This window comes from Bubalus kerabau, chromosome 7 (assembly GCF_029407905.1).
Source record: "Bubalus kerabau isolate K-KA32 ecotype Philippines breed swamp buffalo chromosome 7, PCC_UOA_SB_1v2, whole genome shotgun sequence".
Lineage (NCBI taxonomy): Eukaryota > Metazoa > Chordata > Mammalia > Artiodactyla > Bovidae > Bubalus > Bubalus kerabau.
The window spans coordinates 25,507,557-25,579,645 of NC_073630.1; the positions used below are offsets into that span (position 1 = coordinate 25,507,557).

The window sequence follows — 72,089 nt, forward strand, 5'->3', positions numbered from 1 at the left end:
GAAAGGCCGCAATTGAAATCATTGTGGAGGAGATTCAATCTTGTAGCAGAGATTGTCAACGCTGCTCAAAGGAGATATGACGTTTCAGGGTAAAATCTTGCCAAAGGTCAAAATGTGGTGGAAAAAAAAGGGACAGATGCAAAATCAGTCCATATGAGGTTGCTTCTCAAGGAAGAGGTTTGGAAGATCAAGGTATAAAAGATATTGAAAATTCACAATTTAAGATGGTCAAATATGAGAGGATTTTAGACTAGTTGGCAACAGAGGATAAAGTATTAGTTGTGATCAATAAAGTGTTAATTAATTAAGGCTGTTTAGAATAGACATACCATGATTATTTTAAAAATAGAATTAACACTGTTATGAAAAAATGTCAGAAAGACTAAAACATGCAATTAAGACACACAGTTAAATATGAAATAACTCAGGAGAAGGACACACTTTATTTATAGTGACTTTTAACATGTAATTTTGAAATGCATTGTTTGAAAGGTCAAATAACAGATAACTGATCAGGATATAGACGTAAGACTGGAAAACAGAATTAAACATGGTTATTTTAAAGAATAGGTAAAAGAAAATATTTATGCTTTATATGCCACATCAAAAATATACTAATAAAATACATATGCAGATACAAAGAGATAAAGCATGTGATGCTATTTGGAAAGCAAAGAGCTACATAAAAGTAAAGCACTGTATTATAAATATTATACTTGAAGTCCTTTCATTTCAAGATTCATGTTCATATAAAAAGAATCAATGTCTTGCTTTGGATAGTTTCCCCCCTTTTTCTCTTTTTTGGGAGTACAGTGATGGTTTTGAAAGAAATAAAATGAGTGTTATAAATACAGTCCATATTTGAGTATACATTTTTTAGCAGCACTATTCAAAAGTGGCTAAAAACAAGTAATCAAGAAAGACTGAGAAGGGAGTAAAAACCTAAAAAAAAGAAAGTCAGTGAATGAAAGATTTAGAAATATTTGCATTATTTCATAGCCATTGAGTTAAAACCAAAAGCATACAGATTATTATCGATCATAGAATGACTCAGAACACATGGGATTGAATTTCCCAATAATCCATGATCATACATGCTGTTATCTTTATATATCACCTGCATTATACAATGTATCCCAGATAATACCTTTTGGTCTACAGAAGAAGGTATATTATATATACAGCCCTGGGAACATGTATTTTTCAGTTGAGATTTAAATTCTGATATGTCTACCTGAGCTGCAATACTGATTCTGGAAGGTGAGATGAGTCATTCTATAAAGAATTGTAAACCAGTGGTAAATTATCCAAAAGAGTGGAGGGTGGGAGCAATAGTGAGAGGATATAGTGAAACTGTAAGGTGGTATATTTGAAGAAGCAGATTCAGTGTTACTCATTGTAATTTTTCTATATGGTAGATAGCATGGTTTCATTTTTGTAAGACAAATTAAAGAAAGGATGTGAGATTTTTACTCTCACGAAAGGGCATGTTGAAAGGAAGTAAGTGTTTAAATATCTCTTGTAAGACTACTTTTAGACAGGAAGAGTGCTACAAACAGGAGATGCAAGATTTAAAAATATAGTATTTCTCTTCCTGGAGCTTCTGGGCTGTCTGAGTCTGTTCGGATTGCCATAACAAAATACTATAGACAGGATGACTTAAAAAATAACAAATTTTTTTTTTTTCCTCATTGGTCTTGGGACTGGGAGGTCCAAGATCAGGGTGCCAACCCATTGTGTTCCTGGTGAGAACTTTCTTCCTGACTTTCAGGTGGCCACCTTCTCTCTATGTCCTTTCATAAAATTTCCTCACTTGTGTCTTTCGGGATTAATCCCATAGAACAGGAGCTCCGTCTAACCTAATCATGCTCCTAAGTTGACCACCAAGTTGGGAGTTGGGGCATCAACATATGAATTAAGGGGAACAGAGATCAGTTCATAACACTGGCTAAAGAAGACAAAGAGAATTCACAGACTGACGAGTCTTCATAAAGTAAACTATTACAACCTTCTATGTTAATAAATAAAAAACACAAAAATCTCAGTCACTCCAATGTGCCTGTTCCACTCAAATCCACACTGCCCATACTAGTGTCTAATGGCATTAATTGGTTTTTAATGTCATTAGTTGTGCTTGTTTTGAAAATTTATGTAGTGGAGTTATATAATACATACTATTTTGTGTCTGGCTTTTCTTCACAGGGCTTCCCACGTAGCTCAGTTGGTAAAGCATCTGCCTGCAATGCGGGAGACCTGGGTTCAACTCCTGGGTCGAGAAGTTCCCCTGGAGAAGGAAATGGCAATCCACTCCAGTAGTCTTGCCTGGAGAATCCCATGGAATAGGACCCTGCCAGGCTACAGTTCATGAGATCACCAAGAGTAGGACACAACTTAGCATTATCTTTCTTCACAGTAATAGTCTGAGATTCATCAATATTTTTGGTGTAGCAATATTTTATTTATTTTCATAGCCTTATAGTAGTCCATTACCCGTTTTATTTTTGGTGGTCATTTTCCCCTCACTTTTGACTATTACAAATAACACAATTTATAAATACTTTTGTATATGTGCTTTGGGATGCAGACAGCACTTGTCTGATAGGTGTATACCCAGGAATGGAAATGCTGAGCTAGAGTATTCATATTTTTAGGTACTACTGCACTGATCTCCATAGTGGTACTACAAATGTAACCCCCACAACAGTGTCTGACAGTCCCAGTTATGCTACATCTTTGCCATTGTATGGTGTTGTTAGTCTAATTCATTGGCCATTCTGGTATGTGTATAATCGTATCTAATTCTGATTTTAATTTGCATTTCCCGTAGACAGGGAGGCCTGGCGTGCTGCGATTCATGGGATTGCAAAGAGTCAGACACGACTGAGCAACTGAACCGAACCGAAACACTTTTTGATGCATTTTTGCCAAGTTTTTTATTTGGTTGTCTGGGGATTATTTTCTTATTGATTTTTAGGAGTTCTTTATGAAAGTGAAAAAGTGAAAGTCGCTCAGTCGTCTGTCTCTTTGCCATCTCATGGACTATACAGTTCATGGAATTCTTCAGGCCAGAATACTGGAGTGGGTAGCCTTTCCATTCTCCAGGGGAATCTTCCCAACCCAGGGATCAAACCCAGGTCTCCTGCATTGCCAGTGGATTCTTTATCAGCTGAGCCACCAGGGAAACCCAATAATACTGGAATGGGTAGCTTATCCCTTCTCCAGTGAATCTTCCTGACTCAGGAATCAAAGCAGGGTCTCCTGCATTGCAGGTGGATTTTTTACCAACTGAGCTATCAAGGAAGCCCTAAAAAAGGGAAATGCCAGGTGTAACCTAATGACTTGACTCTGATCTTTATATATTCTACAAATATACAATTTGTCAGTTACATACGTTGCAAATATGTTCTGCCTCACTGTGGTTTATCACTCTCTTAATAGTAACTTTCACTAAATAGGAATCTTAATTTTAAAATATTTAAATTATCAATCTTTTCCTTAATGCTTAGGAATAACTGTTTTCTGTTTAAGAAATAGTCACCGATACCAAAGCCTTAAATACATTCCATTTGTAATTTTCTAAAGTTTTATGCTGTATCTTTTATATTAAAAATAATTTAATAATAATAAGTATATTCATAATATAACCCACCTAGAATTTGGAGGGTTTTTTATGAGAGTTATGTTTTATTCACTGGGATTTTTAGGACTTCAAGCCCAGGAGACAGCAACTCAAGCAACAGTGAGAGAACTGCTCTGAGGAGGCAAAGGGGACAGCCAGGTTATATAGAAGTTTTGCAACAAAGGGAAGGTACTCTGAATATCTCCTCCTGAGAAATCTGTATGCAGGTCAAGAAGCAACAGTCAGAACTGGACATGGAACAATAGACTGGTTCCAAATTGGGAAAGGAGTATGTCAAGGTTGTGTATTTTCACCCTGCTTATTTAACTTATATGCAGAGTACATCATGTGAAATGCCAGGCTGGATGAAACACAAGCTGGAATCAAGATTGCCAGGAGAAATATCAATAACTTCCGATAAGCAGATGACACCACCCTTATGGCAGAAAGCAAAGAAGAACTAAAGAGCCTCATGATGAAAGTGAAAGAAGAGAGTGAAAAAGTTGGCTTAAAACTCAACATTCAAAAAATGAAGCTCATGGTATCTGGTCCCATCACTTCATGGCAAATAGATGGGGAAACAATGGAAACAGTGACAGACTATTTTGAGAGGCTCCAAAATCACTGTAAATGGTGACTGCAGCCATGAAATTAAAAGATCCTTGCTCCTTGGAAGAAAAGCTATAACCAATCTAGACAGCATATTAAAAGTAGAGACATTACTTTATCAACAAAGGTCTGTGTAGTCAAAGCTATGGTTTTTCCAGTGGTCATGTATGGATGTGAGAGTTGGACTATAAAGAAAGCTGAGCGCAGAAGAATTGATGCTTTTGAACTGTGGTGCTGGAGAAGACTCTTGAGAGTCCCTTGGACTACAAGGAGATCCAACCAGTCCATTCTAAAGGAGATCAGTCCTGGGTGTTCATTGGAAGGACTGATGCTGAAGCTGAAACTCCAATACTTTGGCCACCTGATGCTCAGAACTGACTCATTTGAAAAGACCCTGATGCTGGGAAAGATGGAAGGCGGGAAGAGAAGGGGATGACAGAGGATGAGATGGTTGGATGGCATCACCGACTCAACGGACATGAGTTTGAGTAAGCCTCCAGAGTTGGTGATAGACAGGGAAGCCTGTCATGCTGCAGTCCATGGGGTTGCAAAGTCAGAAACAACTGAGAGACTGAACTGAACTGAGTCTGAATATCAAAAGATTATTGTTAATTATAGAAAACCAGATATCCCAAGTTAAGGAATTTAGCGTTTTTCTATGTATGGGAACATGCAAGTGTCTGGAGTCACTGAAATCATTCCTTTCATACGCATCTCAGCTATCCTGGGCCTGTATCCTGTGTTTTTCACATCCTGAGCTCTCTTGTGGCTCACATTAGGGAGTTTATTATGTGAGAGAGGTTACTATTTTCTGAAAGGGATATCCAAATGAACCAGCATCATTTATTGGATAGGCAATATTTTCCCTATTGCTCTAAAGCACTGTCTTGTCATGAGTCAAGTGGCTTTATATACTTTGGTTTATTTCTGGACTCTCTAGTCTATGTCAGTGGCCTATTTATATTTTTACCCACGTCTACATTGTCGTTATAACTGTGGCTTAATAATAATTCTTACAATCTCATAGTGTGAGTGTTAAAACTTTGTTCTGCTTCAAGTTTGGCTATTCTTGACTATTTGTATTAAATTTTAGAATCTTGTCAATTTCTACAAAATAAAACTTCTGGAATTTCTATTGGTATTACATTTATGGATCAATCTGGAAAAAACTGACTGTTCTATTCATAATATGCCAGGCTCCTCTGTCCATGGGGATTCTCCAGGCAAGAATACTGGAGTGGGTTGCCATTTTGTTCTCCGGGGGATATTCCTGACCCAGGGATCGAACTCAGGTCTCCCACATTGCAGCCAGATTCTTTACCAATCGAGCCACCAGGGAAACCTAAGAATATTGGAATCGGTAGCTAATCCCTTCTTCAGGGGATCCTCCTGACCCAGGAATCAAACCAGGGTCTCCTGCATTGCAAGCGGATTCTTTACCAGCTGAGCTACCAGTAAAGCCCTCCTCATATTAAGGCTTTCCTTAATCTTTAAAAAATATTTTTATTTTTCCATATACTGTTTTTGTACAAATTTTGTGAGATTTACTATTAGGTATTCAATGGTTTTTAAAATAAAAATTTTGATGGGGACCATTTTTAAAGTCTTTACTGAATTTGTTACACTATTACATCTGTTTTATGTTGTTTGGTTTTTTGGCTGGGAGGCACATGGGAACTTAGCTCCCTGACCAGAGATCAAACCCACACTCCCTGCATTGGAAGGTGATATCTTAACCACTGGACTCCAAGGAAGTCCCCTGTTCAATGGCTTTTGAGTTATTACAAATAATAACAATTTTCTTAATTTTAATTTATAAGTATTTGTAGACTACTTACAGAAATGTAAAGAAATAGTGAATTTTGTTTACTAACTTTATATCCAAAGGCCATTTAAGTGTAGGCATTAATTCCAATATTTTCTCCATAGATTTTTAAGGATTTTCTACATGGATATAATGTAATCTGGAGAAGACACTTTTGTTCTTCCTTTTGCATTCTTATTGTTTTTCATAATATGTTGCACTGGCTACAGTCTTAAGTATATATTTAAACAGAAGTGGTGATAACAGTTATATTTATCCTACTTTTTATTTCAGATGGAAATCTAACTCTCAGTATTTTTTAGGTACCATTTAATCTAAAGGGGAATTTTCTTTATTCCTCATTTAGGAATAGTTTTTGTGATAGCTGTTTTTTTCTGGAACTTTTGATTTTTCATATGATTTTTCTCCTTTATTTTATTAATGTGATACATTACATTGATTGGTTAACGATTACCCAGTTTTGCATTCAAGAATAAATCCAACTTGGTTATGATGTTGTTTTTCAGTTTTGTTTTTTTTTTTCTGGATTTGCTTTGCTCTTTTTTTAAGGGACTTAAGAATATTGGTGTATTTTTTTTTCCATTCTTGTAAAAATTTACTGACCTTGAAAATTTCCTCTTCTTTGCTTTTCTCTGATATAGTTCATATATGATGGTTAAGTTTTCTAAAATTATTTGCATAATTCATTATTGAAATAAACACAGTCAAATTTTCTTGGAAGAAGGTTTTTATTTAGAGATCCAACTAATTTAATAGATATTGGACCATTGCTTTCATTTTTTCAGTTCTTCTTGTGTCAGTTTTGGTATATTGTCATAGCTCTTTTTTAGGGGAGAGATTTTGTCAATTTTATCTGTTTTCCACTTCTATGGAATAAAGTTCTTTCCAACTTGCTGTTATCATCATTTTGATAATGATAGTTAATGTCTTAGTAGTGTCCTTTTTCATTTCTGACAGTAATTTTTTCTCCCTCTACTTTCTTGGTCAGGCTAAACAAATTTATCAGTTTTATGAACATTTTCACAGAAATAGTTTAGACTTTCTTCATTTTCTTTGTATTGTTTTCCTTCTACATTATTAATTTTCACTATTATTGTCATTTCCTCCTTTCTACTACCTTTGTGTTTAATCTGCTGTTGTCTTCTAACTGCTTGAGTTGAATCATTTTAGAATATTGATTTTAGTCTTTTTCTTTTATAATAATTTTATTATTATAGCAAAATAGACACAATATAAGTACACATACACTAGTTTTGATGTCATATTTTAATTATCAATCAGTTCAAACTAGTTTCTAATTTACATTTTTATTTTTTCTTTGATCCATGGGTGATGTGCAAGTTTGTTGCTTAATTTTAAGAGTTAGCAATATTCTTACGATCCCTTTGCTATTGATTTTTTGATTAATTCTACTACAGAAAACACATTCTAATTTTATTGTTTTATATTGGTACAACTTGCTTCATTTCACAGTGTATGGCAAATTTTGATAAATGCCCCACATGCACTTGGAAGCAACGTCTGTTCTGTGGTTGGAAGTGATTACATAAATAGGTAGGTATGTTGGTAGATAGATAGCAAAAGCATCAGTTAGGTGATTTGTAATTGTGGGGTTCAATTCTTCCTTTCTCACTTACTAATAGAAATATTGTTCTGTCAGTTAATAATGGACATGTTAAAAAGGAGTGTTTATAAAATGTCCCTGTTTCATTCTATCAGTTACTATTACTATTCGGTGTTACCACTAATATTACTATTAGGTTCATAAAAATGTATAAATATTATTTCCTCTTCTACTTTTTCCTTTATTATTATGAAATATCCATTTTTATCCCAAGTAATGCTTCTCACCTTAAAGACTACTTTGTCTGATATTTATATAGCTCCACTAGCTTTCTTCCAGATACTGTTTGTATGATATATATTTTCCCATCTTTTTACTTTCAGTTTTCCTGTATATTTATATAATATACAATACACATAATTATATTAGGCTGATTGATAGCATTTTTAAGTGCTGTATTTTCTTAAATCTAGTTTAATAATCTCTGTCTTTAACAGCAGAAGTCAGTAAATTTTTTCTGTAAAAAACCAGAGTGTAAATATAGTAGACCTTGTGGGTTACATCCAGTATGTGTCAAAGTTACTCAACTCTGCTATTGTAGCGGAAAGCTGCTATAGAAAACACACAGATGAATGACCATGACTATGTTCCAATAAAACTTTATCAGTTAAAAAAAAAGCAAGCAGGCAACAAGCTAGTTTCAGCCTGGGAAGTGTAGTTTTCCCACTCTTTTAAAAATTATTAATTAACTTCATACTGATTGGTCTACCTGATATGTTGAAAGTTGACTCATTTGTTTTCTCTTTGTCTTACTTGTTATACATTCTTTTTTCTTTTTTTCTGTAATGATGACTTTAAAAAGATATTGTTTTTAAAGTGTTGTTCTACTTTTACTTTTATTTTTTATTATTTTTTACTAGGAATGTCGATCTGCAGCAAGCTAATGTGGCATAACCAAATGAATTTTTAATTTTTCTCTTTGTGTGTCCATAATCTCGTTTTTCTCACTAAATACAGATGGAGGAAAGGAGGTTCATAGCAACATATCCTCTCCTATGTCCTGAAAGAACTCAAATTAATGAAAGACATCATATATTTCAAGTTAGTTTTGGTTTAATTTTTGATACCAGCAGGATCTGCAATCCTATTTATGTTTACATCTTGTAGTTTTGGGGTCAGCTCTCCTGATCTTTTCCTATTACAGTCTATGAGGTTGATATGCATTAATGTTCCCTTCCACAGTCACACCCACTCAAATGAGCAGGCACCTTATCATATACCTTCTTAATGGGTTATTGAATTGCTTATTTGGCCACTTAGTCATAATTTCAAATGCCTGTAACTTCACTTTGCAGAGCAAATTACTTCAACCACAATTGATCAGAATAAAACCACATATTCTGCTAGGAAGTCTTTCAACTACAAGGCATTAAGAAATAACTATTTTCTCCATCTCCTGTTTTCCATTAAATATCTTGATTTTTTTTAATTTGGTAATGACATTTATAACCCACTTATTGCCTATTTATGCTATTTCATTTATTCTTTCACTACATAATCTCTCATGAAAATTTGTTCTGTATAAAATAAATATTAAACTTCTTTGTAATTTTCCTCTCATCATTTAATACAATTTAAAAGTCATCTATGATTAATCTGGGGCTTCCCAGAAGATCCCCTGGAAGATAGCTTGGCAACCCACTCCTGGATTCTTTCCTGGAAGATCCCATGGACAGAGAAGCCAGGCAGGTAACAGTCCACAGGGCTGCAAAGAGTCAGACATGCCTGAAGCAACTTAGCAAGCACACACACATGAAGGTGGTCAGTGGTGAAGAGTCTACCTGCCAGTACAGGAGATGCAAGAGACACAGGTTTGATCCCTGGGTCTGGAAGATCCTCTGGAGGAGGAAATGGCAACGTACTGCAGTATTTCTCATCTGAAAAATTCCATGGACAGAGAAGACTGGCGAGCCATAGTCCATGGGGTCTCAAAGAGTCAGACATGACTGAGAGACTGAGAATGGGCATGATCAGCTTATCCAAACATTTAAATAAAAATAACACAATGACTAAGACATTAAAGAATGTTATCATCTTTCAAACAAATATTCCTGTCTTTTATCATGTTTCTATAGTAAATGTGTAAAGAAAGACACATGCAAAGTGAATAAACTTGGTTAACTCCAGGTAGAACAGGCGATGTACCATTGTTCGTGCCCAGATCAGTTTGTCTGTTAATCAACATGTACTGTGTCCAGTGTTGGTTGGGGCAGTGACTCTTAATCAGCAGAATGACAGTTTTAAATAAACATCAGGGGTCCTAATCCCTAAGGTACAATAACTCAGAGCATGTGGATTATTCAAGAGTTCTACAAATGATTGGAATGCATGGTCTTTTCTGAGAAATACTGCTTTAAGCCATTGGAGGATACAGAAGAAACAGGTCTTGACTTAGTAAATTTGAAAAAAAAAAATCAGGAAGACTTTAAAATGTATAAAATAACATGTAATTAAAAATTGAATTTTCTGGCACAGTGTGAGTTAGAAAGGCTTCATTAGGAAGATTAGAACTGATCTGTAGCTTCAAGAACAGGTTGGATTTGCAGAGCTGGTATAAGTACATGGGAAGGGGACAATATAATATTACAAGCAAGAGCATAGAGGCAGAAGTAATAATCGCTTGGGAATCAATACAAAGAATAAGCTAGTCAACTCAAAGTAGAAACTGCTTTTGTTTTGTTCACAGCTTTATGCACAATATATCACCTGTTGAACAAACATGAATAAATGAATGAACCAATCAATCTATTAATAATGAGAGTGGCATGTACTTTATCCTGGAGTAGTGGAAAATAGTTATGCATATTTAGAGCACGATCAAATTATGGATGACCTTGAAAGCCAGTAAAAGAGCTAAAGCAGGTATCAGTAAATAAAAATAATGTCTGAGCTAGATTCATCAGGGAATCACAAACAACATGTACTGAGAGATTCCACCTTTGACAAAAAGGCCAGCTGGAAATGTGCTTCAGGAATACAGGCGTGTGATAATTAAGGTCTTGCACTGTTTTCAGAAAATAAAACATACCTAGCAAATGAAGACAGCGTTGCTGTTTAGTCGCTCAGTCGTGTCCAACTCTTTTGTGATCCCATGGATTGTAGCCCATCACGGTTCCTCTGTCCTTAGGATTTTCCAGACAAGAATACCGGAGTGGGCTGCAATTTCCTTTTCCAGAAGAGGACATTTATAGTCTAAAAAAATTCTTGAAAGCAGACTTCAAATGTTATGTAATATTATTTGATTATTCAATTAAATACTGCACTTATAATAGCTAATTTGATGATTTTTTGCCCTTCACTTGCATTTGTCCTCTGAGTCATTCCTCATCTGCTGTCTTCATCCTTTCACACCAACCCCCTTATTCTTGAACTTTTAATCCTTAAATATATTTAGCTAAAAACATTAAATACTAGAAAATTCTAGTTGCTGAAATTCTGATCATAATAGACTATATTCTATTTGCTTGATATTTTAAAAACTTGATTTAGACCACTATTTTTGATTTATTCTAGAGTGAGGATGGAAGAATAAAAATGAAACATCAAAAAGTAATCTTAAAAAGACAAGAGATGTTAATATTCTCAGATAATCATTTTAGTATATAACGTGTATAAATCAGGTAGTTTAGGTTTGGTCAGAAATTTGTGGTCTGTCATTTTTTTTTAAACTTTTTTAAAAAAGTCTGGACAATATTTCACAACTTTTGTATTTAAATATATTTTATAGACCATTACTTTCTTCTCCCATGACTTATTAGTTTTTCATAAAAAATCCTAATTTAGCCATATGAATTAATGTGTTTACTTGAAGAAATAAAGCCATTTCACAAGCTGAGAATATGTGACATAATGACCATAGAATTACATTACACAATGTTTTAACAGCATATAGAATGGAAGTTATGAGTCTGAAGCTTAAAAAAAAAAACAAAAACTGTAATTAGCAGAACTTTGATTGCTGGAATTATGAGAGAAAGAAGAAAAATCTAATGTACTGAATATCCTCACTCATAATTACCTGTAGTATGACTGAGGAAATTCTGAAAGAAGAAAATAACATGTAAGTCTATATAGAAAATGAGATATTCAAAGGCATACATTCACTCTTTCAGACCTTTGGGGGAATGATGCAACCAATTCAAGGAATTACTGTCCATCCTAATGGACTAAACCGGTAAGGGGAAGATATATTTCCTCTGGTTCATATTACCAGGAAGTTTTAGCTACAATGAAAATCTATTCAGCATGAGAACAGAAAACTTGTATTATTATGGTTTAGATAGGCTGGAAACAGGAGGAATTTTTTCTGAAAAAGACCAAAAAAAAAAAAAAAAGATGTCAAATGCATAAATTATTGCTGGTTTTAATGGGTTGAGATGCCCTTAGGTAGGAGAAATTAACAGCTTCCAATGCACCAAAACATCTACCTCTAAAAAGCTGAACTCTGTCAATGCTCACTGGATATGCCTCCGCCAACAGCCCTCTCTAAGTTGCTTGTTTTGACACCATCCACGGATTAACAGCTGACCTTTGAAAACCCCTGGTTATCTGAAAGCTGACGTTTCTGTCTTACTAATGCCAATGTACCTAGTCTTAGACGAGAATTTTTAAATGGGGGGAAATGGTTTTGCACACAAAAGGCGCATTAGCTTGAACATCGGCATATTTGTGTTTGAGTATAGGTATCTACCAAGAACCCAAACCAAAGTGGAACTACAAGAGTATTTAAATCATGCACGGATTTTCGAGACAGAGGGAGACATCTACTGGTCCATTTATTACTGATCCCAAGCACCTCCCCCTCCACTGTAATTAACGTAACATTTTCTCTTTACAGCTGACAGCCAAGAGCATAATTAGAGTCTAATAAAACACGGGAAAGTCACAAATGCAAAGTGGAATAAACAGTAAACAGTGAGGGAAGAGAGGCTCCGGGAGTGTGATGGCTGGGTAATGCCTTAGATAAACTGTGTGCACATTGACACTGTCACGCTCTCCGCAGCCCCAAGTGTGCTGGTAGCCTGGTGCAGACAGACAGCTCGAATTAATCCCAAGAGGAGCGCATGACAGGCGAGTGGAGCAGACAATTAGAATGAAGGAGGAAATTGGAAATGGCAAAGGTGTGAACATATGTCAAATTACAACTAAATGATAAATTACAATTCTGTCATTGGAATAAGCGGTAATTAAGAAAGATTTCAGCTATCCCTCTTGAAAAAAATAAGAGAATCACATTTTTCTCCTCCCAGTTTAGATTTGTTTGCTGAATTGTTTCCATCCATCTCACACAAGGGGCTGGATCTTCCTGACTTTGGGGGCTGCATTATTTGTGTACATTACGGATAATTCTTCCCACCCCCACTTCCCCATTTTCCACACTGGCAGAATGATAGTGTCAAAATGAACAGGAAGCTGATAGTATCTGATATAAAAACCTGCACTGAGGTTTGGAGAGAAAAAAAAAAAAGAAAAGGAAAACGAGGTTTGCTGCTGAAGCTGCTGCTGCACTCTAATTATTTTAAACAAGCCCTGCACAGTCCAGCTGACAATTAGGAAAGTCTGCTTTATGGCTTGGGGGATTCACACGAAACCTCATAATCACTGTATACACGTCCTTTTCGTTTAGACAGTAATGAATGTGGGTGGGGGTTCTTGGCAGTTTTCGGCCACTTAACCACAATTTAAAACAGCTGTGTAATTATCTTGAGTTTTTTTGTGTGTGTTTTTTTTTTTTTTAATCCACCATCCAATTCCAATTTAGAGTTTCAAACACCTGTGGTTTGTTACAACTGTTGGGACCAAGGGCGGGTGGGGGAGGGTGTGACAGAAGAAAAATGCAGTGCTGGCAAAGAGTGCGAGAGAGGGCTCCTTGTCCCTTGGGGCCACTACATGCCAGGACCCGGAGAAAGAAAGGCAAGTCTCACATTTAAACATGAGGTAGTGTGTGCAAGGAGGTGGTCTCCAGCAGAGTCAAGACTGTGCAGGCTAGTCTTCAACTCCTTAAAAAAGCAGACATGTCTCTGACATATAATTCTTGCAAACTCTTTTTAAAATGGGGAAAAATAATATGCCAGTGGAACAGGCCATACAGGTCCTGTACCCATGGTGACGATCTGTGGTTATTTAGCACATCTCAAAACAGAATTGCATTTGATGATCAGTTCCACCTATTATTAGGTGAATACTTAAACATTAATTTTAGAAATGTTACAACAACCCAAATCATAGTAATAGTAAATTACATGAGGATTTGGGCTGAAACAAAATTTCTTATCATGTAAGCAAGTATCCACTGCATTATTTTAATTTTATAAGATAAACTAACTAAATTTTCTGTGCATTATTTATGATTTTGTAAATGCTTATACCATTAAATAGGTATAGTTCTACATTCACAGAATAATGACTGAGTACAATTACATAAGTCTAAAAAAGAAGACTGAAATAGTGAAAGCTCCTCTTAGAACATATGCAAATATTTATATCATTTCTTTTCCACCCTCCTTCTGGGGCAAAAAAAAGAGACAAATAACCAAAAAGCTAAATAAAATTCCCTAACAGAGAGGTCAGAAGCTCCAATGATCTTCCAGTATAAATCAATTTCTAGCTGCTGTGGCCAGATATTATGGTTCAAGGCCTTGAAAGCTTAATTGGGGAAGCATGTTAAAAGTTAAAGGGCCAGAGTCACGTTAATTACATGAGAATTTCCTTGTAGAAAATCTGCTCAGCACAATGCCACCCTCCCTCTTTGTGAGACAGGAATATGCTTCTCCACTACACATTTGTAATTTGATTAGGTTTATTTTAAAATCAATTTATTTACAGACACCTGTATGCTTCACAAGCAATAGGGACTAATATGTTCATTTATTATATTTTTAGTACAGTTTGGGTTAAGAAGAAGCTTCTAACTTTATGCCAGAAGGGTCTAAATATGGAACACATTAAGAGTTAGATTTCAATTCTTCCTTCTCTTGAGAAGTAAGAGGTGAGAAAAAAAGAATTATAATTATTGCTCCAATACTGTTTCTGCCCAGAAATAGGAGTTCTTTTAAAGAAACATGAACATAGGAGAGTAATCAGAAAAGATCTTTGACTTTAATGCCAATTGAGGGAAAACCTTCATAAAATAAAATCTGACAAAAACATCAATAATAAAAATGAATGGAGAATTATGTCAGTCATTATGTCATTGTTCTAGTATGTGGTCTTTGACCCTGGTTCCTGACACAGAGTTCCTAAATCCTTTGGAATTCCCTGGGTAATAACAATATATTTTGTTCTAATGAGCTGAGTTTTGGTGGGCTCCTGGATAGGAACTAGTCATCAGAAAGACCAAGAGATGATTAGAAGATTGGAATTTTTATCCTCATGCCCCATTCTCTAGTCTATCAAGCCTAGGTGTGGAGAAGGCAATGGCACCCCACTCCAGTACTCTTGCCTGGAAAATCCTATGGATGAAGGAGCCTGGTAGGCTCCAGTCCATGGGGTCGCTAAGAGTCGGGCACGACTGAGCGACTTCACTTTCACTTTTCACTTTCATGTGTTGAAGAAGGAAATGGCAACCCACTCCAGTATTCTTGCCTGGAGAATCCCAGAACAGAGGAGCCTAGTGGGCTGCCGTCTATGGGGTCGCACAGAGTTGGACACGACTGAAGCAACTTAGCAGCAGCAACAGCAGCATGCCTAGGTGATGAAGCCTCCATAAGAATCCCAAAAATATGGGATCAGAGTGCTATGGCAAAACATTTATGAATTTCCACTTTCGGTCTTGACAATAACTGGTACTTGATTTGCCTTCTTACAAAAGGAAAAATCCCTAAAACTAGATAAAAATATATGCAGCAGCTATTTTTGGCATTAAACAATAGGCAATGCAACACTGTAAACTTTGAAGTAATTATTGCAACCACCCTGGCTTCTGCCTGGAAATAATCTATTGCTCTCGTGCACAGGGTTGTTCAATCCAAATTGAGTACCAGTCTTGTTGAGCTTCAGATTCAGATACGAGAGTTCAAGTCAGCTTAAGTGGCCAGAATTTTCAGAATACTGGGGATCTAAAAGATGGATCTTGGCTAAAGACTGACCTGGGGATGCAGGGAAGAAGACTCCAAAATACCTAGAGGTAATCTTTTCATGTGAAATTTATTTCTGAATGGTAACACTGTAAGTTATCACCAACCTAGGAGACCTTGCTCAGCAACTTGACTACTCAGTTAAGGTCTAGAAAGCCCATATGTTAGGTGTAAGAAAAACACCTAGAACTAAATTCATGGATTTGTTATTTCATGAGATGCTTTCTAGGGAATTTCCTGGTGGCCTACTGGTTAGGATTCTGGGCTTTCACTGCCATGGCCCAGATTCAATCCCTGACTGGGGAACTGGGATCCCACAAGCTATTTGGTGTGGCAAAAATAAATAAATAAACTTTAGAAAATAAAAGAGAGATGTTTTATAATCATCTCTGATAATATGAGACCTAAATTAATGAAAGATATATCATTCTTATTAATTGGAAGACAATATTGTTGAGATATCAATTTTTTTCAAATTGATTTGTAGATTGAATGCAAACTCCACCAAAAATCCCCAAAAGTTTTATGTGAGTCAATAACTTGACAAATAATTTCTAAATTCACATGAAAATGCAAACATCCTAAAGTAGCCAGGAAGATCTTGAAGGATAGACTTGGAGTACACACACTGTCTAATTTTAAGACCTTATTATAAAACTACCATTATCAAGCAACATAATGCTGATGTGAAGACATCTAACTATTAATAGGTCAACAGAACAGAATATATAGAACAGAATTAGATTCACAGTGTAAGATCCCAAGTCAAATCAATGAAAGGAAAAGCCTTTTTAACAAATGGTAATGATCACAAAGAGTCGGACATGACTGAGCGACTAACATGCACAAGAAAAAAATAGTTTAACATACTGAAAACAGTATCAACACCTACCCCACCCTCCACACAAAAATTTACCCAACATAGAACTATATATAAAACCAGTAGAATACTTTTGTGATTTTAGTATAGGCAGAGATTTCTTGAATAGGAAAATGTATCCCACCATTAAATGAAAAATTGATAAAAACAGGCTTTATTAAAAATTAAAATCTCTGCTCATCAGTATAATCACTATTACAAAGAACAAAATTATTTGCAAAATATAAAGCTAGCAAAAGACTTGTGTCTAGAATATATAAGGAACTTCTGTAACTCAATTATAAAAGGACAAACCACCATTAAAAAATGGAAAGTTGATCTTGAACTGGTACTTCTAAAAGGAAAAGATATGAACGGCATCAGTATATGAGAAAGATGCTCAACATCATTACTTGTCATTAGTTAAAACATTTACTAGGTTGGCTAATATGAAAATAGACTGATAAACTTAATGTTGCTAAGAATATAGTGCAGTTGGAACTCTTATTCACTGATGCTGGGAATGTAGGAAATTATGAAAATATAAACTCACAAAAAGATTTAGTAGAATATTTATAATAGCTTCATTCACTATAGGCTTCCCAGGTGGCAGGTTCAATCCCTCCATTGAGAAGGTCCCCTGGAGGAGGAAATGGCAACTCACTCTGGATTCTTTCCTGGGAAATCCCATGGACAGAGGAGCCTGGCGGTCTCCATTCCGTGGGGTTGCAGAGTCAGACATGACTGAGTACATGCATGTTTATTAATTATATCAGGAAACTAAAACAAATCCAAATATCTATCATAGAAGAATAAGAAAACAAAATGGGGTATATTTATATATTTATGTTTGACTACTTCTCAGCAATTACAAAGTATGATTGATATATACAAAATCATTTATGCATTTCAGAAAGATTATGTTGCACAAAAAAAGTCCTCCTCAAAAAAATGTGTGCTGTTTGGTTCCATTCTTTAGAAGTTAAGGAACAGGCAAAACTTATCTTCAGTAATAAAAAAAAGCAACAGTATTAGCTCTGAGATAGGGTTGTGAATTCAATAGGATGGGATACTAGTGACTTGGGTGATATATTTACCTTGATATCTTGATTAGAGTGATAGTCACAGAGGTTTATATGTTTCTAAAACCTCCTCAAATTACACACCTAAGACCTATGTATTATAAAAAATTCTAACTCAAATTATAATGCTGTGCAAACATGGCCACTCTTAATTAGGAAGTCTCTAATACTCCTAATCTCTACATAGATGTAGTAGATAATGAGTCTACTTTTTCCTGGTGTATTTTCAACATTTTCCTGAAAGCAACCAGGCACTTTGGACAAAGCAATTAACTCTTCTGGCAGCTGGAATACTGGTCAACAAATTGCTGTTGATTTGCTCTTTTCTGTCATATGGTTACAGTATTATGCTTGCCCAGCTGTTAGCAAGATTGTGGCTGTTAGAAATATAGTAATAAGACAACATTTTACATAGTAATAATCATCACACCTTAGATTTGATGTCGAATTCTGTTTTACTGGGCTTCCTAGGTGGCACAGTGGTAAAGAATCCGCCTGCCAATGCAGGAAACATGGGTTCAATCCCTGGAAAAGGGATGGGGAAGATCCCCTGGAGAAGGTAATGGCAACCCACTGCAGTATTCCTGCCTGGGAAATCTCATGGATAGAGGAGCCTGGCGGGCTTCAGTCCCTGGGGTCATAAAGGGTCGGTCACGACTGAGCACATGAACACAACTGTTCTAATGAATACAATTACAAAACCAACTTTTTAAAAAATAACAAACCACTTCAACACCTCAGCCAGTAGCATTTAAACTTTTTATTTTTTCTGATGTACATATAAAGAAAGCCATTACATGTTTTGTTTTAAAAAAGATAATCTTGTCAAGAAAATGCTGTACATCATCACTATCAAAATGAACCTATAAATGATGGGTATTTTGATTAACAATTCAAAGTATTAGGGGAATATTAATTCAGGAAAAGAATTAGTAGAACTTAGTTTTTCCTTCCATATAGCTCTTCTATTTGGTTTTCTTTGTCAAAGTTAGTTAATCCAACATTCCTAGAGACATAAATTACTAACTGAAAAAAATCCTACATCAAAAATGACCTTGATAATCCTAATAAACGAACATTTTCATTGGTTGTGTTATAATGCTTAAGAGCTTTGGCTCTGGATTCAGACTGATCTGAATTTGAAACTCAATGCATAGTAGTTGAATTGCTGAGAGAGAGGGAAAATAAGGGGAGAAACCTAAATTAAAAAGTATAAAAAAGGGACTTCCCTGGTGGTCCAGTGGCTAAAATTTTGTGCTCCCTTTGCAGGGGGGCTGCATTCATTCCCTAGTAACAGAACTCGATCCCACATGCCCCAACTAAGACCTGGCATAGCTCAATAAATAAATGTATATTTTTAAGTATAAAAGACCATTCAGATGGCTTATTTCTCTCATTTAAAAAAAAACTATTTCTTTTAATTGGAGGCTAATTACTTTACAATATTGTGGTGGTTTTTGCCATACATTGACATGAATCAGCCATGGGTCTACATGTGTCCCCCATCCTGAACCCCACCCCCGACCCTCCCCATCCCATCCCTCTGGGTTGTCCCAGTGCACTGGCTTTGAGTGCCCTGTTTCGTGCATTGAACTTGGACTGGTCATCTATTTCACATATGGTAATGTACATGTTTCAATGCTATTCTCTCAAATCATCCCACCCTCGCCTTCTCCCACAGAGTCCAAAAGTCTGTTTTTAATCTGTGTCTCTTGCTGTCTGCATATAGGGTCACCATTACCATCTTTCTAATTCCATATATATGTGTTAATATACTGTACTGGTGTTTTTCTTTCTGACTTACTTCACTCCGTATAATAGGCTCCAGTTTTATCCACCTCATTAGAACTAACTCAAATGTGTTCTTCTTTATAGCTGAGTAATATTCCATGGTGTATGTACCACAGCTTTCTTATCCATTTGTCTGCCGATGAACATCTAGGTTGCTTCCATGTCCTAGCTATTATAAACAGTGCTGCGATGAACATTGGGGTACACGTGTCTCTTTCCCTTCTGGTTTCCTCAGTGTGTATGCCCAGCAGCGGGATTGCTGGGTCATATGGCAGTTCTATTTCCAGTTTTTTAAGGAATCTCCACACTATTCTCCATAGTGGCTGTACTAGTTTGCATTCCCACCAACAGTGTAAGAGGGTTCCCTTTTCTCCACACCCTCTCCAGCATTTATTGTTTGTAGACTTTTTGATGATGGCCGTTATGACTAGCGTGAGATGGTACCTCATTATGGTTTTAATTTGCATTTCTCTGATAATGAGTGATGTTGAGCATTTTTTATGTGTTTGTTAGTCATCTGTATGTCTTCTTTGGAGAAATGTCTATTTAGTTCTTTGGCCCATTTTTTGATTGGGTCATTTATTTTTATTGAGCTGCATGAGCTGCTTATATATTTTTGAGATTAATTCTTTGTCAGTTGTTTCATTTGCTATTATATTCTCCCATTCTGAAGGCTGCCTTTTACCTTGCTTATAATTTCCTTCGTTGTGCAAAAGTTTTTAAGTTTAATTAGGTCCCATTTGTTTATTTTATTTCCATTCCACTGGGAGGTGGGCCATGGAGGATCTTGCTGTGATTTATGTCAGAGAGTGTTCTGCCTATGTTTTCCTCTAGGAGTTTTATAGTTCCTAGTCTTACATTTAGATCTTTAATCTATTTTGAGTTTATTTTTGTGTATGGTATTAGAAAGTGTTCCAGTTTCATTCTTTTACAGGTGGTTGACCAGTTTTCCCAGCACCACTTGTTAAAGAGATTGTCTTTTCTCCATTGTATATTTTTGCCTCCTTTGCATCTATGATATTGGCCTGCAGTTTTCTTTTTTTGTGGCATCTTTGCCTGGTTTTGGTATTAGGGTGATGGTGGCCACATAGAATGAGTTCGGGCGTTTACCTTCCTCTGCAATTTTATGGAAGAGTTTAAGTAGGAAAGCTGTTAGCTCTTCTCTAAAATTTTGGTAGAATTCACCCTTGAAGCCATCTGGTCCTGGGCTTTTGTTTGTTGGAAGATTTTTGATTACAGTTTCGATTTCTATGCTTGTGATGCGTCTGTTAAGATTTTCTATTTCTTCCTGGTTCAGTTTTGGAAGGTTATACTTTTCTAAAAATTTGTCCATTTCTTCCAAGTTGTCAATCTTATTGGCATATAGTTGCTGATAGTGTTCTCTTATGATCCTGTGTATTGCTGTGTTTTATGTTGTGATTTCTCCATTTTAACTTCTAATTTTATTGATTTGATTTTTCTCCCTTTCTTTTTGTGATGAGTCTGGCTAATGGTTTGTCTATTTTATTTATCTTCTCCAAAGACCAGCTTTTAATTCTGTTGATTTTTGCTATAGTCTCCTTCGTTTCTTTTTCATTTATTTCTGCTCTGATTTTTATGATTTCTTTCCTTCTACTAACTTTGGGGTTCTTCATTTCTCCTTTTTCTAGTTGCTTTAGGTGTTAAGTTAGGTTATTATTTGATGTTTCTCTTGTTTCTTGAGGTAAGCTTGTATTGCTATGAACCTTCCTCTTATCACTGCTTTTACTGAATCCCATAGGTTTTGGGTTGCTGTGTTTTCATTTTCATTCATTTCTATGCATATTTTGATTTCCTTTTTGATTTCTTCCATGATCTGTTGGTTATTCAGGAGCATGTTGTTTAGCCTCCATATGTTTGTATTTTTAATAGTTTTTCCCTGTAGTTGATATCTAATCTTACTGCATTGTGATCAGAAAAGATGCTTGAAATAATTTCCTTTTTTTTTTTTTAATTTACCAAGGCTAGATTTATGGCCCAGGATGTGACCTATCCAGTAGAATGTTTCATGTGCACTTGAGAAAAAGGCAAAATTCATTGTTTGGGGGTTAAATGCCCTATAGATATCAATTAAGTCTAACTGCTCTATTGTATTATTTCAAACTTGTGTTTCCTTGCTAATTTTCTGTTTGGTTGATATATCTATAGGTGTGAATGAGGTATTAAATTTTCCCACTATTATTGTTTTGCTGTTAATTTCCCCTTTCATACTTGTTAGCATTTGCCTTACATATTGAGATGCTCCTGTGTTGGGTGCATATATATTTGTAATTGTTATATCTTCTTTTGGATTTATTCTTTGATCATTATGTAGTGTCCTTCTGTGTCTCTTTTCATGATCTTTATTTCAAGGTCTATTTTATCTGATATGAGTATTGCTACTCCTGCTTTCTTTTGGTCTCAATTTGCATGAAATATCTTTTCCAAGCCCTTCATTTTAAGTAAGTATGTGTCCCTTGGTTTGAGGTATATCTCTTATAGACAGCATATATAGGGGTCTTGTTTTTTTATCCACTAGGCCAGTCTTTGTCTTTTGGTTGGGGCATTCAAGCCATTTACATTCAAGGTAATTATTGATAAGTATGATCCCACTGCCATTTATTTTCCTGTTTGGGGTTCGATTTTATAAACCTCTTCTGTGTTTCCTGTCTAGAGAAGATCCTTTAGCATTTGTTGAAGAGCTGGTTTGGTGGTGCTTAATTCTCTCAGCTTTTGCTTGTCTGTAAAGCATTTGATTTCTCCTTCATATCTGAATGAGATCCTTGCTGGGTATAGGTACGTGGGTTGTAGGTTTTTCTCTTTCATCACTTTAAGTATGTCCTGCATTCCCTTCTATCCTGAAGAGTTTCTTTTGAAAGATCAACTTTATGGGGATCCCCTTGTGTGTTATATGTTGCTTTACCCTTGCTGCTTTTAATATTTTCTCTTTGTGTTTGATCTTTGGTAGTTTGATTAATATGTGTCTTGGGGTGTTTCTCCTTGGGTTTATCCTATTTTGGACTCTCTGGGTTTCTTGGACTTGGGTGACTATTTCCTTCTCCATTTTAGGGAAGTTTTCAATTGTTATCTCTTCAAGTATTTTCTCATGCCCTTTCTTTTTGTTTTCTTCTGGAGCACCTACGATTTGAATGTTGGGGCATTTAACATTGTCCCAGAGGTCTCTGAGGTTGTCCTCATTTCTTTTAATTCTTTTTTTCTTTTTTCCTCTCTGCTTCACTTATTTCCACCATTCTATCTTCCACCTCGCTTATCCTCTCTTCTGCCTCAGTTATTCTACAGTTGGTTCCTTCCAGAGTGCTTTTGATCTCAGTTATTGCATTATTCATTATTGACTAACTCTTCTTTATTTCTTCTAGGTCCTTGTTAAATATTTCTTGCATCTTCTCAATCCTTGTCTCTAGTCTATTTATCTGTAACTCCATTTTGTTTTCAAGATTTTGGATCATCTTTACTATTATTCTGAATTCTTTTTCAGATAGACTTTCTATCTTCTCTTTGGTTTGGTTTGGTGGGTATTTATCATGGTCCTTTACCTGCTGAATATTTTTCTGCCTTTTCATTTTGTTTAGATTACTGTGTTTGGGGTGCCCTTTCTGTAGGCTGGAAATTCATGGTTCCTCTTTATTGTGGAGTCTACTTCCTGTGGGTGGAGTTGGACTAGTGGCTTATCAAGGTTTCCCAGTTAGGGGAGCTTGCATCTGTCCTCTGGTGGTTGGAGCAGTATCTCTTCTTTCTGGAGTGCAATGAAGTATCTAGTAGTGAGTTTTGGGGTGTCTATGGTTAATGTTCCTTGGACTCAGCAGTTCTCTGATGTTCTCAAGTTTTGGAGATATACTTCTGGCTTTCAGTCCTTCTCTTACAGTAGCCTCAAGACTTCTCCATCCATACAGCACAGATGATAAAATATCTAGGTTAATGGTGAAACAATTCTCCACAGCGAGGAACACCCAGAGAGATTCACAAAATTACATACAGAAAAGAAGGGGGAGGAGGGGGATGGCAGTGACCAGGAGGAGAAGAGGGGTAGTCAAAAGGGGAGAGAGCAATCTAGCCAGTGATCAGTTCCCTAAGTGTTCTCCATAGCCTGGAACACCCAGAGAGATTCACAGTTAAGTAAGAGTAGAGAAGGGGGAGGAAGGTGATAGAGGTGACCTGGGGGAGAAAAGGGAGAGAGCAATCAAACCAATAATCAAATCCTAAGTGAAAATGGATACTGAAGATTAGATTTGTAAAGGTACAAAATTGATAACAAATATCAAAAAGCAAAGATTAAAAATCTAGAATAGAGGTTAGACTCTCAAAAATACAATATAAAAAATACAAAACAAAATCAATCACAAAAATTAAAAAATATGTAAATATGAAATTTGCTTTGAAAAATGGGTCTTTTTTTGCAAGGTAATAGGTTATAAAAATTAAAATTAAAGGAGTAATAAAACACTTATTTTTAAAAAAAAATTAAAAAGTGATAATTGTAAAAATATATCTAGGTATTTCTCTGGAGGTGTTGTGGGCAACGTGGGGTCAGTTCAGTGTCAAATAGTTGCTTGTTCCAGCTTGTACTTGTTCTCAAGGTCTATAGGTCCCCTTCCAATGCACAGTCAGTATTAACTGCAGGGTTTTAATCTGTTGCACCTGTCACTTCCAGAGAGGTTCCCTCTTCTTTGTTTATTTTTGCTTCGTCTGTTTGCAAGTCTCTTCAGTGTCCAATTTCTACCCTGACACAAGGGGGCAAAGGTGATCACTTATTTAGGTTCGGTTGTGTTGTGGGGCGGGAGGGACAGTGCAAACGAATACCGCTGGCATGTATGGGGAGTGTTCACAGTGCGTGGACCACACTGGGTTTGCCACAGCCCATGCGGGGCGTGCTTCCCAGGTCTACACTACTCAGGCTCCAGGGTGCTCTGCAAGGGCACTGTCCCAAATGGGCCCTGCATTTCATGCACTTCCCAGGACTAAGCCACTCAGGTTCTCAGGATTCTGCAAGGGCACAGAGCAGGACTGGCTGTGTGTTTTGTGCCCTTTCCCAGGTATGAGCAGCTCAGGCGACCAGGTACTTGGGAAGCACACTGCCCCAGGTGGGCCATGTGTCTTAATCACCTCCCCAGTCCTGGCCACTCAGTTTCCTGGGTTCCCACGTGTGCCGCAAGAGCACAGGTGTGCCGTGTGTCTCTTCTGGGGAGCTGATCTCAGGCTGCAACACTCCTGGCAGATGTCAACTGTCCAGGATCCCGAGAAGACATGGTTAGCAACTGGGAATCTGCTCACAGTTTGGGGGAAGATGACCTCTCTGGAGCCAAGATTGTAGCTGCCCCTTGCCTTCTCGATGCATGCCTGCCTCTCTGCCCCCAGGGGGTGGGGTGGGCTAGCTCTCCTTTGGTATTCGCTCAATCCTTTGTTCTGTGAGCCCACCATGCTGCATTAGAGCCTTTGGGGGGAAAGGGTTTTTTTTTTGGTCTCTCAGGCAATCCCCTGGTTTGGGTTGCTAGCTCACGTTAGCTCCCTCAGATTGTCCTCAGGCCTGGTCCTTACCCTAAGGACCGATGATGCAGCCCGCACCTCCCCGCCCCGCCCCTGCTTGCCGGTGACAGATGCAAGCGTTTGGGCTACTTCTCGACTGGCAGTTGCAGTAGGTGCATATTCTGTGGGCTTCCCGTCCACCCCCTGGTTATGTTGCCCTCTGAGATTCAAAAACTCCCCAAAGACCCGCCTGTGAGAGGATTTCCTACTGTGTGGAAACTTCTCTGCCTTCACAACTCCCTCCCCGGGTCTCCATCCCTAAATCTTTTGTCTCTGTTTTTGTCTTTTATATTTTGTCCTCCCTCCTTTTGAAGAGAATGGGCTGGCTTTCTGGGTGCCTGGTGTCCTCTGCCAGCGTTCACAAGTTGTTTTGTGGAAATTGCTCAGCATTCAAATGATCTTTAGATGAATTTGTGGGGGAGAAAGTGGTCTCCCTGTCCTATTCCTCCACCATCTTGGAACCACCTCTCCGCTTATTTCTCTTTCATGTGGAAGTCTAGCAGGGTGTCCTGGTCTGGCTTTGTGGTTTGACACTATTAGCCTCTCAGGCTCCTTGCATTATGTTGCTTTGTCCTACTGAACACACAGCTTTCAGACATGTGCCCAAGTAAGGTCCAGTCTCTTTAAAGATAAGACTCAGAGGTTGCAACCATACTTTAGTTCAAAACTATTAACAAAAAATGGAGTATCATGGCAGTTGCAGTAGGTGCATATTCTGTGGGTTTCCCCCTGCCCCCAGTTATGTTGCCCTCTGAGACTCCAAAACTCCTCAAAGTCCCACCTGTGAGAGGATTTCCTACTGTGTGGAAACTTCTCCTCCTTCACGACTCCCTCCCCAGGTCTCCATGATAGTTATAGCTATCGTGGCTAGCTATAACTAACTTGGAGAGAGAATGGGAAATGTGAGTCTCTGGCTGGGGTTTAAACCATGTGCTTAATCTAAATTTAGGGGTTTTATTACTGACAGGAGAAAAGGAGAATGGACAGTGGGGGACAACCAGCAGTCCCCAGATCATTACTTATTTGTCCTATGGCCATAGCTAAGACATTTACACTCTCTCTGAATCAGTTTCCTCATCTGTAGAATAGGAATTTTGATCAAACTTGCACAACAAAGTTTTACTGAACACTGTCAGGCAATGAGTTAGATATTAATGGATGTTGGTTATTATTATTAATGTGCATTTTTCATTTGAAAAACAGTTAATAGGAGCCTCCCTATTTCCTTCAATCTCCAATAAAAAGATCGAGTATTTTCCCAGGAAATTTTTCAGGATTTTTGAGTTCAAGATTTTACCACAGAGTGCATAAAGGGCATTGCTGTGGATTTTAAAAGAGAGCCTTTAGCCAAGAATTGTGCTTATTGACCAATAATCTAAATTGATATCACTGTTTTGACTGGTTCTTACTAAAAGTATACATTTGTGAACTTAAAATACTCACACTTCATGTATACCTGTGGCAGATTCATTTTGATATTTGGCAAAACTAATACAATTATGTAAAGTTTAAAAATAAAATAAAATTTAAAAAAATTATATTAAATTAAAAAATGGAAAAAAAATGAATCTATATGCTCTTTATTTTTGCCTGTAATTTAAAAATAATAGCACTTAGATTCAGTCTCTCTCAGATTCTGATGTTTCCACAAAAATATTTAGAATCACCAAATAATCCTCATATCATGAATTTACACTAATTTACCTCAATGATTTTAAAGAAGTTAACATGTGACCAAGATGTATGGAAGCTGAATTTGTTGTGATATTTATATATTTTTAAAATTTCAATTTAACATTGTTGTTTAATCACAAAGTTGTATCTGACTCTTTTGCAACCCCATGGATTGTAGCCCACCAGACACTTCTGTCCATGGGATTTCCCATGCAAGAATACTGGAGTGAGTTGCCATTTCCTTCTCCCAGTGATCTTCCCAACCCAGAAATTAAAGCTGAGTATCCTGCAGTGCAGGTGGATTCTTTACCACTGAGCCACCTGGAAGCCCCAGTTTAACATTGGAATCAGACAAACTAAAATTTCCAGCAAGCATATTTAGCCCAAAGAAACAGCTTTCCCCCCCTTCTTTCCTTTGTTTCTTTCAAATTATAATCATATATAATTACTATTAATTAAATATAAAATCTCGCACACTAGTAAAGTAATGCTCAAAATTCTCCAAGCCAGGCTTCAGCTATATGTGAACCATGAACTTCCAGATGTTAAAGCTGGTTTTAGAAAAGGCAGAGGAACCAGAGATCAAATTGCCAACATCCACTGGATTGTGTGGATCACAATAAACTGTGGAAAATTCTGAAAGAGATGGGAATACCAGACCACCTGACCTGCCTCTTGAGAAACCTATTGCAGGTCAGGAAGTAACAGTTAGAGCTGGACATGGAACAACAAACTGGTTCCAAATAGGAAAAGGAGTTCGTCAAGACTATATATTGTCACCCTGCTTATTGAACTTATATGCAGAGTACATCATGAGAAATGCTGGGCTGGAAGAAGCACAAGCTGGAATCAAGATTGCCGGGAGAAATATCAATCATCTCAGATATGCAGATGACACCACCCTTATGGCAGAAAGTGAAGAGGAACTAAAGAGCCTCTTGATGAAAGTGAAAGTGGAGAGTGAAAAAGTTGGCTTAAAGCTCAACATTCAGAAAACGAAGATCATGGCATCCGGTCCCATCACTTCATGGGAAATAGATGGGGAAACAGTGGAAACAGTGTCAGACTTTATTTTTTGGGGCTCCAAAATCACTGCAGATGGTGATTGCAGCCATGAAATTAAAAAACACTTACTCCTTGGAAGGAAAGTTATGACCAACCTAGACAGCATATTAAAAAGTAGAGACATTACTTTGCCAACAAAGGTCCATCTATGGTTTTTCTAGTGGTCATATATGGATGTGAGAGTTGGACTGTGAAGAAAGCTGAGCACCTAAGAATTAATGCTTTTGAACTGTGGTGTTGGAGAAGACTCTTGAGAGTCCCTTGGACTACAAGGAGATCCAACCAGTCCATCCTAAAGGAGATCAGATATTTGGCAAAACGAATACAATTTTGTAAAGTTTAAAAATAAAATAAATTAAAAAAATAATAATAATAATAAAGGAGATCAGTCCTGGGTGTTCATTGGAAGGACTGATGCTGAAGCTGAAACTCCAATACTTTGGCCACCTCATGCGAAGACTTGACTCATTGGAAAAGACCCTGATGCTGGGAGGGATTGGGGGCAGGAGGAGAAGGGGATGACAGAGGATGAGATGGCTGGATGGCATCACCAACTCGATGGACATGAATTTGGGTAAACTCTGGGAGTTGCTGATGGACAGGGAGGCCTGGCATGCTGCAATTCATGAGGTCGCAAAGAGTCAGACACGACTGAGCAACTGAACTGAACTGAACTGAAATATAAAATTACATAAATAATTTATCATTACATTTAAGATTTGGGTGGAGCACTAAAAATGTGCCAGATATTTCAAATCCCTTTTTTTCTTGACTGATGACTATTGAAATTATCCCACTACAAGCCACAACTATATCATGTCTTCAATGGCAGGGATTACTTACAATGAATATTCCCTGCACTCTGACAGAATCATTATTCCAACTTCAACAACAGTAACTGGTCCATATTAGATTACATCACTCTACAGAATATAGAGCATCTTTGTACATTGTCTCAAGCATTTGAGGTTACACAGGATGCACTACTAGGTGAAAAGTAAACCTATTAATAAATCACAATTGATGCATACTTGGATTTGTAAATATAATTTCCAAATGAATTCAGAAAGCTATTTTTTCTATAAAGGCCCTTCCTTTCTTCTCTGTCCATTATCCATTTTCTAGATATACCAATACAGAAATTTAAAATAAAACACAACATAGCAAATTATTTTACTCCCTAACTCCAAGTCTGAAGCTTAGAAAACAAACTACTATTGTGTCAAGTGAGAAAAATTAAGGTAAAAAGATGACAAACTGTAGGTTATAAATAAGTTAATGTATCACTGGGGTAAACTGGGCACCTTTAATTTGTTGCAAACCTTTGTATTTAGTACAGCACCGTTCTGCTTAGAGTTGAAAACTCTGTACCTGATACTGACCTTTTAAAGAAACCAAGGACAATCTTTTTCAGAGATTAAAAGACCGTAAAAGTGCTAGTTCTGCCATTGCCAGAAGCACTAACTGAACCTCTAAAGAGAATTATTTACCAAAAGAAAAAAAAAAAGACTCTAGACAAGTTTCTGTAATATGCACCATCCTTAACAAGGGAGCTAAAAAAGAAATCATTTCAAACCAGCTATTAGGTTGGATGAATTAACAAGAGTGGCCTGATGCCTTCTGAGTCAGGCAGTGTTGTGTTATGGTTTTGCCTTAAAAAAAAATTCCTTATGTGTAGTCAGCAGGACTCTGGCCTTTTAACTTATAACATGCTTCCACAGTTAAGCTCCTCTGCTCTACACTCAAATAGCTGTCCACAGCTGCTGAAAATTGATTTATCCCCAGATAATGGCTGCAGTTGATGACCAAAATGTCACTGTGGAACTCTAGCAATCTAAGGTGTGTTTGGTCTAATATAACCTGATTTTTACCCTATTTTTAAATGTATTGTCATTTGCACAAATTTTTAAAGGAATTCTCAAGTTGTATTTAATATTCAACGTATGTTTTTCACCTCAGAGTGGTTGAAGATTTTTTTTAGGGGGGAGGGTATCAAAGCTTATGACATAGCTTTCAAAGTATTGTGGAGGCCACAGAAAAGATACTATGATATTAGAACTGAAAACATCCAGGTCATAGACAAAGCCAGAACTAGATCTTGTGCAGAGAGCAATAATTTAGATCACATTTGGGATTCAGCAAACATTACATAGGTCCTCATGATACCAGTAAAACAGGTTAATCACAGTGAATCTGTACTAAAGCAAAAACCAAGCAAAAAATTATTCTTTGAATAATCTTTAGATATTACAAATATCTAAAAGGCTTCCCTGATAGCTCAGTTGGTAAAGAATCTGCCTGCAATGCAGGAGACGCTGGTTCCATTCCTGGGTTGCAAAGATCTGCTGGAGAAGGGATAGGCTACCCACTCCAGTATTCCTGGGCTTCTCTTGTGGCTCAGCTGATAAAGAATCCACCTGCATTGTGGGAGTCCTGGATTCGATCCCTGGGTTGCGAAGATCCCCCAAAGAAGGGAAAGGCTACGCACTCCAGTATTCTGGCCTAGAGAATTCCATGGACTGTATAGTCTGTGGGGTCCGCAAAGAGTCAGACACAACTGAGCGAATTTCACTTTCATTACAAATATATTACAGATGTATGTGTACAGGAGCTGTATGGTGGTGGAAATCTGTGAATAAAATATTATATTTTTGAAAATCTAACATATATATTGTTATTTTATTTATTCACAAAGTGGAGTACTTAGAGTTCAGGTCAATCTCAGTATGGGTCTTTAAGGAATCTTTACCAAGGAGATTCTTCTTAAATACACAATCACATGCAGAGTGGAATTAAATTGGTTAAATGGTTAACATGCAAACTGTTTCAGGTCTCAAGACGCTTGCTTATGAACTTGCATATGACCGATATGAGCCCAGTGAGGGTTTTCTCTAACTAAAATGCAGTATGTAATTAAGGATATTAATCCAACTTTCTAGAAGGAAGTTCAATATAGACTTCAAAAACTGTGAGAATTTCTGAAAGTATTGTTGTTCAGTCACTCAGTCACGTCCAGCACTTTGCAACCCCATGGACTGTAGCACCTCAGGTGTCCCTGTCCTTCACTATCTCCTAGAGTTTGCTCAAACTCATGTCCACATTTAGTGCAATTCCGTGCTTCTGCATTTAAGCAACAACTTATAGGCTACCACAAGGAATTTATTAGTGATATTCAAAATATCAGAGGAAGTTATTATACTACTACTCATACTTGATTCATAAGATCACTAAAAAATACTTAGTCTAACGTGCATTGAATCAAAGTACTATGTCTGATCCCTATGTACAAATCAACATTTTTATTTCTTTAATGGCTTCTGGATGTCCCTAAAATATTAGCAGCTGACCCAGTTTCATACATAGACTGAATTGAACCACTTTTAATGCTGCATCTCGCACGCTAGTCAAGTAATGCTCAAAATTCTCCAAGCCAGGCTTCAGCAATATGTGAACCGTGAACTTCCAGATGCTCAAGCTGGTTTTAGAAAAGGCAGAGGAACCAGAGATCAAATTGCCAACATCCACTGGATCGTCGAAAAAGCAAGAAACTTCCAGAAAAACATCTATTTCTGCTTTATTGACTATGCCGAAGCCTTTGACTGTGTGAATCACAATAAACTGTGGAAAATTCTTCAAGAGATGGGAACTCCAGACCACCTGACCTGCCTCTTGAGAAATCTGTATGCAGGTCAGGAAGCAACAGTTAGAACTGGACATGGAACAACAGACTGGTTCCAAATAGGAAAAGGAGTACGTCAAGGCTGTATACTGTCACCCTGCTTATTTAACTTCTATGTAGAGTACATCATGAGAAATGCTGGGCTGGAAGAAGCACAAGCTGGAATCAAGATTGCCGGGAGAAATATCAGTAACCTTAGATATGCAGATGACACCACCCTTATGGCAGAAAGTGAAGAGGAACTAAAGAGCCTCTTGATGAAAGTGAAAGAGGAGAGTGAAAAAGTTGGCTTAAAACGCAACATTCACAAAACTAAGATCATGGCATCCAGTCCTGTCACTTCATGGTAAATAGATGTGGAAACAGTGTCAGAATTTTTTTTGGGGGGGGGGCTCCAAAATCATGGCAGTTGGTGATTGCAGCCATGAAAGTAAAAGACGCTTACTTCTTGGAAGGAAAGTTATGACCAACCTAGACAGCATATTAAAAAGCAGAGACATTACTTTGTCAACAAAGGTCCATCTAGTCAAGGCTATGGTTTTTCCAGTGGTCATGTATGGATATGAGAGTTGGACTATAAAGAAAGCTGAGCACTGAAGAATTGATGTTTTTGAACTGTGGTGTTGGAGAAGACTCTTGAGAGTCCCTTGGACTACAAGGAGATCCAACCAGTCCATCCTAAAGGCGATCAGTCCTGAGTGTTCATTGGAAGGACTGATGTTGAAGCTGAAGCTCCAATACTTTGGCCACCTGATGTGAAGGGCTGACTCATTTGAAAAGACCCTGATGCTGGGGAAGATTGAGGGCAGGAGGAGAAGGGGACGACAGAGGATGAGATGGCTGGATGGTATCACTGACTCAATGGACATGAGTTTGGGTAAACTCCGGGAGTTGTTGATGGACAGGGAGGCCTAGTGTGCTGCGATTCATGGGGTCGCAAAGATTCAGACAGGTCTGAGCAACCGAACTGAACTGAATTTTATCAGAAAGATTGCTTTTGTCTAGAACCTTCTGTTTTTCATATGTGCATGTTTATAATTCTTCAAAAAATAAGAGCAAAGGTAACATCAAAACATTCTGTTGTTTAAAAAATTTTAATTCTGTAAAGTATTAGTTGCTCAGTTGTGTCCGACTCTTTGTGACCCCATAGTTTGTAGCCCGCCAGGCTCCTCTGTCTATGGGATTCCTCGGGCAAGAATACTGGAGTGGATTGCCATTCCCTTCTCCGGGGTAATTCTCTAAAAGCACTGAATTAATTATTTTAGCAATACTTAATGTAGACTATCCCTATATAATGTTTTAAATATAAGATAAATGACTTTCCAGCTGATAAGATCTATAGAAATTCCTAATTCCCATAATAGTGAAAAACAACCCCCAAGTTTCAGGCATTTCAGTAAATAAAAAATGTAAAAGGCAGGTATAAATGGAAGAAATATCTGCAATGATAGATGTAAAGTAGAGAGAAAATTAGGTCACTAAATGGAGACATGTATAATGAATTATTTGGTGTCATATGTAAAAGAGTGTTCAGTGTTTATTGAAAAATGATTTTTAAATGGAAAGTTCATATAAAAAAGTTTTAATCTGTGAAAAATAAGTGAGTCTGTCATAATTAACACATTTACATGAGGAAGAGATTACAATTCATTCTGTCTGTTCATGGTAATATTAACAAATATCCTATGCAGAGGCTCTAAATCACAATGAAAAAAAGTCATGGAGAGGTTACACTTATGAAATTAATGGTAATCTCTGAGAGTCAAGCACATTTCAAAACATTGATAGTTGGACACAAGAAACTCATATACTTGGTGAAAAAGGATTGTTATAGATAATCTAAAAATGTATTTGTTATTGCTTCCATACAGATTGGAACAACAAAGAATTGGTTGTGAGTGCAATTGGGTAAATGCTTTGAAATTTAGTATGCTGAAAACTCAATCACTATATGCTTTGGAATACCTAAGAAAAACTCCTTTCCCTTTAAATTGTAAACTAACATAAACCCCAGGGCTTCCCTGATGGCTCAGCAGGTAAAGAATCTGTAATGCAGGAGACTGGGGTTTGATCCCTGGGTCAGGAAGATCCCCTGGAGGAGGAAATGGCAACCCATTCCAGGATTCTTGCCTGAAAAAAATCCCACGGACAGAGGAACCTGACCTGCCATGGTCCATGGGGTTGCAAACAGTTGGGCACAACCGAGCGATTAAGCACAACATAAACCCTCATCTACACCAACAACACCTTTTATAGAAGGAGAATTTATTTAACTTCCTAAGTAATTAATTTCACTTTATAAAGCCAATTTCACTTCATCAGTTTGGATGCCAATTCACTGAAATCAGGAAACTGGTGGAATTTTCACATATAAGTCACCTAAGTATAAAACTATTTTTAATGTCTAACTTGGAATTACATAATTTCATCCTTTACCCGTGATGTTTAATTGAGGTAAATGGAAGGAAGCCTGCCTATGAGAAACTGTAAAATCTCAACTGTGTTTTGCTAGATTGTTTTTCTCCTTCCTCTGGGTTGTAAAAGGGCAGGACTAGAAAAATCCCTTGTTTCCCGTTCATTTAACAAACATATTCACCTACAAAATGACCCCTCCCCCGACTCCCCCATTTGTGTTTCCCAAGCCTGCGGAGTTCACGCACACGGGCATCAACACCTGAGAGTGACAAGGGCTGATGTGTGTCTTTTTGGTGGATGCGGTGCTCACGGTCATGAGGGAATGGATGTGAAATGCCGTGCTGATACCAGCCAAGTAATATAATGTGGAGCCGTTAGGAACATTATTCATAGTTGATGAACACATACCTTTCCTAGTGAAACACATACATTTCAGAAAGAAATGCATAGATCATTTACTGAAGCACATTTATTATAGCAAAATGTGTACCTCAACTAATGAAACACATAGATCATACAGTAAAATGATTATCCTTATATCGAGCAGATTTAACCATTTATGAATGTTTTAGGAACAAACCAGCTTTGGTTAGCAGGCCAAAGCTGAATTTACAAATAGCAAACTCAACATTTTTCTGGATTAACCCTTTATGATTACAATTAATATTTTGTTATGTCACTTGCTGTTCAAAACAAAGGAGTTCTGTGGGTCTTTAGTGCTACCGTTTCTTCTACAATTACTTATACACAATTAACAGAATGTTTATCTTTTAACATCCTTACTGGTGTGGTAACCAGCACTCAAGAAGAGTAACAGTGAGAAATTGAAATATGATGTTTAGGGAAGGCAGGGTGTGTTTGGGGTGCCAATTTATGGCTTCCCTTCAGATAAAATTTAGCACTTGCATTTTGACACAATTGTATTCCAGGACCAGCAGCACATCTTGACACAATCTACCTTTATCTGCAGTAACAAATGCCAAGAAAAGCCAGAAATAGGATGTGAGTCAGTGCCCCTGCCCCTCCAGGGTCAGCAATAAACTATCAATTCCCACTGTATAAATTCAGTTCACCCTGGCTCTCTATGGCCCTGAGGAACAGAGTAGGTCAAACACTTTGTTTATGACTAAGGAATCCCTCAGTACACTGAGCTTTGACCATAACCCTAACTCACCAGAGCTGGGAATGGATGTGAATTCCAGCCCTTTGCTTTAGTGAGAACATAATTCACACAGATGACCGTTGCGCTGAGAAACTTTGCAAGATCAGTCCGATTTGTATCATTGTCCTGTATTATATGTGAAAGTCAGTCGTAGCCTGAGCGTCTCTTAAAGCCTTGCAGAATGGTCTCTACCAGCTCTCGACTTTCTTTTAAAAAGCAAAACTAAGTTAAAGAATTCTCTTTTCCATCTTGCTTCTCTTTCATCCTGTGACTACATGTGTGAACAAAAGTACAGAGAAGTAAAGGGGGAAAAACAAAGTCAAACGTGAAAAATGATTCCCAAAGGAAGGCAAGCAAAGTCTTTCTATATGGATAATATAAAATAAGTGCTTTTGTTCTTCATTATTTAATTCAATGAATCAATCTAAATTTCAATTGCCTATCTACATTGAGAGCAAGCCAATCTTAATTTCATCTCTTCTTTCTGCTTAGGATCTTCTCCTTGCGACTCAAGATGTTCTTCATTTTAGAGTGAGACATTGTCCTTCTGCTATTTGTAGCTGACTTTGGAACCACCGTTCTTTCCAACTTTGACTTAAAACTTGGCTATAAATGTTCATTATATTTGAAAGTTTATATTTTGGAGTGTGCTTATGGCACATCATCATTCAATCTTGCATTTGTTGTTTGTTTATTCCCCTTTCTCATGCTGTACAATGTTGATTCCTTGGGTACAAGAGATGTAGCAAATTAGATTGAATTAAATGGAATATTCAACGTCATGCACAATGGGTTTTTCACTGAGTTACTCCACTTTTCCTTAAGTTATAGGAGCTCATTTCATTATTCAGTGAACTCTCTAGTGACCCTGGGGTTTCACTGTATAATTTATGTTTCCTGATACAACTCAACAGTGTAATCTTATGATTTATGTGCTTCATTTATAATTTGATCACCTCAGTATAATGCATGTTTTTCTACATGATGTATGTACTTTATCCCATAATATATGTGTTTCCCTGTATGATATATGTATTCATCAGCCATGCATTACAGCATTGGTGCTACATTCCTAGAAAAGGAGGTAGAATATCCCAGCCTGAGGGCAAGTCCTGAGGTTAACTGCAATCAATTCACCTTCCACACAATTACACTTTCATCCGCAGGAGCTTGGGAAGTGAGCACGCTGAACATGGCAGCAGCAGGGAGGCAAGTGTGCCAGTTTCTCTCTTTCCTAGATCCAAGAAAAAGCAAATTCCAGCAGCATGTTGGGGAATCAGAACCCCACACTTCAATTTTCACTGAAAAAGGATTTCAGGTATTATTAATCACATTGCCATCTTTTTGATATAACCCGATTCAAGCTGAAGACTGGCAATAAATAAACTTTCATTTCAGAAAATCATTTAAAAAATAATTATTATTTAAGAATTATATTGAAGCCACTCAAAGAAGGGTTGCCACAAAGCATTCTTTCAAAAGAATTTTCATTAAACTCACTCGCTCAATAAACATCATCAAGTCCTATTCAAGCATTTTCATTTTCTGAAGGCTTCTTCTCTTTTACATTGACTCATCCATCCATTTATTCAACAAATATGTATTAAGCATTTACTTTGTTCCAGACAAATATAAAACACATCAAAAGCTTTGTCTCCATAACATTTGCATTCTATGATGGAAGACAGACAATAAGCAAAATAAATAAGCAAAGCAAATATTGCAGTTAAGAATATCAGAGGTCCCGTACAACAAAATACAGCCTGGAAGAAGAAGAATAAGAATTCCTAGTTGAGGTGGGAATATTTTTTAAATTAAGTAAGGTATTCAATAAAAGCCTCACTGAAAATGAGACATTTGGACAAAAGCTGGAAGGAGGTGAGGAGATGGCTGTTTGTATAAGGGAAGAGTATATGCAAAGAGAAGACTATGAGGTTGAAATGTACTTGGCATGATGTGGAAAGAATGAGGAATCTAGAATGACTATAAGGCGTCATTGCTCTTGAGATGATGAGCAAGGGGAAAGTGAGGGAAGATGAGTTCAGGCAGGTATTAGGTAATAAATAAATCATTCAGGACCTTCTAGACCATTGTAAGCATTCTGATTTTACTCCAAGCAAGACAGGGTTACTGGGAAGGGAAACAGGAATAACAGGAACTGAATCTGTTTTGAAAGGATTATTCTGGGTGCCAAGCAGACATGTCCATAGGCAAGGAAAAATACATGGGATGTAGGGAGGGCATTTAGGGGCTATTGCAATAGTCCAGGCTACAGATGATAGTGAGCTGGTTTAGGACGGTAGCAGTAGAAATGGTGCAAGTGGTTAGTATTCTAGATAGATTTTCAAGTTAAGCTGATAGAGTTTTCTGAGTGTTTCATAGAGTATGAAAGATAGAAGGTAACTTATTTACAAGCAAATAAAGAAGATTAAAGCAAATGTTTATGTATTTGTGGCTATATTTGCTTTATTTTTAAAATAAATAAATGAAGAATGTACTACATGGTTGGAGAAGGAAATGGCAGCCCACTCCAGTATCCTTGCCTGGAAAATCTCATGGACACAGGAGCCTGATGGGCTGCAGTCCATGGGGTCACAAAGAGTTGGGCAGAAAGTGAAGAGGAACTCAAAATCCTCTTGATGAAAGTGAAAGTGGAGAGTGAAAAAGTTGGCTTAAAGCTCAACATTCAGAAAATGAAGATCATGGCATCCGGTCCCACCACTTCATGGGAAATAGATGGGGAAACAGTGGAAACAGTGTCAGACTTTATTTTTCTGGGCTCCAAAATCACTACAGATGGTGACTGCAGCCATGAAATTAAAAGACGCTTACTCCTTGGAAGGAAAGTTATGACCAACCTAGATAGCATATTCAAAAGCAGAGACATTACTTTGCCAACAAAGATTCGTCTAGTCAAGGCTATGGTTTTTCCTGTGGTCATGTATGGATGTGAGAGTTGGACTGTGAAGAAGGCTGAGCGCCGAAGAATTGATGCTTTTGAACTGTGGTGTTGGAGAAGACTCTTGAGAGTCCCTTGGACTGCAAGGAGATCCAACCAGTCCATTCTGAAGGAGATCAGCCCTGGGATTTCTTTGGAAGGAATGATGCTAAAGCTGAAACTCCAGTACTTTGGCCACCTCATGCGAAGAGTTGACTCATTGGAAAAGACTCTGATGCTGGAGGGGATTGGGGGCAGGAGGAGAAGGGGACGACAGAGGATGAGATGGCTGGATGGCATCACTGACTCGATGGACATTGAGTCTGAGTGAACTCCAGGAGTTGGTGATGGACAGGGAGGCCTGGCGTGCTGCGATTCATGGGGTCGCAAAGAGTCGGACACGACTGAGCGACTGATTTGATCTGATCTGATCTGAGCGACTAACACTTACACACTACATGGTTATTCACAGGGAAAGTGATATTGATAATTAGAGAATTACTCATCAAATCATTTGGGTTCATCTTTTCTTGATACATATTCACATGAATCCAAGTCATTTTTATGTCTTTGTTCAAGGAATATCAAATGCATTAACTTCCAATCTGATATACTCTCCAAAGAGGTTATTTTTTAGAAATCTTGTGGTTATTTTTAATTCAAGAATGTAAGTAAAGAAAAATAAGATGGGTAAAAAACAAGTGTCTCCAGTTATTATGAAAATTTTTCTATTAAATTGAAATTATTTGATATGATTGTATCTATAATTTTTGATTTTATCTTACCAACACAGACCTCAAAGGGCAAAACATACAGCATAAATAAGATTATATTTATCCCACAATAATATATTTGACAGAGGAATAAGTCAAAAGCATATAAAGGTGTGTGTGTGTTTAGTCACCTAGTTGTGTCTGATTTTTGTGACCCAATAAACTGTAGCCTGCCAGGCTCCTCTGTTCATGGGAATACTCCAGGCAAGAATGCTGGAGTGGGTAGCCTATCCCTTCTCCAGGGGAACTTCCCAACCCAGAAATCGAACCAGGGTCTTCTGCATTGCAGGCAGATTTCTTACAAGCAGAGCTACCCCTTCTTATTACCTAAAGCAGAATAATGTTTACTTTAAAATTAAAAATATTTTTGATATATTTGCACACAGATACTTTTAAAACAGCAAGTTACATTTGTTTTGGGCCAAGAAATAAACCAAAACTAATGACATATAATTTTTTTATTTTCATTTGAGTCAAATTTATTTTCAAGCCAATTATAAACCCCACTAATATTGCTATTGCTTTCTAAATCCCAAATACAATATAAAAATCAAGCATTTTATAAGTCAAAAAAGTTAATTCTACAAATGTTTCAAATTTGGACTTCAAATATAAAGCTATTGTCAGAAAAGACCATAATCATTATTTTAGTATTATGAATATGTTTGAGAAAAAGAAAAGGATGAGAAAAATCTTGGCCAATGATTCACTAAGTTATAAAATTAAACTGAACATGTCTTGACTAAGATATTATTCAGAAACAACCTTTAAAAAGCAAAGTTACTAACTACTGTTTTATTTTAGATATTCTTTAGGGAGTTTGGGGTGGACAGATACACTCTGCTATATTTAAAATGGATACTAACAAGGACCTACTGTATAAGACTGGGACTATGCTCAATGTTATGCGGCAGTTTAGATGGGAGGGGAGTTTGGGGGAGCCATGTACATGTATGGCTCAGGTCCTTTTCTGTCCACCTGAATCTATCACAACACTGTTAATTGGCTATACTCCAATATAAAATAAAAAGTTTAATTAAAAATATAAATTTAAATAAATCAATTTCCACATATTTCTAATAGTAGGGAAAGATTCTTAAAATTATTGAGATTGTGAATTTTGAAAGTAAAAAGTATTATTAATAAAATTCCAAAAGTACTTCCCAATAATTAAATATCCAAACCCAGTTATAAACTATCTAAAGGATGATTACCTTTAAAGTAATTATTAAAGATACATTAATTAGTATGTTAAAAATGAAATAACAGACAACTGGCAAAATATATTAAAATACCTATTGATATTATTTCTTTGTTGCCTTTCATTGCCCAATATAAAAGTTTGTTGTTGTTTTTAAGTTGCTAAATCATGTCTGCCTAAATCACCTAAATCATGTCCGCCATAGCTTGCCAATCTCCTTTGTCCATGGGATTTCCCAGGCAAGAATACTGGAGTGGGTTGCCATTTCCTTCTCTGGGGTATCTTCCCAACCCAGGGATTGAACCTGCATCTCCTGAATTGATAGCAGATCCTTTTACTACTGAGCCACCTGGGAAGCCCAATACAAAAGGTGCTTTAATATAATTTGAAAAGATAGTTTCATAACTTTTGTATTTATGTGTAGTGTAGTAGTGCTAGTCATTGAGTTGTGTCTGACTTTTTGCCACCCCATGGACTGTAGCCCACCAGGGTCCTCTGTCCATGGGATTCTCCAGGCAAGAATACTGGAGTGGGTTGCCATTCCTTTCTCCAGAGGATCTTCCTGATCCAGGGATTGAACCCAGATCTCCTACATTGCAGGCAGATTCTTTACTATCTGAGCTACAGGGATCTCAGTTTGATAGATTTGTGTGCATAATTTCTTAGGTCCAGGCCCCCATTCTGCCTATTCCACATGACCTGAGGCACATCATTAACCTCTCTGCTTTTTCACTTGTAAAATAACAAAAAAATTTAAGATTACCCTTTATGGACAAGGAGTGGTTTAATGGAAACTCCTTGAGCTCCATCACTGGGGAAGATAATTAGTAAATCTAAAAAGGGTTGGAGCATCCAAGTTTCCATTCAACAGATACAATTTGAGCACTCACTGTTCACTAATTACTGTGTTAATTTTTCGAGAGGTTCAAAAGGAAGATTCCCTCACATGATTCGCTTACTAGGGGGTTTACTTACTAAGATGGTGTGTTAAGAGATATGACAAATGAATGAATAGGGAGTAGAAAGTATGAAATAAAGGCAACTGACCAGCTTGATTATGTGGGAGTGAAAAGACTTTCATGATACTTCCTGGAAATCGTGGCACTTGAACAAAGACATAAAGATGCTAAGGGTCAACTCAAAAGGAAGGGGAGCAGTGGGCATTCCAGGAAAGGAAATTCAAGAGAACAAAGGCCCAGAGGTAATTAAAATGATAGGATTTTAAATGCTTAAAAAATGAACGGGCTTCCCAGGTGGCGCTAGAGGTCAAGAACCCACCTGCCAATGCAGGAGACATAAGCGACTCGGGTTTGATCCCTGGGTTGGGAAAATCCTCTGGAGGAGGGCATGACAACCCACTCTAGTATCCTTGCCTGGAAAATCCCACGGATAGACGAGCCAGACGGGCTACAGTCCATAGGGTCGCAAAGAGTCGGACACAACTGAAGTGACTTAGCACGCATGTGAAGGGTGAACTAACCTGGAAGGGTAGACAGATCAAATGCCAGAGGATTTCATTTTTATCCTATAGGTCAGAACTCTCCCCACCTTGTGCTGAGATTCACTGGTGAGCTGTGACTGGATTATACCCGTGATCTTTTCAGCCTCCAGGTGATAAGAGAAACCCAAGTTAGCCAGATCCCAGCATGTATCACCTCAGACCTTGAACTGCTGTGCCCATTTTCTCACAATACTCTATAATAAATGATCATTTCCATAAAGTCATGACATGAAAAAGTCAGGGACTCTCTCCTAGGAACAGTAGGCTTTAAACGGTTCCTGCCAAGAGCAATTTATTTAGACCAGACCTGGCTGCTCAGAGAGGTAACTCTCCCCACTAACACAGAACAGAAGGCAAGGGCAGCGGAAGACTGAGGCTGGCTGAGGAGTCAGTCTGTGCCCAGGGCCACAGGGCTGGGAGGCCACACAGCCATCTCTGGGTAACAAAGGAAGTTGGCAGCCAGAATTCTACGGGGCAACACTGGAAGGAAGGAAGGCTTCCATGGTAATGCCTCCAATAAAAACTGCCCGTTTAACGGCAACTGTAAACAAATGCATCTGCTAAGGGTTAGGAATGCGGGGCCTGAAATAACAAAGAACAGCCCAGAACAGATCAGCATGGTACACTCAGAAGAAGCCCACATATAATCAGGGAGCTCAATAAAAGGCAAAATTCAGAGGAGCCAGGACAGAAACCCACCTCTCTGATCTCTCAAAGAGTTTCTCCAGTTCTCTGGAGGTGAGATACCAAGCACAAATTTTACTGTATTTAATTAACAAACATTTTTATAGGATTTACAAGGTTCCAAGAACTGTTCTGCTTTTTACAAATTTATTTATTCCTATAACAACCCAGTGAGGTGGGGTCAATGGAGTCTCTAGTTATCCTGATTTTACATATGAAGAAACTGTGGCTTAGAGAGGTTAATAAAAGTTGCAAGAAATCACACTGCTATAAAGTGTTAAGAGTTAAGATTCTACTCCTCGTTTGTTTGGCTTCAGGGTTCTGTGACCTTAACAACTATGCTATCCTGTCTCATAGAACTCCACTGGACATAACTTGTGACTATAATTGAAGACACCATAACATAACATTATGACATAACATTATAAATAGTATGGAATTTGACATATAATGTTGAAGAGAACAGTCTGGAGAGCTTTCATTTCCTGGTGTCAATGCCCTCTTTTTGCTCCTCAAAATCCATTTCCACACAGTAATAGAGAAAGCTTCCTCAAGTAATAATAATAATAATAATACAAATCATGCATTACCCTAAATGAAATCCTTTAGAGGTTTCCCATGGCTCTTAAGATAAAATGCAGTCACTCCCATGGTTTACAAGATAGTATACTCATACCAAGCTAGACCTTCCAGGGTCACAGTACTCGGCCTTTACAACTCAGAAGATTCCAGTTCACCAGATTCTTTGGTGATTGACTCCTCTTCATTTAGATTGTGCCTCTAAGGTCTTTGCTCAGAGAACTCTTCCTTTGCTCAGAGAACTCACCCTAAGATAAATCCTTCCAAACCTTTTGTGATGTCATCTTGTTTGATTGTCTTCAAACTACTTATCATTCTCTGACACAATCTTTTTTAAAAATTTGTTCACTTTTATAATTATTTATCTCCCATGGAGATAAATATTTCTCCTGTAGAATATTAATACAATAAAAGCAGACACTTTTCAGGCTGTTCATTTAGATTTGAGGCACGCCAATACCTAAAGCAGTGTGACATTACCCAGACCATCAGTGCCCCATACTTTTTGAACAAATAAATGAATGGATTATCCAAGAGGAAAGATTAGCTAAAAGCTTCCATTCAATCAGTGATAAAATTTTGTTTACCTTCTGAGGAAAAGTTACTCTAATGGCTAGCATAAAATGGATGATTCATGATATTTTCTAATCTTTAGAGAATTAATGCACAAAACTTTGAAGTCAAATGGAACTGCTTTCAATCCTGATATCTTTAATTATGAACTTTACAAACTTGGGTAAATTATCTAATCTAGTTATGCCACAGTTTCCTCAAATTTAAAATTAGAATATAGTACTACCACATAGCACCACGTGAAGACTACATATAATCACACATGTAAAACTCTTACCATAGAACCTGGTACTCAGTCTATGCTAACTCTTAGTATTATCATCGTAAAGAAACAAAAGCCAAAACCTCTCTTTTTACATTAAATCAACAGTTAATAAATTAATAGCCAGCACTGAAAATTTCAAAATAAAGACAGATATATGTTAGTCATTTATTTATTTGCCTTAAGCTTTTTAATCTAATATTTTAAGATAACAGGAATTGCTACATTGTCATTTATTTGGGGCTTGACTTCAGTTAACTGGATAAAGCGTTTTGTCATGTTTGATACCTTTTCTGAAAATATGGGAATAAAAATTATTGCTCAACTTCAAATAATGAGAATGAGAATTCCCAAGTGGCACTAGAGGTAAAGAACCCGCCCGCCAATGCAGGAGACTTAAGAGACATGGGTTTGATCCCTGGGTCAGGAAGATCCTCTGGAGGAGGGCATGGCAACCCACTCCAGTATTCTTGTCTGGAGAATCCCATGGACCAAGAAACCTGGAGTACTACAGTCCATGGAGTGCTACAGTTCAACATGCAAAGAGTTCATGACTGAAGTGCCTTAGCACACACAGCACAGGTTATAATTTGGGAAACAATGTTAGAATGAGGACAAAAATTGATTTAATTTTTTAATTTTTTATATTCAATTTAATTATATCTCTAAGAATAAATACATAAAAATTAGTCAACATTGTTTTTTGGCCAAAACTATAAAATCCATCCTATTAAAATATTCAACATGTTTTTGTTTAACATATTTAATGCATAGCAACATGCAATTATAAAAATTTGAAAGGCGTATACAAAACATAATAGTAATGTCATTCTAATTTCAGTCGAATGGCAGCTTTATATGTAGCATGGTTTTGGTGAAACTGCAGTTATGTAAATGGGGTACAAACTTAGTTTCCCCATCTAAGTCCAGTATTTAGCTATTTTGATAATAAGATACACAAATAGTCATCCTTCAGAAAGCTTAGAAATTATGTTTCTATTGGTCAGTAGCCAGTAGTTTTGGCAATCATTTCTACTTTGTGTTACCAAATGCTCGTATTCTTCCCCAATCCCATAAACCCCTCATTGAACAGGTGTCCAATTATATTAATAAGGATAGAATTTTGTCTGAAAATTTTCACTACTCCCTATTTCAGTGAAAGTGAATGTCACTCAGTTGTGTCCAACCGTTTGTGATCCCATGGACTATACAGTCCATGGAATTCTCCAGGCCAGAATACTGGAGTGGGTTGCCTTTCCCTCCTCCGGGGGATCTTCCCAACCCAGGGATCGAACCCAGGTTCTATGTGAATCCACATTGCAGGGGGATTCTATACCAGCTGAGCCACAAGGGTAGCCCAAGAATACTGAAGTGGATAGCCTTTCCCTTCTCCAAGGGATATTCCCCATGCAGGAAGTCAAACCCAGGTCTCCCACATTGCAGGCAGATTCTTTACCAGCGAAGTCACAGCTAGTACTCAATTGCCACCCCTCTTCCCTCCACCCTCATTCCAGAAAAAAATTCAAACAGTTCTTAGATAATTTCCCCAAACTAGAGGATTGCAAGAAGAAAATCTCAGAATGTTGAGCTTCAAATATATATTGGTTGACTGACAGATTTGCCAGATCTTTTTAAAATAAATAAATGCTGGAAACTATTCACTTTTTCAGTAGAGGCAAGAACAATAAATGTGAATCTTGTGAGACCATACTTAGGAAACTCATCAAAACAAAATATCCAGGTCAGATCCAAAGGTCGGAGAAGGCAATGGCAACCCACTCCAGTACTTTTGCCTGGAAAATCCCATGGATGGAGGAGCCTGGTAGGCTGTGTAGTCCATGGGGTTGTGAAAAATCGGACGCGACTGACCAACTTCACTTTCACTTTTCACTTTCATGCATTGGAGAAGGAAATGGCAACCTACTCCAGTGTTCTTGCCTGGAGAATCCCAGGGACGGGGGAGCCTGTGGGCTGCCGTGCTCCATGGGGTCGCACAGAGTCGGACACAACTGAAGCGACTTAGCAGCAGCAGCACGGATCCAAAGACCCCAGTTTCACTAGAATCACAAAGGGCAGTCTAGTTAGTCTGGTGGCTTTCTCTGTGAGAATACATACTATCTGTATTTCTATAATTGTTTCCAAGTAGAAAATTTTTAGAGTAATTTGAGATTTCAAAACTGAAATGGCTAGAGTGAACTTCACACTCCCCCCACTCCCTGGGTTATTAATCTACTTTAGGAAATCTTGATATCAAGAGTGAGTAGACTAGCCCAGTGTCTGTAGCACAAAATTCCAATGGTCCCTCTAGGAGGGACCATAGCTAAAGAACACAAGGGGTCACCAGCTATTTTCAACACTTTATACCTGAGGGACCTTATCTTCACTTGGTTGCTTGGCTGCAGGAGGCTTCATCATAAGATGAATTGGTCTTCATGGGCAGTCTTCCCACATGGTCATCTTTCTAAGTTAAAAATCCCCAAACAAAAAATGTTCTTGAAAAGAGCCTATTTTTGATTTTTCCTAGAAAAGAAGCAAACTGGAAAGAAAAAAAAAAAAGTGAAGCAAATTAGTCTGGAAGATTACAGTTATCAAACCAGCTATGAAGAATCCCAATTATAAAACCCGCTTTCCGGCGCCTTCTGGACTTTCCTTACTGGCGGCTCTGCGGAGCTTAATAACGCTATAAAATCATCTAGATTTTCTTTCATTGATCAGATGGCCCTCTTTTCCTTTCCAGTTTTCCTCTGATTAGAAGTGAATGTGAAAAAGAAGGTTTGTGGAGGCAGCCCGGGAAGGGAAAAAAATATTTAAAAGGCCCAAGCAAACAAACTGTTAAACTGTAAGCAACGATATACAACACTGCTCTCTTTACATGAGGCTTGGGAGGAATTTTACTGAACTGTCTGTGAAAGAGCTATGTAAAGCTAGGGGATTGAGGGAGTTGAAGTGAGAACGCACAAAATTGTAAGGCTTCCCAGAGTGGTCGAGTTCGGCTCCGTCCCCCAAGGCGCCTCCCCTCCCCCTCCCCGTCCTCCTCTAATGAGAACGCATTAAGCCTTTCTCAATGCCCTCATGTGCTCTTACACGGCAGAATCCTTGCATTGCAATGCACAATGCAGTCCAAGGATTTCTAACATTATAAAGAGAGAGAAAATGCTTTCTAGACAGCTCATCCAACCCTTCCCCAGCGCTCAGCAGGGATTTAAGTGTGTCTACTTCGGCTGAAAGTAAATGCATATTTTTGCCCCCAACTAAAAGGGACTTTTTCCCGTTTCCTGCTCACAAAGGCATCTGTATATTCTCTCTGCATCTTACTCTTACACTGTGGACATTGTCAGAATTTCGAATTGTAGACCACACACACATAGTTTATGCTCTCGGTTTATAATACCTTCACATTTTATTTCCTCACACACATTGCCCATTATTTTTTAAGCTCTTCGTGGAAATAAAGGAAATATGTAACCCAGCTAGGAAGGCTGGGAGCCCAAATTCATTTCAGGAATAATTCCACCACTTAATTTCTAGTTTATTTTTACACTTCCTTAACTATGTAGAAATCAAGTATTACGTTTTCAAAAAAATCATCCCAAAAGACTCCACCACCCAGCTTCTTTTGACTGAGGCAAAGATTTCATATAAATAATTAAAATTAAGGTGCACGTTTCTTCAGGATTTCCAAGATTATATAGTATATTCAGTGAATAAAAACCCTGAATTTTCTTCCCATGGGAAAATGCTTTGCAAACACCTGCGTTCTGCTGTCATTAAGCCCAAGGATACCTTCTGAGTTACCAAGGAGGCCCTATAAATGATGGCCAGCAGGATGAAGCCTCTGGTCTGACTGGGGGGGTTAAATGCTGATAGGAAACCAAACCAGCTTCGGAGCACCTGCTATTGTGGTTGGCCCCTCCCCTGCGGGGGAGTTTCATCAACATGTATAATAAAAATAAATGCAACATAATAATAAATAGGAGGATGTGTTACTTATCTGGTTAGAGGCGAGGGTACATAAAGGTTTGTATTAGTTCTCTGAGGCGCTTCTTCTGTTGTTGTTACTAGCCATTGAATAGGTAACATCCCCCATTCATCTACTAAAACAAGCTCAGAGGTGCAAGTGGAAGAAATGTAACATTCCATTTTTAAACTTTCATCAGGACAGATAGCTAGCAGTATTGGTGCCAGGTGGGATTATATGACAGAGAGCTCTGGAGTGTGGGCTCAGGGTGAAAAATGGAATGTAAATTGCGAACTGACACCTGGGCAGTGGAACTCCAGTCAGATTCAGGAGATCAGCTATCAATACTTGTACTAACCCTGCCCTGTACTAACAGGAGCTTGTTTCTGAGAGGGACAATATGCCCCTCCCCCCTCAGGCAAAAATGAACAGCTTCATCAGTCTCATACTGTCTACCTAGCACAGATCCACAGCCTGTTCAGAAAGAAGCAGTCAAGAAGGATGTCGGACACCTTAAAGACAGAACTGCTGGATGAATGACTTGCTATCTGTTGTTTTGTTGCCTTTTTGCTTTTTGCCAATTATTTTTTGGTCTCTGTCCCCCAGGTATAATTTCTGTCTAATATAATTTATTCAAGTCATCTAATATTTTTTGACTGACATCTAGGTACAAGGAAGTTAAGAAATGTGCTGACAACTGGGAAAGATGGGTGATATTATATTCAAGGTCTCCTTGCCATATGTTGCACAAGGATTTTACCTGGTGCTGTGATAAAGGAGCTTGTTTCCACAGGGTTCTCTAGCATTCTTGATAGATTGCACCCAGTCCTGAGTGTGTCCTTGCTGACTCCAGGCTTATCCCAGGCTTCTTTAGGTTCAAGATTGCCCACTCCTCCTCTTCTAACCAGAAGGCATCTCCCTCAGCTAAAGAGCATCCACAGAGCCTGACGGTCACTTATTATAGAAATCAGTACAACATACAAAAATGTCCCAAATAAGAGAGGGTTCAGCTGGTAAAGAATCTGCCTGCAAGGTGGGAGACCTGGGTTCGATCCCTGGGTTGGGAAGATCCTCTGTAGAAGGGAAAGGCTACCCACTCCAGTATTCTGGCCTGGAGAAGTCCATGGACTGTATAGTCCATGGGGTCACAAAGATTCAGACACGACTGAGCGACTTTTACTCACTTCCACTACGGAAGACTGACATGATCTAGTCTCGGGTCAAAGTCTACCTTGGACTTTTCTCAAATCGATCACCATGTGCCTGCGAACATGACTGATTATACCAGATATCCTGTTTTGTTATACTGCAATTTACCAAGTACACAAGAGTGAACATAGACACGCACACACACACTGTCCTTTCCTAATGGAAGGAACTTCTACAGAGTTCCATCCCTCTTATTTTGTCAGCTAGCTTAGGTGATCCAGTTCCCTCTGATTTTCTGCATCTGCTTCCTTTAATCTGAGTGTGTTGGTACCATCTCTTCAGACCAGAATAATCTGACTGAGAGGCTCTCAGATATTCAACATCAGGTAATTTGTAATCCTGTCATTTCTGTAGTTGCTGATAACTCTAGGTCTGTTCTAACTTTTAGGATCCTTATAATTCCACAAAAAAGCCAAATACAAAGTTTAATGTTTTTGACTACCTCATTGTGTGATTTAAATATGGATTTTAGGCAGTACCTTGGCCAAGCATTTCTGACAAGGGCATTCACCGTAAGTATATGTTCATTTTAAAAAGTTTGAGATTTTTATTTCCCTTGTTTCTTCTTTGCCAAACTTACTGGCTCTCTTTAATTGGTCCATGCTCAGCTTGAACATATTAGAAAATAAAAATTCACATAATATCTTCGAGACAGTCCTGAAAAATGAATCTGAATGCCTGACATATTGTAGTTAGATAATTGGACAGGCAAAATTCCAGGTATTAATTGGATACTTTAATTATTCCTTATTGGTAAAACAGATTTTAATAGTATAAATATATTTGTTTGTTATAAACAAATATTAATAAAATAAAACTCAAATTCACCTTTTCCTTATAATTATTGTTATATTTTCAAAGCTATGTCTTATTTGCTTATCCCTACACTGTTTTCCTTTTCCCCAGCCTTTTATGCTTGTCGATGCCAGAGAAAATAGTGGGATGCAAAAGATGTACTCATTGTTTCTGATTATTGGTAATCATGGGAACTTTTCATAGAACACCTAAAATTTAAATGCAGTCTAGAGGAAGACAATACGCCTTTGTGTCTGTTGAGGGAAACCTCCTATTTCCCTTTGTTGTCTGAATGTATTTCACCCTTCTGTCAGAGTGTGTCCACTTTAACCTTTCCCTTCTCACTGCTGGCATCTCTCCAGGCTCCAAAATGCCTGTTTGACTCTCCTCTGACACCTTTATCTGATACAGTCACAACACTTCTTTGCATAATGAGCAGGCATACCCTACTCATCAGAAAGGTAATTAAAAAAATGTTTAGATTTTTGTGTTCACAGATGTAACAGTATAAAGGCAACTTTTGCTCAATGAGCCCTAGCATCAGAGGCGGGGGAGGGGAGGAATGGTTCTTTTAGTAAGAGCAGGTCTTAGGCTTCAATCTTTAAACTGGAGATACGGATTTGTAATTTTTTTCCCTCCCCCATGGAAAGAAATCTTTAAATAAAGATGTCTTCATCTGAATTGACCACCGTTTATAAAAGCAAATCTGGTCGGGGCTCTGCTGCTTATGCGAAGGAACATTCCTCCCCATTACAACGGCATTTGCACATTTATAGGAGGAATAAAGAAAAAGATGCATGATACATGTGAAGGAGCCTTCTCTCTGCCATCCAGAGAAAGAAGAACTAAAAGGATTATAAAAGTTCAGATTAAAATGATATAAAATCTAGCATTTGGCTCCAACACCAGTGCCTTGGTCCTCTGAAGCTAATCTGTATGCACTCTGTGACCTCCTCGCAGCGAACCCTGCTAAATATATTATTCCCACGGGGGCTTTCACTGCTGCTTGGTGTCAGAAATCAATATGTATGAGGCGCGTGGATGGGAATTTCTAATAGATCTGCCTGGCCCTGTGCTGCTTTTCAATATCTGCCTTGGACTATTAGTGCCGGCTCGGTGCCTGTGAAATAACCGAGATAATCTTTTAAGGTGCACTGTTAAGGTGGAACCTAAATGTTGCTGTTTCAATTAAAACAAAAATTATATTCATAAATCAGTCAGGTCCATGTAACCTTGTATAGTCACTCCAGACAACTGATTAAAAACAAGATGGAATTTAAAGCTTTAAGGAGTGAAATGTTATTTTTACCTTTTACTTAGAGTCACAGGAAGGTATTGCATTTTAAGGCTCATGATGTGTTATTTTGGGGGAGGGGACCCAACTACAAATTAAATTGGCAACTTCAGAGTTCTATAACCAAATGGTGTTTATTTTATTTGATTCCTATATGTACAAGAGAAAATACTCATAATATATGGAAAGCAAAGTCATTTTCTTCTAGTAGATGAGAGCACCTTTGTAGATGGTCTTTTTTCATATAATTTATTCTCACTAAAATTATTGCATGAGTGATTTCCTTTTTTCTTTTCTTTGCTTGATAACTCCATAAATTAATTTTATACCATCATGCAATTATATCATGTCGTGATTTGTTCTTATATCTGTAGAGATATTTAGAGATAAATGTGGGCAAGAAAGTGGTTAATTAAATTTCTGTGTTACTCACCCTCATTGATGAATATGTCGCTTCTTGGCCAGCCCAGTGCAAAGAGGCTTAGGTTAGAGTTGCGTGCAGGGGACAAGGAGCCTGCCTCCTGACTCTGGGTTGTTTCCTCTTTGTTTTCACGTTAGTACTCAGAGGCTCAGGGCATGGAGGTGCAGGACCCAGAAACAACTAAGGTTCTCCATCACTACCAGTGATGGGATTATCATGATTAATGAGAATGAGGAAGAGGGAGGTGGCCAGTAAGCCACACATACATTCATCTGGCTTTTCACACTGCCAGGCTGGGGTCAGATCCTTGAGAGGAGTGACATCAAGAAAGGGCTCACCTGAGACCATCATTTGGGGCCACCTTCACCTCTGCTGCCTTGGGAGGCTGTCAACCTACCAAAGCTTGAGGAACTGGCATATAACTCCAGTTTTTCTTTTTCTTTTTTTTCTTTTCTGCTTTCCCTGCACACTTCACTTAGCACAGCACAATCCACCTGACAACCTCTGAAACCACTCTATGACTGCTTATCGGGCCTACCCTGGATGGGGTGTGAGGCTGTAGCATAAGATCAGGGAGATGGGGCTGGATGCTGGAAGATAAAAAGGAAGCATATGGCTGGTAACCTTCAGGTCATTAGGGATCTGCCTTCAAAAATACCCCAAGCTTCTTAGAATTTATTTAGAGTGATATTGACTTAATTGTTTGGGGATAAAAAAAAAAGAGAGAGAGATGTACTCTTTTAAGGAAATACTCTTTTTTCTACTTATTTATTGAATTTTAAAATAATTTTAATAGGAACTAAACTTCTTACACTCCTCAGCACAAGTTACCTTGGAAACTCCCTTTCGAGGCACTTTCTCAGGCACGCGTATTTTGTTTTAGAGATGCTAACCCACAGGTATGTTTTTAACTGATCTGTAACTGCACTTCAGAATTATTACAAGGAAAAAAAAAAAGTTCAAAGCGCAAGACACCAAACTGCTTTCTGAGTTCTTTGTTGAGGAAATGGCATTCCAAGTACTAACTTTATTTAAAGTTACCACCAAGAACCCATAAATAAAATGTAAATGTTTATGAAATGCTGCCCCACTAGAGTCATTTCTTTTTTTCTTGACCCTCCAGTGTGGAGAAAACAAGCCAGCTAGCTCAATTTTCAACTGGGTATATAACACAAACAGTTATGATCTAACAGGAGAAATCCCCAGCAGTCTAATCTGTCTACAAATTCCTCCCTCTCCAAATCCCTCCCTCTCTCAACCCTTCAATTAGAGATTTGCAAAAACAAACATTATCTGTGTTTTCTGCATCTCCCAGGGAGGTGTAATGTTGTGAAGTGGTGGCTATAATCTTTCAGCAATAGTAAGGGGAATTATGATGGAGTTTTATTAATGAGGACTTTTAACAAATTTTTTCCCCAAAAAAGGTAGGGAGGAGGAAAGCAACACCTATGCAGTAGTGTTAAGCCCTGTGCTTCTAAATGGGCTGAATAAAAGTAACTGTTTTTAAGAAAATTGACTAAAAGTCAAGGTAAAAAGGATAATTTTTGAAGGTGACTTCTTATCAATACATTGGCTTCTAAGCCTAAACCAAGTAAAACACATAGTAAAATAAACAATAGCAATGACAAAATGTGCAGTAAAAATGAGCATAGGCATATGAGTGTCTATGACAAAAAGAAAAAAAAAGTAATGTTTTTGTTTATTATTCTTACACCCATAGTTGGAAAAAATATGCTGTGATAAATTTTCATCATCTTTTTGGCATTTCTTTTTTGATCATATCACTACAATTGTATCTAACATGAAATACTTAAAGAATTATACTCCGCAGCATTCTTATCTTCATTAAATATCAACTGCTTCTACAATGGCTAAAACAGTCTGAGAAATAACTATTGGAATTTCTCCTGAATTTGTCTATCTAGCCAAGAAAACTGAGAATGTTCCCTTTGTTAATAGATTCTCCAACATGGTAGTTAAAATAATCAAATCTTTATTTTGCAATCAACATCACTGATGTAAATTTCACCACCCAGCCAAATAAAGTTAATATGTATTCAACCATTTCTGCTCCTACCTGGTATTAGAGATAATTCAAAACTGAGCATCAAACCATTATGTAGGAAGAGTCTGAGCTTGCATCATAAAAGGGCAGCTTCATATCTTGACATTTTGTGCAAATCTAAAAGAAAAAGGCTTTGTTCCACAAGTTCTGTGCCCTTTCTTCCAAGAGATATCAATATCCTAGACAGAGATTTAAAATGCAGTGTTATTTATTTCTGTTTGAGTTAGTCCTCTTTGCTGTTCATTCCCCCCTGCCCCCCATCTCAATATTTTGGCCCATAAGAATACAGTATTTGGCTAAATAAATCACAAATATAAGGAAGAAGGAAAGAGTAGAAGAAAGTGAAGTACATGGCAAGTGAGTTGCCTCTCATAGACAGAGGCATTGAACCCATCACCTTCCTTTATACTTCCATGGATCCAACTAGAGAGCATTTACTGGGTGTCTTTACGTCTCAGCCAGTGTGTGACAGGCTCTACAAACAAAAGGACTACATCATGTCCACAATAGTGGGCACAATGCCCACATAGTGCTTATATTCTAATACAGGAGAATAACCTAGACAATATTTAAAGTATTACATAGGAAGTTCGGTGTGTTCTCTAGTTCTGTCAAGTCTGGTTTTCAGTCTTTTCACTCACCACTAGCTCTAATACACAATCTTGCTCTGACACATCAGTCAGTCAATGTCTAATCAGAAAAAAACAAAAAAACAAAAACACACCATTCAAGGTGTTTCCAGCAGGGGGAAATTTAATGTCAAGAACTCCTTACCAGGGAGTTAGAAAGAGCTATTGGAACTAAAAGAAGAAAGTTGGGGCTGGTGATACACTACAGAGAAGAGCATTACCCAGAGACCCGGCTGAAGCCAGGAGCCCAGGCACTACCACTCTGGCACTGTTGGAACCACATCACATTTGAAGAAGGAGACCCAGGAGCATAAGCTTGTGCTAATCCCTCTGGAGGTGCTGCTGCTTCTGCTCTTAGAAAAGCATTACCTAAGCAGAGGCTTGTCTTCCCTGCCACTGGCTACTGCAGGAAGCATCTCCTGCAGCTGGGACTGGGATTGGCTTCTCTTTTCCTTTTGTCTTCCAAACTCCGACTAATGCCTCGCATTGGCAGAACCGAAGGAAAAGCCAGCTGACTAGGGCGTCTAGAAAGGTAGTTGGTATACAAAGGAGAACAATAAAGGGTGGAAACAGAGCTGAAAGACAAAAGGTGCACAAGTAGCTTTCAAACAGCACTTGTTGAATGAAAAAGGAGGTACATAAAATGTACAAACGTAGTAGGTAGAGAAAGGATTAGCAACCCAGCCTAGAATCGTGCTTAACTCTGGCAATTTCCTAATGTTCTGGGCAGCAAAACCAGTATTTTTCCCAATGAACTGGAAGTAGAAGTACTGTACACAGTACATGACCAAAGCAGGTATGTAAATGTAAGTTCACATGTATTATCATGCAAGTAACAAGTTACTACAAAGTTGCTGCTTTGGTAAATGAAAGTTTTTCATATTAGGGATTCTGGATGATACTTGCAAGTCAGAATCGGCAAAATTCCAATTGAGTCTGAAGCGATTTCCTGAAGTACTTACTTATGCAGGAGGCTAGATTTTCAAGGAACAGTTTAAAATTTCTGTTCTAATCAAAATACATTTGATAGATATTCCCAAAATTATAAGAGCCCATAACAATAAAAGTATTTAACTATAGTAAATCTTAATTTCAATAAAATTCATCATTTTATATATATATATATATATATACACACACACACACACACACATACCAAGTGGCATTTAGTTTATCAAAACTTAATGACTGCACACAGTAAAAGCTTTGAAATGCAAAGTCCCATAATAGGCAGTCAAAAAATTCTATTTATCTACAACATTTAGATATTTCATCTTCCCTTATAAGATTTGATAAGATCTTTCAGTTCAGCTTTGCCCACTTCACTCCTCTGCTAAAATATTAAATAATTTCAACATGTCTCCACGGCACACAAGATAATAAATGCCCAGTTGGTCTACAGTTCAAGAACTTCTACTGTCTGAAACATAACTAATATTGCAATCCTATCTTTACATTTTATTTACAAGAATCCTCTGCTCCAATTCGTTGGTCCCTGGACATTGTTAACATTTGTCTGTCTTTTCACCTTTCATCAAGTCATTCTTTTTATCCAATTGTTCTCATCACTCTACCCCAGAACACCCCCGAGTCTCCACACCTAAATGCACTGCGGTGGCCTTCGCTGCAATTTGGCATCCGGTGCGAGTGTGCATATGTTTTGAAAGATGTTCAAGTGAATTCAAGAGTACCCTTTATCAAAATTCACATACAAGCCAACTTAAAAAAAAAAAAAATACACACACACACAAGAAATGACAAGCCAATGAGGCCATGAAGACAAATATGGCATATATTTTACTCACAAGAGACTATTAGATAGCTTAGTACTCAGTATTTGAATGAATAAAATTTTTTTAACTTCCAGACATCTGAAATTTGTGACTTGTAAATTTCAGTACATAGATAAGGCTGAACCTCTCTCTCCCTCACCATGGACAGACATCAAAAACTGAGGTACTTTTTTTTTTTTTCCGGAACTCAGGATTACTTTCATAATCCTTCTAAACACAGTGCTCTGAGCTGCCAATTTTCATCATCAGAATGGGACAGGAGATAGTTACTTGGTATCTATTATAGACACTAAATTGGTCTTTAGAATATGGTAATTAGTGTTTTCATTTAACATTTAGTGTTAATTTAACATTTCGCCCACCAGCTGGATTATAATTCTTGTTGAAGACAGGGACAAAATATATCACCCCAGCCTATGCAGGACTCTACACAAATTAGGTGATAAATAAATATTTGCTTAAAATGATGAAATCTCTACAATGTAAAAGAATCTGAAAAAGAATATATATATTATATATATATATATATGACTGAATCACTTTGCTGTATACCTGAAACATTGTAAATCAACAATACTTCAATAAAAATGAATTAAATCAAATTAAATTTTAGAAAATCTTAAAAATATTAAAAACAATAAAATGGTGTAATCCATGCAGAAGCAGAAAGCTGTAGTTCCAGGGTATTCTGCTTCTTTGCTACAACGTAACCACACCAGTGAGTGTGCTCAGGAGAGGCTAAAACATTATGGTAAACTTGTTGGCCTTACTGAATATTTGGTTTCTATAGATCGTGCTTGATGAAATTCCTGACACAAATCTCCTGAGGATCGCAGTCAAATACAACCCCATTCAAAATGCTGGTAAATTCTCCTCTGCCCTTCCTTTTCTACCTCTGAGTTATTCTGCAATTTGAAATTGTGAGTAAAGTAAGCCAGAAAGAAAAACACCAATACAGTATACTAACGCATATATATGGAATTTAGAAAGATGGTAACAATAACCCTGTGTACGAGACAGCAAAAGAGACACTGATGTATAGAACAGTCTTATGGACTCTGTGGGAGAGGGAGAGGGTGGGAAGATTTGGGAGAATGGCATTGAAACATGTAAAATATCATGTATGAAATGAGTTGCCAGTCCAGGTTTGATGCATGATACTGGATGCTTGGGGCTGGTGCACTGGGACGACCCAGAGGGATGGAATGGGGAGGGAGGAGGGAGGAGGGTTCAGGATGGGGAACACATGTATACCTGTGGCGGATTCATTTTGATATTTGGCAAATCTAATACAGTTATGTTAAGTTTAAAAATAAAATAAAATGAAAAAAAAATGAAAAAAAAAAAAAAAAGAATATTGGCTTTGACATAACTATAAAATGGAGGTAGTGGGCTTTAACCCAAATTCCTGCAGCATGTATATTAACGTCCCTGAAGCAAAACCTTTCCTAGATACTCTCTTGTATACGTTTTTCTTTCCATTCTACTGAAATTTTGATTCAAAATAGCCAATCAGATCTGAGTCAGTGAATACCACAATTTGGATTAACAATGAAAGTGTATCAATTGAGTTCTACAATAAATACAACACAGGAATTAGAAACTGAGGAAGGTAATACAGGAAGTCATCAAAGAGTCTCATTCTTTCTGAGACTATTGTCTATATCTCCACTCCTCAGCCCACCTCTATTTGTCCCTTGTCTCAACAAATATCATCACCACTATCTAGCCACTGTCTCAAGAGAGAAAAGAATGACTCCTCTCTCTTCCTCATGGTCCCTCACATACCAAGAAAAGCTCTATTTTTGTAACATCTCTTTTATAATCAATGTAATTACCACTACCCCCATCCAGGCCACCATTGCCTAGACTAGAATCTGCATTATTACTTATTTTTAAGTTGGCTCTATCCAATTTATTATTAACAGTTGCATATGTTGTCTCAGTTCAGTTCAGTTCAGTTCAGTCGCTCAGTCATGTCCGACTCTTTGAGACTCCATGAACAGGAGCATGCCAGGCCTCCCTGTCTATCACCAACTGCGGGAGTCTACCCAAACCCATGTCCATTGAGTCAGTGATGCCATCCAACAACTCATCCTCTGTCATCCCCTTCTCCTCCCACCCTCAATCTTTCCCAGCATCAGGGTCTTTTCAAGTGAATCAGGTCTTCGCATCAAGTGGTCAAAGTCTTGGAGTTTCAGCTTCAACATCAGTCCCTCCAAAGAACACCCAGGACTGATCTCCTTTAGGATGGACTGGTTGAATCTCCTTGCAGTCCAAGGGACTCTCAAGAGTCTTCTCCAACACCAAAGTTCAAAAGCATCAATTCTTCAGCACTCAGCTTTCTTTATAGTCCAACTCTCACATCCAAACGTGACCACTGGAAAAACCATAGCCTTGACTAGACGGACCTTTGTTGACAAAGTAATGTCTCTGCTTTTTAATATGCTATCTAGGTTGGTCATAACTTTCCTTCCAAGGAGTAAGCATCTTTTAATTTCATGGCTGGAATCACCATCTGCAGTGATTTTGGAGCCCCAAAAAATAAAGTCAGCCACTGTTTCCCCATCTATTTGCCATGAAGTGATGGGACCGGATGCCATGATCTTAGTTTTCTGTATGTTGAGCTTTAAACCAAAATTTTCACTCTCCTCTTTCACTTTCATCAAGAGGCTCTCTAGTTCTTCTTCACTTTCTGCCATAAGGGTGGTGTCATCTGCATATCTGAGGTTATTGACATTTCTCCCAACAATATTGATTCCAGCTTGTGCTTCCTCTAGCCCAGCGTTTCTCATGATGTACTCTGCATATAAGTTAAATAAGCAGGGTGACAATAAACAGCCTCGAAGTACTCCTTTCCTGATTCGGAACCAGTCTGTTGTTTCATGTCCAGTTCTAACTCTTGCTTCCTGACCTGCAAACAAGTTTCTCAAGAGGCAGGTCAGGTGGTCTGGTATTCCCATCTCTTTCAGAATTTTCCACTGTTTATTGTGATCCACATTGTCAAAGGCTTTGGCATAGTCAATAAAGCAGAAATAAATGTTTTTCTGCTAAAGTCCAAATATGATATTATTATACTTCAGTTAAGAATTTTTCTGTAGCACTTAATTCTCTTCAGGGTAAAGTCTAAAGACAAAAATATCCTTTATAAACTAGTTCTAGTCTGATTCTCCAACTTTACTGTTTTTAAGTATTACTTTCATCCATGGCAAAGGCTGCCAAATGTTCATTAAAACACATTTTTTTTTCATTCTTAAAGACCAAGAATTTATTCCATAAGAGTTACATTTTTTTTCTAAAATTATTAAGTTGAAATGGCCAGATCACAATTGCATTTTTTTTTCAAATATATATCCAGAAATTCCACTCCTGGGTATATATCTGAAAAAAAAAAAAAAACAAAAACAAAAGAAAAAACACTCATTTGAAAAGATTCATGCACCCCAATGTTCATAGCAGCAGTATGAACAATTGCCAAAACTATAAATGGAAAGTAACATTTAAAAATTGTATAAAAATGGCAAAACAAAATGTTTTTAAACAATTGTTTTCCAACTGTTCTCACAGCTAGACTACATTTTCCAGCATTCTTTGCCATTTGTGGTACCCATGTGACAAAAATCTGACCAATGGAAGGTGAACAAGAAAAAACGTTCTCCAGACATGGAGAACAGACTTATGGACAATTGGGCGGGGGGAGGGGAAGAATAGAGGTGGGATGTATGGAGAGAGTAGAGTAACATGGTAATATACATTACCATATGTAAAATTGATCACCAATGGGAATTTGCTGTATGACTCAGGAAACCTCTGTAACAACTTAGAGGTGTGCGATGGGAAGGAAACTGGGATGGGGGTTCAAGAGGGAGGGGACACATGCACACCCATGGCTGATTTGTGTTGATGTTTGGCAGAGACCAACACAATACTGCAAAGCAATTATCCTTCAGTTAAAAATAAATAAATTAAAAAAAAAGAATAATGTGTCTCTTCTGAGTTAGACTGGTTAAAACGGATATATCTTTCCCATGGTGTGTTTTTTTGCATCTGCCTGGTCAATAAAGAGGACTGTGAGGATTTAGGAAAGGATCATCCCAGAAGACAAAGGAGGCACACATTTCTTGAATTATGACATGGAGGACGGTCCCTACCCCCGCCCCAGGATTAGAACTTGTGGTTTACTTCTAATAGCAGTTAGCATCCCCTTCGTTTCTACATGATCCTATGGTGTGACCCCAGCTACCTGCTTTTCCTGGAATATTTCAAGTGTTCACTCAGTTCTAGGTTTGGCATATGCTGTTAAATATCTAAAATTCTCTGCCCTCCCTTTTCTTTTAATTTCTCTCACTGCTGATCACCTGTCAGATTTCAGATGGAACTTCACTTCTTCTGAAAACTGTTCTCCCTTCCCCAAAGCCAAATCTGTACTCTTCTAGTGTAGAGATGTCAGAACACCTAGTGCCTACCTTATTTAAGCATGTATCACACACATTGTATTACAATTGCATATTTATCTATCTCACTAGATCTAGCTTGCTACCTTCGCAAAATGCCAGCCTTGTTCACTGCTACAGGTTTAGCAGCTTATACATAGACTGGCTTATAGTAAGCATTTATCTTTGAATCAATACAGGATTATGCTGCTTGTATTCATTCAATTCACAAATAGTTATTGATACCATATACACCAGGCACTATGCTAGACAAAGCGGACATAGTAATAAATAAAATAAAGTCCCTGCCCTCATAGAGCTTAGCATCAACTGGGAGAAAGATACAAATTGTGATAAAATGCAAGAAGGAAAATGATATAGTAAGTAAAAGAGTACCTGGGGTGGGAGTGATATTTAGGACTATGAATTAGACCTTCCATGACCTTAAAGTCTGAAATCCAATTTTCTCTAATTCTGGAGGCAAATTGCCTCAACCATGATTTATAGATAAGAGACTGACAACAGTATAACAAGGAAGTTTCAGTGATTCATGAACAGGTTTTTCCCAGCTGGTGTGAAGATCATATTCTTCCAAGCTTTCTCACAGCTGGAGGGCACAAGGGAAGCATATTGGCCATGGTGCCCACTCACCCCAGGCTCTGGCTCTGAGCTCTATCTTGGAAATAGTACTTATTGCACAGTCTTCCTGGTGGTTTTGCATTTCCCCCTTGTCTCCATAACACAGCAACCTCAGCCTTCTGATAAAACTCCTTTATAAGCCTGCTCCACCTACTTTTTTAAAAAAAGTGTAGGTTTCCTGTGTTTAGTAATTCTCCATGTATAAGGAACTTAACATCTCTTTTAAACTGTGTTAGTATTTTTATTAAGATTGCTTTGAGGTTTTGTTAGTACATTAATTACCAACTTTCAAAGAGTTTCAAAGTTTCACAAAACCCTAAAAGTTTCAAGTGAACATCCCCAAACCTATCCTCTTATATGCCCTGCTACTCTTCTGTAAATGTTGTGGAGCACAAGAATTTTCAGAAACCTGTATACCGTGTTGTAGCCGAAATTCTTCTTCCAGCTTGCCCGATCTTCCTCTACCTTCTTAAATTGTTTCAATGGAGTTTCTTCTGAAAAATTAGTAGATGCTTTGCTCCTCCTGCCACACACCCAACATTGGACATGTCATTCCATTCCATATGTGTACAGTAAACCTGTCCAAATCTACTCGTCTAACTGTGAACTTGGCCTTTCCACCCCACTTGGTGAGAGTTTTCTGTACAAGGCATTTCAAACTGTATGTACTGTCACTAACAGAAATGAAATGTGGAGAAGACAATTCAGCTCATCATCTTGCAGTGACAGAGCTCTGTGCCTGGTTCCTTTGTCACACTGGGTAATGCCACGATATCAGCAGCCAGCCACACAGGAAATCTTGGAGTAATTGTCAACTCATCACTGTCCTTTGTTCTATACATCCATTTTCTTCAACTCTTGCTGTAATTATACTTCCCAAATATGGCCCTTCTTCACTATATTTTTTGCTTTATCCTTCTCTTAAATGTTTCCTATTAAAATGCTCTGATCATCAGACTTTGTGTGTCCAGTTACAGAGTAACCGGGAAAAAAATGAATGAGTTCTAGGGCCAGATAAACCTTCATCAAAAATTCACTTTGTGGGACTGAGGGCAGATTATTCAACCTTGTCTGGATCACTATTTTCTTATAAGCAAAATGGGAATAATAATGCTTATTGTGCACAGTTGTTATGAAATTTGAATAACTATGTATGAAATGCATGTCTGAAACTCTGAATAATTAAATGAAAAACAAAGTATTTGTCCCCAAACTTAGAGGATTAATATTATTTAAAAATGTTTTACAAGCTGTTAAGAAATAAACTGAAAGTAGAAAAATAGACAAAAGATGTAAATTGGTACCCAAAAAATATGAGACTAAAATGAGAGAAAGATTTTAATCATATTAGTAACCAGACAAATGCCCATTAAAATATCCGTGAGATCCTATTTTATCAAAAACTTAGTGAATAATACAATAATAAAAGCCAATACTGAGATGAAGCTGTATTAAGCAGAGATACTAACTTAAGAGTTTAATTGGTATATACTGTCTTAAAATCATTTTGCCAAATTCATGAGAGCCTTTGCTTTCTTAAAATTTTGACTTAATGGAAAGTAAATACCTTTCCAGAAAGCTCACATCATTGTCATTTTCAGAATTCTCCTTTCCTAGGAGAAAATATAAAATAAAATATAGGATAATCTTGTCAAGAAATTATGATATATGAGATCATATGGCTAACATAATTCCTGAGCTACAGTCCTTTGAAATTCAGGGCATTTTAAACAGACACTTAGCATACCTTGGTCCCGCCTTATGTGATAGGTTTACAATGTACAAATCAATTAGAATCTAACTGTGAGATGTTCATACATTTAAATGCATGAAACAAACTCTCTTTGTTTAGCAGATAATCAAGAGAATACTGTTCAAATATGTACTTTAAGCTAGGTAACCAGATGTCTAGCCAAAGGAAAAAAATGTCCCTTATGTCTATCTTCATACATTTTTGCTGCAATATTCTCAAACTTATAACATCTAGATTATTTATTATTCTCTTACTTTTTTTTCTATAATTTCTCACTCAGTAATTTTTTAAATCTAAGATGATTATTTTTTAATCCATGTCATCCTCTAGGATACCTTTTTCCACTATTCACCAATTTTATTGATTGGCTGTCCTTATTTTTACTACCCATGATCCCCTCATATTCTCTCTCCTTAACTATCTTAGGTTCTGCATTATATCAGTATAATCACTACAATACATAAACATAACTGCCTTGTCCTGCTATCTCTTCAGAGTTCTTTCTTGCTAAATCTGTTTACATGAGATTACATTCCTCTGGTGAACAGATGGAGGAAAACTGACAGGTGTCACTTTTAGTTGATGACCACTAACTTCAAGTGAGCTCTGCCTCCCCACCCAGCTCGATAAACCTACTGCTTTTCTCCAGTCAACTGACAGGGCTTTCCTTGTAGCTCAGTCCGTTAAGAATCTGCCTGCAGTGCAGGAGACCCAGGAGTTCTGATCTCTGGGTCGGGGAGATGCCCTGGAGAAGGAAATGGCAACCCACTCCAGTATCCTTGCCTGTAAAATCCCATGGACTGAGGACGGAGGAGCCTGCAGTCCATGGGGTCACAAAGAGTCGGGCACGACTGAGTGACTAACACTTAATCAACTGCCATTCCTGTGCTCTCAAACTTATCTGTCTCTCCCCTCCTTTTTCTTCTTATCCCCAACAGCTCCTCACTCACTGACTCTCAGGCTGACTTTGTTTCCTATTTCACTGAGGGAACAGAAGCAATTCACAATTTGTAAAAGTGGTTCCTCATCCTCGCCCTACCAAATAAATCTGCATCTAATTTGATGATGGAGGCATTCTGTCAGATTCATTTCTTTTCAACTGCAGAGGGAAGCAGGCCCACATGATGAGTCTCCTTTGATTCAATCTGTTTTTTTAAAGCTGACTTGTAAGGCTTCAGCAAAATACCCAGAAATTGGCACCAGGATGTATATAAAGACTTTTCTGATGAACTCTTTTCCTTTAGTAAATCATGACTCCATCCTGCGAAAGTCAGCTATAAATGATTACATCATGGAATAATAAGAATATTCTGGTTTATGGGTCATGTTGCATAATGCAGAGCATCAGCGTTAATCTAAGCACTCTTATCTTCGCATTTACCTTCTCAAGGCACTTCCAATTCATGGCCTTAGACTATGATTCAGGAAACTAATATGGAAGTAAGTGTGAAGCACAAACCTGAAACAAATACCTTCTTCTGCTTCCAAATTAGTTTCAAGAACTATATATATCCCTTGTAATGCTGAATTGTAAGTGAAAACTGGTGCAGTTCTGAAAGAAGGCTATGCCAGTCTTTAGAGCCCTGGCTCTTTTAATGAGGCTACAGTGTGCCTTACTGTGAGCCAGTGAGCAAATGCTACAAGGACAGTCAGGGTGAGCAGAGAAGGGCTAAAGTAGGTTTAGGTCAAGAAAACAAGAGCATAAAAAAGTCGAACGAGTGAAATTTGAAGTGTACTTTCCAAACATGTAAAATTAAAAAGGTTGCATTCCTCACATTGAAATGTTTTAAACAATGGCAGGTTATGGAGGATAGGCAAACATTTTTATCACTAGAGCTATTTTTGATGAATCCCAAGTGTCCTTTGTCTATATTTTTTTCCTATTCTTTATTCCTTGCTTTTTGTTCATCAGTGCAGTGCTCAGCCACTCAGTTGTGTCCGACTCTTTTGCAACCCAATGGCTGTAGCCTGCCAAGCTCCTCCGTCAATGGGATTTCCCAGGCAAGAATACTAGAGTGCGTTGCCATTTCCTACTCCAGGGGATCTTCCCAACCCAGGGATTGAACCCACGTCTCTTGCATCTCCTGCACTGGCAAGCAGATTCTTCACCACTAGCGCCACCTGGGAAGCCCTGTTTTGTTCATGCGTGCTAAGTTCTTCAGTTGTGTCCAACTTTCGACCCCATGGACTGTGGCTTGCCAGGCACATCTGTCCATGGGATTCTCCAGGCAAGAGTACTGGAGTGGGTTGCCATATCCTTCTCCAGCATTGCTAAAATAAAGCAGTAAGAAGACAATATGATGTACTGGGAAAGAGTTAGAAGTTTTAAATTCCAGCCTCATTGTTACCAGTGTTTTGTGACTTTAGCTTAACTCTCTAACCTGGAGTTTCTTCATTTGTGAAATTAGGAAAATAAAATGTCTACAATCTAGCTATATGGTTCAGGTCAAATAAGGTACAGAAGAAATTGATTATTGTAATGCTTAGCATGCTCTGAATACTCTCTCTTTTTTTTAATTATCACATAAATTTGGCTGGTACTCTGCTTGCCCTTCTCTTACTAAGAGAAACACCCTTCCTGGTTATCTCCACCACTTCTACAGTGGCATCTACATCTGTTTTATGGTGATGCTCAAATCTGTATCATTGCTCCAAAGTTCTCTTTCACAATTCAGTTGCTACATGTGAGTATCCCACAAAAAACTCAATCCCAAAGTGAACTGTCTTTTCTTATTATCTTATCCCCCAAATACATCCTTCTTGTGCACTGCAAGTCTCATGAAATGATACTACCAACCAGCACGCCAGAAATCTGGGTATCATCTTAGAGCTGGCTCTTTTTCCTTCACCTCCATTTCTAATAGATGGACAAGTTTTATTGTTTTAGCTTTTTAATCTCTCTTTATATTATTATTGCTTTAATCAGCCTCTTGCCTCTTCTCAGCTTCTTTGCTCTTCCCCATGTCTCTTTCAAATGAGCTTCACTGTCACCAAAATGCTCTGAAGACAAAACTTACTATTCTACTTTTTGAAAAAAAAAAAAAAAAAAATTTAGTTTTGGCTGTGCTAGATCTTCATTGCTGTGTGGGCTTTTCTCTAGTTGCAGTGAGCAGGGGGTACTCTTCACTGCCGTGTGTGGGCTTCTCATTGTGGGGGCTTCTCTTGCTGCAGAGCACAGGCTCCTGGGTGGCCCGGCTTTAGCAGCTGCAGCACAGTCTCTGTAGTTAGGGCTCCCGGGCTCTAGAGCACAGGCTCAGTGGGCTCAATAATTGTGGCTCATGGGCTTAGTTGCTCTGCAGCATGTGGATCTTCCTGGACCAAGGGTCCAACCCATGTCTCCTGCATTGGCAGATGAATTCTTTACTACTGAGCCACCAGGGAAGCCCTATTTTTCCACATTTTAGCATACAAACTTCTGTGGCTCCCCCACAACGTACACAGTAAAGTCCAAATTCCTCACTATGAGATATTAAAGCCTCTCAGATCTGCAGATTTGTCTGAACTTACATGCCCCTTCTCCCACGGTAACCTCTGGCTATCATGTGTGAAGTTGTCTGTGCACAGAATAATGTCCCAGGCTTTCTTGCTTTACCAGTTCTGTTCCCTCATCTGACAGTGGCCCTTCTGCCCCAGTTTCAGCCCAATCCATTCATCAAGCCATTGATAACAAGTTCATCACTCCATGCATCACTTGAACATTACTCCAAGAAGCCCTCTCTGATAGGCTCTTCCTGCATGAAATGAATCACTTTTTCCAGTGTGAATTCACTGTACCTTGTATCTGTTTCTATCACATGTTCTATAATTCGTAAGTCACTTAGGCATTTACATGATTGACTCCTTTTTCAACAGTTGCAAGTTTCTTAAAGGCAACAGCTATATCTAATTTCTTAATATTCTAAGTCTGTGCCAGTCAGTTTAGAAGACAGATGTCATGCTCAGAGTTTCTAACTTGAGGGCTGTTCAATAAGGAGACTCATTTCAAGGGGTATAGCAGGAATTGGGGAATCAATAATGGATAAGTCAGAACTTGGAAGCTAACAGAGAGGAAAACCCATATGGAAGGATAAGGGAAGGGAGCAACTACAGAACCTGGAGAGGGTCATTATATAGAGAGGGCTTCCTGTGACCCCAAAATGGTGGCCTTTTCAACAGTGATGCCATCAACCTGAAGCAGACTCCATAGAGAGAAAGAACTAAGATAATAAATATTCCTTCTTCTCTGCTGCCCGTGTGCATGCTCATTTGCTTCAGTCGTTTCTGACTCTTTCTGGCAACCCCATGGACTGTACCCATCAGGCTCCTCTGTCCATGGCATTGTCCAGGCAACAATACTGGGGTGGGTTGCCACGCCCTCTCCAGGAGATCTTCTCAACCCAGGGATCAAACCTGCTTCTCCGGTGTCTCTTGCATCTCCAGGCAGATTCTTTACCCACTGAGCCATCTGGGAAGCCCCTGACCCTGGCTAGTTAGCGTCTCCCATATCCTGAGCCCAAACCACAAGCCAGAGAGAAATGAAGCCCATTGATGCAGCCTATATGGTTTGCTTTGAAGGGTGGTGTTTGAGGATAGAATACGTTGGAACAACAACAATAAAATACATAATGAGGGGTCTGAAAGGGCTGACAGATCCTAATTGCTTAAAAAGTGTATGTTGAGTGAAAATTCATTGAAGGATTATTCACATAGCTTTGCCTCTTACACAAAATGGACAGTAAAGAGTTACACAAATTCTCTGAAATAGCATTTCTGCCAGCTTTATACAGGATTATGTTGTGCAGCCACTTAGCTGCTTCAGCAGAGAAATGCTTTAAAGGGAAAGAACGGAAAGCATTGGAGAGAAAGGGTTTTGTCATATTTCCTGGGGGAGAAATGTATTCCTGATGGTGTTACCCAGAAGGTGGTCCTTTCTGACAAAACGGTGATGCTTATGGAGGATAGATGGAAAAAGAAAAAATAGGAAGGCCTGCATATACAAATAAGCAAGTAGACATAACAAGACGGATGTCTAAATGAGAATGCCAACAGCACAGGGATAAAGGGAAGTGAGTGGAGAGAAGCAGCAGCAGTATGGCTAGAAAGCAAGGAGAAATGGAGAAATAAAGTGAGATAATAAGGATTTACAGCAAGGAGAGCAAACAGTAGTATCAGCAGGAAAATGAGATATCCATGGAAGGAATCTGTAAATCTCCCATGAAACTCATAACAACTGTGAGAGCCTTGGAATAGCATGTCTGCCAGCTTGGAAAGACTGTCCAAGAAATGACAGGCTGCTCAGCCAGCAGGATCTGCAAGGACAATGTAGGTTCTTAAGGAAGACGAGGAAATAAGACCAAAAGATGAGATGATCGGGACCCAGGCCCGTCTGGATAGAAATGAATGCTTTCCCAACAATGAGAGATAGCTTTCACTAACTGTACTTGTAAAAATTAATTCTTTGCTAAGCTGATAACTTTTACACTCTGTGTATAAGGAACGACTTTCTAATGAATCATATAGTTGATTAAGGTTGGAATCATGTGGTGTCAATGTAGCCTAATCAGATTTTTTTTTTTTTTTAAGAAATGAGTGACTTCATCAAGGATAGCAAGGAAAAATTATAGGAGGCCGTGTGACATTATCCTTAAGAATGCAGACTCCACATCAGACATATGTTTGTGTCAGTTGTTCTTCTACAAGGAAGCAGCTATGTTAACTTGGTTTCCATCTTAGTTCCTTTTTATGTATAATGAGGATAATGTTAGTCCCTCATCAGAGGTTTCTTATGAGGATTAGAAGAGTTGTGTGTGCCTGCTAAGTCACTTCAGTCATGTCCATCTCTTAGAGACCCTATGGACTTTGGCCCACAAGGTTCCTCTGTCCGTGGGATTAGAAGAGTTAAGACATTTTAAATTTTACATGTCAATGCATGTTAACACAATGTCTCACATATATTATGTGCTCTAATCCTAAACTACTATTCCTTCTAATGGAGGCTACTTTTCTACTTGATTTGCATGAAGTTGAAAGAACTTTAAAAACTGTTATATTTTGAAGAATGCAAAATATTGCACAAATTTATATCATTATTATTACATATAATTATTTACGATGTATCTGGTATAGGAGACTAGATCTAAAAAGTAGTTTGAAAGTAGCAATTTGTAGCACATCAAAATGCCACACCTACATTGAATTGTTGCATCATCATACTGCATTATAATATCCCTTGGTATCCTCAGGGACTTGATTCCAGGACTTGTTGCAAATACCAAAACCCAAGGATGCTCAAGTCCCATAGTTGGGCCTCAAGATCCACAGTTCAGCAGGAACAGATTTAACCAACCACAGACTGTGTACTGCCGTATATTTATTGTAAAAAAAAAACCCTCAAGTATAAACGGACCCACAAAGTTAAAACTCATGTTGTTCAAGGGTCAACTGTAATTATAGTTATGGATGAATGCAGAATATTATTTTATAATTTAACCGTATGTTAGTCACTAAACCTGGAGAAGGCGATGGCACCCCACTCCAGTACTCTTGCCTGGAAAATCCAATAGACAGAGGAGCCCGGTAGGCTGCAGTCCATGGGGTCGCGAAGAGTCAGACACGACTGAGCAACCTCCCTTTCCCTTTCCCTTCCCTAGTCACTAAACTACAATGTCATAAGATGTCCCAGGTTTTAAATTACAATTTCTATTGAGTTACATGGTTTTAAAAACCAAAATAAAGCATAGCATCCTGTATTTTTATCATCTAAATCTTAGTTTCAAGAGTTATTTCACTTTACAAGTAAAGCAACAACCTGTGTTTAACACAATGTGGATATTTCTGACCAAATAGAAAAGACTTGTTTTGATTAAAATTGTGTTAAGTCAGGAATAAAACACATGGAAAAAAATCTTAATGGTTAATCACTTTTAGCTAAATAAAAGTCTTTGTAAATGTGACTGATGGATCTAACTGAAAAATGAACAGGTTTTAAATACCTTGGAGCCAAGAGAACATTGCAACACACTCCACATTCCCATACCACACTTTCCAACTACTTCCTCCAGCAAATGAAAACTACAGGTAAGCCAAAATCCACCCTTGCACAAAGTAATATTTATCATGTAGAACTTCTTTGTCATAACTTAAAAATTATGATTTTTGAGTCAAAACATTGAAAAGTTTTCTGTTCATTTCTATTTTATCTTGACTCATTGTAGAAAAATGTTCAAAAATATATTGTCATCAGAAGAAAACAATGAAATGGGTTGGTTGTGGTGTACTTACTAGAAGTCATTGAGGCTTTGGTATATCCAAAACAAGTGTACTTTCTTGGTATTTTCCTAGTTCTGGGACCAACACAAATCGGTAAAACATGAAGAGACCTGAGGTCAGATATTTCAACTATTTTAATCTAGAACTGTCTTGATTCTGTATGTAGAATGCCTATAAAATTAAATTCAAAGTCATTCTTCTGTCCCAACATCCCTGTATTAAAGTCACAGTGCACTCTTCCCCTTCCCTTAACAGTGATTAACTAAAGAGGTGACAGTACATCTGAAATTGGGCAGAAGGAGGGAAGCCAAATAGATACGTGATTTTAAATGACCCTACACCCAAATTATTCTACTGAGTTTACTAAGAGCATGGACCATTCTTCCTATTGTCTCTTACTAAGAATCTCTGGGCAGAAAACAAGGATCACAGTAATGGTAAATAGGAACTACTTCTAATGAAATGTTGCAAAAAAAAAAATAAATAAAATGATATTTAATCTTCATAAACTAAAATGTATCAAGCACTTTTTAGACACTTTTGAAGGTTTTAAATGTATTGCTTCATTTGAAGTTCATGATAACATTAAGTATGATTTCCAAACAAGTGGGGTACCCAGGCAAGAGAGGGTAAAATATTTCACTAAGAGTAAAGAGCAAGTGAAAAGTGATAGAACCAAGATTTACACCTAGGCTGTCTGGCTCCACAGTCCACACTCTGAGCCATAATCTTATGTTGCACAGAAAATGCATTTTTGCTAAAATATAAACACAAGCTGCATTTTTTTTTAACGTAAAGGACATAATTTTGTTGCTTTCCACCACCATGTTCTTGCTTATGCTGTCAAGTTTGTCTCTCAACTTTTGCTTTCTTTGCTGTTGTTCATCCTTTAAGACTCAGCTTGGTCAGTCTCCTTCAAGACTTCCTTGGAGTAAACAAAAGTTATCTGCTCTGCGCTCTGAAGTAAACCCATGACTAATTCCATCCGTTTGTTAACTTACTCTCGCTCTAATAAAGTTCTCGGGGCTCCCATGAGTCAGATATTTTACTAGGTTAGCATGCTTGCTCAGTGGCTAAGTTGTGTCTGACTCTTGTGACCCCATGGACCGTAGCCCCGTAGGTTTCTCTCTGTTCATGGGATTTTTCCAGGCAAGAATACTTGAGTGGGTTGCCATTTCCTCCTCCAGGGGATCTTTCCAACCCAGGGATCAAACCTGCATCTCCTGCATTGGCAGGCCATTCTTTACCGCTGAGCCACTTGGGATATGTATCATTTAAATTGCTTGTTTTAAGAACCTCTAACTTGGATGGCAAGCCTTACTCAATTTTGCATCTTCCGAGTTTGGTAAAATGGCTGGCACATAGCGTGCTTAATGTTTTTTAACTGGAATAAAGATTAGTCATTGTATCTAGCTATGTTAAAGAATTGTTGACCAAAACCATCCACCTCGGCCAGTCATGATAATAACCACTTGCCTGAGTTGTCTCACAATAAGAGGTCCTTAAGAACACCATGCTGCTGCCGGAAAACTAACCGGAGAATTCTGGAGGAGCCAAAACAAGGGAGGAGAGGCCAACCCATGAAGTGTCTCATAAAACTAACCTGGAAGAATTCTGGAGGGACCATAAGGAGAAGTAGACACCAGCCAATCCCTCCTGTCGATCTCCCAGAAACCCTCACGCTGAAATCTGCTTCGACTGAGAAATGCACGCACTGTCAGAAAGGACCCTGAGTCAGACCAAACGTGGGCCAAGCAAGATGATTGGCCAGAGACAACCCGGAAACTAACCCCATTACCATAGAACCTGGACTGCGAGCCACTTGGGCTAACCCAGTGGCTCAGAGGTAAAGAATAGGCCTACAATGCAGGAGTCGTAGGAGACATGGGTTTGATCCCTGGAGGAGGGCACAGCAACCCACTCCAGTATTCTTGCCCAGAGAATCCCATAATCAGAGGAACCTGGCCAGCTATAGTCTATAGGTTCGCAAAGAGTAGGATACAACTGAAGCGACTTCGCATGGCACAGCACAGGGAGCCTTGTGGTAGAGCGGTTCTCTTGGCTTCCCTCACTCCTCTGCTCTCCGCCCAGTTGCCCTTACCCAATAAAGTCTTCTGCTTTGTTAGTATGCATTTCTCCTCCAATGATTCATATCCGAGTGTCAGACAAGAGTCCACTCTCAGGCCCTGGAAGGCGTCCCCCTTCCTGCAATAGTTACATAAATATCAAGCAAGGATCCATAGCAACACACGGGCCTGTTCAAAACACCAAGAAAAGGTAGGTAGAGATTCAGAAAGAAATATAAGTCCTTGCATAAAATCTTC

General features: G+C 38.0%; 1 long non-coding RNA gene across 1 annotated transcript; it reads right to left on the reverse strand.

The window, feature by feature from the left end:
- Nucleotides 1-45,131: 45,131 nt before the first annotated feature.
- On the reverse strand, nt 45,132-51,359 carry LOC129657168 (uncharacterized). Its single transcript, XR_008716572.1, has 3 exons — nt 51,218-51,359; nt 45,893-46,064; nt 45,132-45,585 (listed from the first exon to the last, which is right to left on the reverse strand). It is a non-coding gene; the product is annotated as an uncharacterized LOC129657168 (long non-coding RNA).
- Between the last annotated feature and the right edge of the window lie 20,730 nt (nt 51,360-72,089).